Below are 65,540 nucleotides of genomic sequence, written 5' to 3' on the forward strand. Positions count from 1 at the left end.
GAGGTCCCGGGAGAGGCAGGGCAACTGGGACAGTGGTCAGGGGGCTCAGGGTGAGGGCCAGTGTCCATTGTATCTAGGTAGTTCAGTATTATTTTTAACACGGATTTCCTTGGCTGCCCCAGGTCTCAGCTGCAGAATCTTTTTCTCCGCATGCATCTTCACTGCGGCAGGCAGGGTTTTTGAGTTGCAGCACGCAGTATCTTGTTCCCTGACCAGGGATCAAGCCCGGGCCCCCTGCATGGCGAGTGCAGAGCCTTAGCCACGAGACCGCCAGGGAAGTCCTGGTGGTTCTGTGTCTTCACTGGACACGCAGCAGCTGAGTGCCAGAACGGGTGACAGGCTGCAGGGGCAGCCCGAATGCCCCACGGGAGCAGCACAGATGGCGCTGACCCGGCCGTGGGCCACGGGCGAGAGAAGGCGTGCGTGGCGCCAGCACCGGGGCGGGCGGCCCAAAGTGGACGGAGGAGCATACCTGGCAGACACTCTGGGATCCCCAGGGTCCTGGACCCGGCCAGAGTGCGGAGGTGGCTGAGAGGGGCAGGGCCCTGGGAGCCACGGGATCCATCAAGGCCCTGGGTCCCTGTGCCGCCCTGTTCACCCAGAGGCCTACAGGCCAGAAACAGAGGCCTGGGGTGGGACTGCCACCCCGCTGGGTCCGTGCTCACCAAGAGTCACAAGGGCAGGCGGTTTCTGCTCAGCCACACTCTGCAGCAGCGGGCACCCTGCATGGACCACGCATACAGCAGGCATTTAATAGGTGGTGTTTAACATTTAAACGGGTATTTAACAGCAGCTCGAGCAGGTCGAGTGTCAATGCTCACGGGGTGCTCACAGGTGCACCCTGGCTTCATCCACTCACTCCTTTGGGGCTCTTCTGCCTCCTCTGCATGGACCCCTGGGCAGCAATGATCTCCCCCACCCAGCTCCGTGCCCTCTGACCACCCCTCCTGCAACCCCGCCCACCAGCTCCAGTCTGCCTCAGGGCCTTTGCACCTGCTGTTCTCTCTGCCCAGAATGCTCCTCCCCCAGCTGCGTGCAGAGCTCTCTCCCTCATTTCCTTCAGGTCATCACTCAAGTGTCACCTCTTCAGAGAGACCTTTCCTGACTGCCTTACATAAAATAATACAGCACACACACCCCTCTGGACCTCCCACCCAACTCCACTTGCCCTGTGGGCTCCCCGCTGTATACTACAGGCTCACCAAGAGGGACTGTGTCCATCTGGGTCACAGCTGTGCTCCACACCGAGGACAATGCCCGACACAGAGAGGGACCCAGGACATGTTTGTGGAATGTGCCGCTGGGCAGGCAGGCCTGGGGGCCCAGGGAACAGCAGCCACGATCGTGGGGTAGGGTGGTAACCCAGATGGCTCCAGTCCATACTCATCTCCAAGAGCTGCTGCTGCTGCTAAGTCACTTTAGTCATGTCCAACTCTTCGTGACCCCATGGACTGCAGCCTACCAGGCTCCTCCGTCCATGGGATTTTCCAGGCAAGAGTACTGGAGTGGGTTGCCATTGCCTTCTCTGATCTCTGAGAGGGCCCTCCTCAAATGACACACTCCATGAGGGCCCTCCCCCATGCCCAGATGGGAGCCTTGGCATTCATGTAGGCACAAGTGAAAGAAAGTGAGTGATGTGTGTGTCTGCCTGTTGATGTCCATAGCACATAACCCACACCATCCTCACCCGGAGCCGACCACTGGTCTTCGGCTGTTTCATGCATATGTGATATTTTTTTTCTCCCCTCTGTAGGGTAAACTCCCGAAGAGGAAGGCCTGATTCTTTACAACCTTGCCGAAGGCTGATGGCAAAGACTGCCATCCGTCACCAAAATCTGACTTCCAGAATGAACAAGCAAGCTTGCGCATGGGCTGCTTCTTTGCTTTATCTGTTTTGAGGCTGTGTTATTTGGAGCGTACGAGCTTAGGGGTGTTCTATCCTGGGGAATTGGAGCTTGAGTGGTAAAATATGAAGCTGCCCTCGTGAATCGAGAGGTGTCAGTTCCTTACAGTCTATTTGATATTATCGCAGCTCCATCAGCTTTCTTGTCTCGCTGTTCGTGTGGTGCATCTTCTCTTTCTGTGACTTTCAAGCTTTCTGTATCCTTATCTGTTAAGGTGTATGACTTGTAAACAAGTCAGAATTGGATGGAGTTGTAACTTTGAGAATTAAACCCACCACTGCAGTGAGTGGGCTTGTGGTTCCTGAGTCCCGCCTCCCATGCAGGAGTCAGTCCTGGGTGACGGCAAAGTGGGATGAGAAGGCGGGAAGGCCCCGCCCTCACTGAGGGACCACAGCGATCGGGGGCGAGGAAAGGACTGGCTCTGGCTTTGAGACTTGGCTCCACCATCGCCTCCGTGGGGACCTTCTGTCCTCGCAGAGCTGTCTTCTCATCTGTAAAGTGGAGACAGCCACCTCCCCGCCCCCACCAGGCTGCTGTGTGCTGGTCTGGCCTCCATCTATCAGCAAGCGCTGAGAAGTGTCATCCCGGGGCCTTCTGCGGAGGAGACCCGAGCTGCGTTAGAGCTGGGTGGGCATAGCCCAGCCCTGCCTGAGCCATCCCAGGCCCTCTCCATCCTGTCCCTGGATCCACCAAGGGTCAGGTAAAAGATGTCAGCCCGCACGGGGACTCGTGGGATCTCAGAGGAGGAGCTTCCATCCCAGGTAAGGCCGGGACTGATGTGGCTCTTACATCACCTAGGCCTCATTTTCCAGGGCAAGGCTGTGCCCGTCCTTGACTTAGGAACTCCGCTTCGGACTCACGGAGCCCAGGGCACACTCAGGCCAGGGTAGTAAACAGGGCAGCGAGGCTGACCAAGGGGGCTGGATGAGGGGACCCAGGTGGGGATAACCAGGAGAGCCAGGGTGGCCGGGGAGGCCGGGACAACCGGGGGCCATCAGGATGACTCCCTCCAGCCTGGTCAGACAGCTCCATTCCAGTCCGCTCCCGTCCACTCTGCTGCCCAACCCCCGTGCCCCCAGAGGCGCGTATCAGCTCCCTTTGCCAAGGGGACGTTTGCCCTTTCAGACCTGGCTCCCTGCGGTCTGACTGGGCAAGAGCCAGGAGGACGCAGAAGAAGGAAACTAAACACAGAGCCATTCGGCCCGGAAACAAAATATGGCAACCGGCTGTTGCAGTTCCGTCGCTCAGTCGTGCCAGACTCTGTGACCCCAGGGACGGCAGCCCACCAGGCTCCTCTGTCCATGGGATTCTCCAGGCAGGAATACTGGACTGGGTTGCCATGGCCTTCTCCAGGGGATCTTCCTAGTCTGGGAATCAAACCTGGGTCTCCTGCATTGGCAAGGGGGTTCTTTACTGTCTGAGCCACCATACTTTTCAGCAAATCCGGAGCCTGGCACGAAGTTGCAGGTTAACAGTAAACAGACGAACAGATGAAAGCTTAGTATCCTCCATCCTAGAATGAACCAACCCCGGGGTTGCACGTGGTGGCTCCAGATAAGACAGAGCAGAGGCGAAGCTCGTCCTGAAACCTGGAGAAAAGGTGAAGCTACACGCACTGGGTTTCCCAGATTGTGCTAGCGGCAAAGAACCCGCCTGCTGATGCAGGAGATGCAAGAGATGCGAGTTCGATCCCCAGGTCGGGAAGATCCCCTGGAGGAGGGCATGGCAACCCACTGCAGTATTCTTGCCTGGAAAATCCCACGGACAGACGAGCTTGGCGGGCTACAGTCCACAGGGTTGTGAACAGTCGGACACCACTAAGCGTGTGCACACTCACACACACACACTCACACACACACAGTCAGGGACACCCCCCTCCCCAGCTCCCTGGGCAGAGGCTGGAGGAGTCTTTACCAGGCATGCTTATTTCCTGTAGCTTATGTAACAAATGACCACAAACTGAGCATTTTAAAACAGAATAAATTCGGACTAATATCTCTCAGGGGACTTGGAGCTATTTTTTTTTTAATTAGGAAAAAGCAACTCCTTGTAGGGATACTTTAGCCTGTTGCTGCCTGAAAGATCATAAAGTAGGACGCTACAGAGTGCTTCTGGCAGACAAAGCATTCACTGAACCAGGTGAGACGGATTAGCTGAATCACGGCAGATGCTTCGCCTCCTAACCTTTTCAGCCAATAACACTTTCGCACGGACTTAGGGTCCTGTTTTCCGTGTTTCTCTCTTAGTTGTATCAGAATCAGATCCTCAGTATTTTAAACTGGGTAACATACTTACATATGCTAAAACTGAAAGTGGAATGGAATCGCTACAGCGAAATATTTCAGACTTCCCTGGTGGTCCAACGGTTAAGAATCCACCGGCCAACGCAGAGGACACAGGTTCGATCCCCAGTCTGGGAGGATCCCACATGCCAAGGGGTAACTAAGCCCGTTGCGCCACAACTGACAAAGCTCACGTGCTCCAGAGCCTGCTGCTCCACAACGAGAGAAGCCGCTGCGGCGAGAAGCCCCCGCTCGCCCCAACTACAGGAAAGCCCTTGCGCAGCGACCAAGGCCCAGGGCAGCCAGACACAAATACACAAAAATAAAATAAGCTTCATTAATAGGCACTGACGCTTGCATTTTCTACCCGTCTCGTATGTCACAAAATAGTCTTCTGAGTTTTTTCAACCATTACTAAATGTAAAAGTCATTCTTTGCTCGTGGGCTGTACCCAAAGAAAGGGCCAGGGGCCCAGATTGGGTCTGAGGGCAACCGTTTGGCAACCCCTGATCCAAATAACATCGGGAAAATGGTTTACTGAATTCTGGGGGAGCTCCGTGATGTAATACGATGAAGCAGTTTTGAATGACGATTGTGACAAATATTTTTAAAACATGGGACAATGTTTATGACACATTAAGTGGAAAATAGCAGAACACACAAGGGTATGAGCAGCCGGATGGTAACGCTGTAAAAATGCGCAAACACACGGAGGGCGATCTGCAAACCATTAAAAGGGCCCAGCTGGGTAAGCAGAGTGAGAATGGTTTCATCATTCGTTTTTCCAATTTTTTTTTTTTTCAAGAAGACTCAGTGTAATTCTTGGCTCAATGCAATGCGTGGTAAAGTGAAATTTCAGAGGTTGGGGGACACAGCATAGCCAGTGATCAAGATCATAACTCTGGGCTACACTGGGGGTTGGAACCCACTGGTCATCACTCACCGCTGAGCCCCAGCTCCCTCTTCCAGGAGCAGTGGGGAGTGAGAGGGGGAGTCCGGAGGGTGAGCCCTGAGCGGAGCCCTCCTTCCACGGTGGCCCACTTGGCCACCGTCCCTCAGGGGTGCCCCCTCCCAGCTCTTCCCTGGGTCTCTGGGGTCAGCCAGCTCTCTGAGGTTGCTCCTCAACAGCCCGGGTCATGGGGGCCCGCCCCGCCCTCACCAGCACTAACCCGGCTCCTCCATCTGAAGGAGGCACCTCCATGGTGCAGAGGCTTGGAGGCCGGTCCAGCCATGGTGGGAACGGTCATCCCTGCCTCACAGTCCTAAAGAGCCTGGCTCAAGGGCAGGCCAGAAGGCTCAGCTACCATGTGCTGTTCAAGAAATCCAAGGGACACAGGGTGACCATCTGACCCAGCACTTCCACTCCAAGAGAAGTAAAAACAGCTTCAGGTAAAAGCTCGCACTCGAATGTTCCCAGCAGTACTACTCACAGTAACCAGAAAGTCGGAAAGTCCAAATGTCTACCACCCCGATGGATAACAAGATGTGGTCGGGCCATACCATACAACAGTGTTCAGGTGTAAGAAGGAATTCACACTGACACGTGGATGAATCTTGACAAGGTTCAGTGAAAAAAGCCAGACACTCAAGGCTGTATTGTACGATTCCATTTGTATTAAATGTCCAAAGTAAGTGAATCCAAAGAGACAGAAAGGAGGTTTGTGGTTGCCTGAGGCTGGGGCTCAGGGACTGGGCAGTGACTGCTGGTGGATCTGGGGTTTCCTTCTAGAGGGATGAAAACATTTTGGAACCAGATAGAGGTGAGAGATGGGATGAGATGGTTGGATGGCGTCACTGACGCAGTGGACATCAATGTGAGCGAACTCGGGGAGATGGTAAAGGATAGGGAAGTCGGGCGTGCTGCAGTCCATGGGGTCGCAGGATCCGCCATGACTTAGCCACTGAACGACAATAACGAGATGATAGCTTTGCAACATTAAGAATGCCACTGAAAGGCTCACTTTAAGATGGCTGGTTTTAGGGCTTCCCCAGTAAAGGGAAGGCTCAGTGGTAAAGAATCTGCCTGCCCGTGGAGGACACACAGGTTCCATCCCAGACCCAGGAAGATCCCACACGCTGTGGAGCAACTAAGCCCGTGTGCTGCAACTATTGAGCCTGTGCTCTGGAGCCTGGGAGCCACAGCTACTGAAGCTCGGGTTCCCTACCAGCCATACTCCACAAGGAGAGAAGCCACCGCAGTGAGACTCCCTCGCACTGCAACCCGAGGGAAAGCCTGTGCAGCAGTGAAGACCCAGCACACCCAAAAATAAATTATCTTTTAAATGGTTAATTTTAGGAATTCCCTGAAAGTCCAGTGGTTAAGCCTCCGTGCTTCCGATGCAGGGGGCGTGGATTTGATCCCTGGTCGGGAAACTAACATCCCACAGGCCACATGACCAAAACAAAACAATGAAATAAAGTGGTTAATTTTACGTTCTGTGAATTTTACCTTAAAAAGATGTCCTGAAGGAGCTGGCCAGAGTTGGGGGAGGGGGAATACAGCAGCTGAACGGTGCCATAGACAACGGGCCAGATGTCAGAGCCACATAAATACGTAACATCGAGTCCTCCATCCGATACACACGCAGCGATGCCTACATGGGACAGACCCTGGGCCAGGGAGAGCCAGGGCTCGGACCCCATCCGGCCGGCTTGAGGACGGCCGGACACAGGGCGCTGGCCACCTCTCTCCGTGGAGGACGGAGATCTCCCTGGAAGCTCCCCTCCCCCCGGGGGGCTGCAGTTTTCCTGCCCCGCCCTCCCCCGCCACCCCACCCTGCGAGGGCCCGCAGCGGTCCAGGGGAACATACTGTTGGCAGCTGCCAATCTCCCTGACTGACAGGCCTGGAAAATCCAGAATTCCTCACCCTCTCACGTTGCCAGGCATGCAGACCTTCTGGGCTGCATGTGTGAATTAGAAATGAGAGGAATACGATTATTATTAAGAACATTTGGGCGGGACTTCCTGAACCATTAAGTCACCCTTCACCCAAGCCAGAAATATGGACGTCTTCCCAGGCCCTTACCCCACGGGGATCAGGCCACAAATTCTGATGATTTAACCCGTGAATATTCAGCAGCTGTGCCCCTCAGCCTTCTCTGCCTGGCCACGCTTCCAGACTCTGGCTACCTACCCCGTCCTCCATGATTCTGGTTCATTGAAGACACCTCCTCCTCTTGGTCATCCCCAGAAGGACTTTTCTAGAATACAAATCGGGCAGATCTCCCCCTCCTCCCACCTATGTAAGACCCAGGCCCACCCCCAGCCAACCAGGACCACAGGATGCCCAGGATGGAGAAGCACCCAGGATGGAGAAGCACCCTGCAGGGATCTGTTCCCTACAGATCACAGGACCACACTCAGCACTGTGGAAAACTTTTAAAAAGTGCAAGAACTGAATAAAATGACAAGCACTAGACCAAATCCCAAAGGTCAGAGATGTTTGAATTTGGCCTTACAACTTTCCTTCTTCTTTACGCACGTGGGTGTCTTTTACATACATAGCACGTGTGCTCAGACACTCAGTTGTGTCCGGCCTTTGTGACCTCATGGACTGTGTGGCTGCCCAGCGTCTTTGATCCATGGAGTTCTCCAGGCCACGATACTGGAGTGGGTTGCCATTTGCTCCTCCAGAGAATCTTCTCAACCCAGGGATCGAACTCATGTCTCCTGCATAGGCAGGCGGATTCTTTACTACTGTGCCACGTGGGAAGCTCTTACATAAATCGGAGCCTACTGAATCACTAGTTCTGCATCCCATTTTTATCCTTAAACGTTAACATTAAATGATTACACAATGTGATTATAAGATGATTCTACCATTTGATTTTTACAAAGTATCTGCAAAAAAGATGAATTCCTAAATATTATAGAGGAACTTTGGGGTAAAGATGGCAAGTGAAAGTTAGTCACTCAGTTGCGTCTGCCTCTTTGTGACCCCACCAGGGTCCTCTGTCCGTGGAATTCTCCAGGCAAGAATGCTGGAGTGGGTTGCCGTGCCTTCCTCCAGGGGATCTTCCCAACCCAGAGATCAGATGGCAGATTAAAGGCATACATCAACCGAAGGCCACTCCTGAGGCAAATCGACTGATTCCACAGAATCACCAGAAGCTCAGGAAGTGGGGGTCCTTGGGTGCTGAGGAAGGGGGTGCAGGGGAAATAAACTAACAAGGAGGTAGGAAAGCCTTTCAGAGAAGCAATTGCTTTAGAGACTGAAAGTAGAATAGAGGTAGGAATTCCCTGGTGGTCCAGCGGTTAAGACTCTGCCTTCCAGCGCAGGGGGTGTGGGTGTAACCCACGGAGCCCGGTCAAGGAACCAAGGTCCTGCAGGCCGTGGGATGTGATCAAAGATTGTTTAAATTTAAGAATAAAATTAAAAAATAATTTTAAAAAAGAAAGTTGAGGTGACCAGGGGCTGGGGTAGGGAATACGGTTTAGGGGGCACAATTTCCTTTCAGGGAGATGAGAAAGTTCTGGAAGTGGACAGTGGTGATGGCTGTATAATATTACTCAATGCCACTGAGTTGTACCCTTCAAAACGGTTAAGATGGTACATTCTATGTTATGTGTATTTTACCACAATTTTTTTTTAAAAAAGAAAAGGGACCTGGGACTTCCCTTGGGGTGCAGTGGATAAGAATCCGGCTGCCAGTGCAGGAGACGCAGGTTCTATCCCTGATCTTGAAAGATCCCACAGCGAAGCCCAAGGACCACAACTACTGAGCCTGCGTGCCTAGAGCCGATGCTCTGCAACAGGAGAAGCCACAGAAGCGAGAAGCTCCTGGGCTGCGACGAAGAGCAGCCCCACTCTCATCAACTAGAGAAAACCCATCAAAACTGCGAGACCCAGCTCAGCCAAAATAAATAAGTTAATTAATTTTAAAAAGACACAGTCTGATGATCAGATCTGAGGTGCTACTCAGCGAAGCCCCCTCCCCAGACCCAGGAGAAGAGTCGGCGCAGGTCTCGTCTCTGCAGTGAGTAAGACGGGCCCCTCTGCTCTGGGGCCAGGGGCACAGTCAGGGCAGGGATCCCACGCAGAGGAAAGGGTGTGAGGAGGAGAGATGAGCAGCAGATGCCGCGAGCCCACCTGCCCTGGCGCTGCCAGGAGTCCGACAAGTCCAAGGGGAGAGACGGACACTGACCTCCGACCCCTGGCTCCGGGGCCCGGCAGCTGGCTCCCCGGCAGAGCCCTAGGTCAAGGAGCCCGTGAGCATCTGAGCATGGAGGCCTCACCGGATCCAAGTGGACAAGGACCAGGTGTCTGAGGAGAGTCCTCCAGCAAAGGCAGATGACGGAAATATGGAATAAAACCACTGCAGGAAGAGGGGTGCAGGGAGCAGGGCACTGCACCCCAAGAGAGGAAGGAGGAGAGAGACGAGGGAAAGGAAGGAGTTCTCAAATCGCGATAAAATGTGATCGTAGGAATTTTTAAAACCTGAATATCAATATGAAGGTTGGGCAAATAAGCCTGAGGAACGGCTCACAGAAAGAAAGCAAAAGACCAAGAGAGAGAAAACGGAAAATGTAAAAAGAAAATATGTCCAGATTTGCCCTGTGCACGAGGGGAAATCCAGAGAAAGGGCAGAGAGACGTCACAGAGAAGAAAATCCACTGCAAGATGACCTCAGAAAACCTCCCAGCGCAGAACCATCAGAGAGCTCCGCCCGGCTGCAGAGGGGCGAGCCCCAGTCATGCGCTGGACAGATGATCAGAAGCCCCAGGAGGGGGATCCGGGGGCGAGACAGGTGCAGACCCACCCCCATGAAGCTTATAAACACCGTGAACCAAGACTCACTGAAAGAAATGCATTTACATCACAATCGTGCACACACAGAGCCCTGAGTAAAGTTTCATCAGACAGCGCCTCCTCTGACCGCGTGTGTCACCGTCTGATCACTCCATCCTGCCCCTTCTATTTCATGCCACTGTTTGTTAAAGTCCCTGGTCGCAGCTCACCATGTTGATTTCAAGTCCGCCATTCGGGTTCGGCCTACAGTTAATGCTGTGCTGTGCTTAGTTGCTCAGTCGTGTCCAACTCTTTGTGACCCCATGGACTGTAGGCTGCCAGGCTCCTCTGTTCATGGGGATTCTCCACGCAAGACTAGTGGAGTGGGTTGCCTTGCCCTCCTCCAGAGGATTTTTCCAATCCAGGGATTGAACCCAGGTCTTCCACATTGCACGCAGATTCTTTACCATCTGAGCCACCAGGGAAGCCCAAGAATACTTGAGTGGGTAGCCTATCCCTTCTCCAGGGGATCTTCCTGACCCAGGAGTCAAACTTGTATCTCCTGCATTGCAGGTGGATTTTTTTTTTTTACCAGGTTGTGCTATGATGCGAAGAACTGACTCACTAGAAAAGACCTTGATGCTGGGAAAGATTGAAGGCAGGAAGAGAAGGGGTCAACAGAGGATGAGGGGGTTGGATGGTATCATCGACTCAATGGACATGAGTTTGAGTAAGCTCCAGGAGTTGGTGATGGACAGGGAAGCCTGGTGTCCTGCAGTCCATGGGGTTGCAAAGAGTTGGACACAACCGAGAGCCTGAACTGAACTGAGCTACCAGGGTAGCCCACAGTTAATAAAAAACAAACAAAAAAGCAAAATGCTTGGTACATACAGTAAGTCCCCTACATGTGAATCTTCAAGTTGCGAACTTTCAAAGATGCTAATGAGTGTTTACACGTCCAGTCGTGTGTCTGGTGTACACTGTCTCGTGTGTGCACCTCTACAGGCGGCTGTGCTTCTGTGTACTGCACGGAACTGCGTAGAGCACACCTTTATGTCAAGCCCAGGGTGTCTGGAATCAAGCCTGAAAACAGCAGTGATGTAGCTGGTAGCGTTGTACTTTTCAAGGTACTGTACTATTAGATCAAACTCGTTTTCTTTATTTTTTGTGTTTGTATCTTATGTGTTATTTGTGTGAAAAGTATTAGAAACCTATTCCATGCAGGACTTCCCTAGTGGCCCAGCGGTTAAGATTTCGCCTTCCAGTACCAGGGGTGGGCACGAGTTCAGTCCCTGATCGGGAAGCTAAGATCCCACGTGCCTGGAGGCCGACAAACCAAACCCTAAACCATAAACAAAACTAACGAATTCAAGAAAGACTTTAGAAAACGGCCCACTTCATAAACCTATTACAGTGCAGTGCTGTATGGCCGACTGCGTTAGCCGGTACTTAGGCTGACTGTTGGACTCATGAATAAATTGGACTTAGGAACTCAATCTTGGAACCAAACACATTTGTTTGTAGGGAACTTACTGTATAAACCATGGAATATTAGCCATTAGAAAGAGTGACATAATGCCATTTGCAACAACATGGATGAACCTAGAGATTATCATACTAAGTGAAGTAAGTCAGACAGAGAAAGACAAATATGTGATACCCCTTACAAGCAGAATCTTAAAAAAAGAAAATGATATAGATGAGCTTACTTATGAAACAGAAACAGACTCAGAGACAGAAAGAATTTATGGATACCAGTGGGGGAGGGTAGGGGTTAAGGGATAGATTGGGAATTTGGGGTTGGAATGTACACACTGCTATATTTAAAATAGATAACCATCAAGAACCTACTGTAAAAATAATAATAATAAATTTTTTTAAAAAAGAAAAAACAAAACACCAATCTAGCTGGAGGAGGGAGGCAGATACTGTAACAGTGCAGTGTTAATAATAAAGTCCTGTGTATTCCACTTTTTCTTTTTTTTGGCTGTGCTGGGTCTTCGTTTTGTGCAGTAGCTTTGTGCAGGCTCCTCTCCAGTTGTGTGTGTGCTTCTTGTTGCGGTGGTCTCTCCTGTTGCGGAGCGCAGGCTCCAGGGCACTCAGGCTTCAGCAGCTGCAGCTTGCAGGCTCCCGGGTTCGGGCTCAGCAACTGTGGCTCAGCCGCTCCTCGGCGTGTGGAATCCTCCCGGACCAGGGATGGAACCTGTGTCCCCTGCAATGGCAGGTAGATTCTTATCCACTGCTCCACCAGGGAAGTCCTGTGTCCCACTTTGCTAAGCCCTGAAACTTCACCGGAACCCCAGAGCCCTCTCCCTTCTGGCAAACTCTGGCCCGCTTGTGTGTGTGTGTCAGGACCACCCCTCGCCCCCACCCTCCGACTGCTCTGTGGAGACCAGCTCATGGGTGCCAGGCTGGAAGCTGGGAGACCAGTGTGCCAGTGGATTCCAGTCAGGAAAAAGGGGACTCACCGTGGGCACTTGAGACCCAGGATCGCCTCACGGGACTCCAGCTGCGCAGAGAAAACGAGCGGCTAGCCGTCACCCCCAGCACTGGGAGGACAGGAGGGGCCCAGCCCCGGAAGGACCGGGGGATAAGTGTTGGGGGCCAGAGTGAGGCACTCCGCCCGTGGCAAAGGTCATGAGGAAGGAGGCTCGACATACGCAAAGGCAGGATCGAGCCTCAGGAGTCCCCCTGGAAATCCTCGAGCATCTACCCCCATAACCAGAGCCTGCCTGCTTTATTACTTTGTGCTCTCACCTACACCTCTGACTTTACGGGGGGCTGTCCCCCACCACCTCTTTCGGAGAAGGAGTTAACCTAGAGCTCCAGTTAATAAAAACTCCTGGGTGTGACAAGAGTGTTTTAACCTACAAACTCCTCTGAAGGTTCTCTAGCCTGCCTGACAGGCTTGTCCGGCCACATGTGATTGCTCACAGCCTCCCAACCGTGAGAGGCATGAGATGCTTTAAACCTTCTAAAAACAGGTTCCTTAGAAAAGTTAGAAAACTATTAGTATAAGTATAATGGGCTGATTAGAAATTGTATTGGTGAAGGGTTTTTCATTTGTTGAGCCAATGTTTGTTGCTAAGTCTCCACATCCCCTGCCCTTACACACGTTAATGAATATATAGAAGAAATAAGTATTAACCTTTGATATTAATCACGTTAGACCTTAGGCTAAGTACATTCTTTCCTTAGCTAAAACCCACTACACCCTCACCCTATAGGAATGTAACTTTATTTGGGTGGCGTCTCTTTTAAGAATAATCACCCCTGGAGAAATAAGTGTCCTGGTTGACTGACCGTTGTCACAAGGAGAGGGTCATAAATTGTCAGCAGGCCCCCCTGGCCAGAAGATGATGTAACACCCCTAAGACCTCTGTATACATTTGTATGAAGCACCTGACTTTGATAAAAGTCAGGACTGCTGACCCCACGTGACTTTTGCATAACATCTCAGTGTATAAAAGTAGACCATGGAAAATAAAGAATTGGGATCAGTTTCTCGAAATACTGGTCTCCCCATGTCTCTCTCTCACTCTGGCTGAGTCTCCATCTGGAGCGCGGAACCCGCCATGCTTACTAATTATGCCTGGGCTTCTAAGATCCGACCGGGGAGGCCTCAGTGTCTCCTCTCCTTCGGAAGAACGGAAGGACGCCTGCGGCCTACGTAAGTGGTGCAAGCTTCTTGTCTTGAAGTTTTATTGGTCTCCCGCGTAAACCAAGCTACTCAGCCTCTTTTCTCCACTGAATTTTCCTACTGAGCTATCCTCATCCTATTACTCTTTACATCTTTAATTAATATCTAATTGAAGTTATTGTATCCTGATCCTCGCCGACGCCGTCCCCGCTTTGAATACCCTGGATCAGCCAGGGCTGGACCCTGGCAGATACGGATGCGGTTTGCGGAGCATCAGCCTGGCATCACAGAATGAAGCAGAGCAAAGAGGACATGGGGGAGAAGGACGTTGTGAAACAGGTGGGGACCCCGAGGCAGAGTGCAGGGCAGACGGGGCGGAGGCTGGGCCGGGATCCAGGTCAGACAGGCTGCGTGGGAGCCAGGGCAGCCACAGAGGAGGGGGAGATGCGGGCAGATTCCAGCATGGTCTGAAGGCAGGGCACAGCGCACTTGCTGGCAGGTCTGTGCGGGGGTGAGAAAGAGGTGAACAGGATGGCTGTGAGGGTGCCCGGCAGGTGAAGGCAGGGCACTTGCTGGCAGGTCTGTGGGGGGGTGAGAAAGAGGTGAACAGGATGGCTGTGAGGGTGCCCGGCGGGTGACCTGAAAGAGCTGCAGGATTAGAAGGCGTGTCAGTGTCCTGGGGCAGCTTGAAACACAGAAACTTGTCTGCCCCTGGCTCTGGAGGCCACAAGTCCAAAATCAAGGGGTCAGCAGGGCTGCGCTCATTCCCAGGGCCCTAGGGGAGGAAGAAGCCTTCCTGCGTGTCCCAGCTTCCGGGGCTCCAGGTGCTCCTGGATCCGGGCCACATCCCTCAAGCCTCTGCCTCCTCCTCCAGGTGCCCCCCTCCTCCCTCCCATCTATCTTCTTTTGTCTCTTATAAGGGCACCTGTCATTGGCTTGAGGGCCCACGAGCCAGCAGGATGATCCCACCTTGAGATCCTTAATTACATCTACAAATACCCTTTATCCAAAAAGATCTCATTCATAGGTTCTGGGTATCGGGATGTGGGCATAGCTTTTGGGGGCCACCATCCAGTCCACCACCCAGGGGCTGATCAGGCCCTCAGACAGGGACGCGTTGAGTTCGGGATGCCTCTAAATACCCAAGGGCAGATGCGAGCAGACTTATATTTGGAGCTAGGGAAGATCGTAGAGAAGATAATCCTTGGGGTGCCATCAGCATGTAATTGGCATTAAGGCCCCGAGTGGCTCAGGCCCCGTTTCCCAGAAGCACAGGGGGATTCAGGACTCGGGAGTCTGGCTTATGGGGAACAGCTGCTCAGGGCAAGAGAGTGAGGACCCAGGGTGGGCTCAAGGGAAGCCGAGCAGAAAGAAGGCCTTGGCTGGAGACAGGCATCGGCCTGACCCCGATATGCCAGGGGCTGGTTTCACCGGAGTCCTCCCGCTTTGAGCCACAGGCCAGCGTCTTGAATCGCTGGGTCCTGCTGAGTTCTGTCCAAATTCCTGAGCCCAGAACAGGGAACAGGATAAACGGTAGTTTTATACCACAGAGTTTTGGGTAAATTTGTTATGTGGCCATAGCAACGGGAGCAGCCTTTCTGCCTCTGACGAACAGGAAAGCCCCAACCAGACCAGGAGCCCAGCAGGCCCAGCAGCTTCCCGCCTCTGACCGCCCAGTTTCTGTCTGTTTTCTGGAACACGGGGATGTTTATCTTTGAGGGGGGTGTGGCTCCATGTGTTTAGAATTCCTTTTCCATTTTATTAGGACTGCTGAGTGTCGGGTCAGGGATCGGGGTGAGGGTCCTGCCCCAACTTGAGACCCAACTAGTGACGCTGTCCTGACCAGAAGCCTGAGCTCTGTACCTCCTGCCCTTCGTGATGGGAGCCGGGGGACCCCGTGGGGTCTCACCAGGGGGAATAAAGAACAGAGAGGCATGACCACTGTCCCCAGGCTTGCCGAGGACCGGAAGAGGACTGGCTCTGTGCTGGGGGAGCAAGAGACAAGTTCATTCCCAGATGATCGGGGACCTGCCGGCTCTCACAGGGAGGGGTGTTCCCTGGACATTCGGCGGCAGGGCAGCAGTCCCTACGGGGCTTGCTGGGGCTCCACGTGCTGAACCCAGGGAGGAGGCTCACCAGCAAGCCGTGACCTCTGTCCTCTCGCTCCAGGAACGGGCATAAAAGACACCAGGACGCTCCCTTCACTGAAGAGCCTCGACCGGAAGTTCCCTGCCCTGGTTTGGCTGTGAAAGCCAGCCCCGGGCAGCCCCACATGGCTACTCACAGCCTCTGTCTGTCCGGGGTCACCAGCAGCCTCCGCAGCATCTCTGAGCAAATTTAAAAAAAAAAAAGGGAATTCCCTGACAGTCCAGTGGTTAGGACTCCGTGCTTTCACTGCCCAGAGCCTGGGTTCAATTCCTGGTCGGGAAACTAAGATCCCACATGTTGTACAGCACAGCAAAAAAAAAGTAACGGAAAGCCCTTCCTCTGAGGGGCCGCAGCTGGTTTCACCAGACTTGTTCGGCTGGGCACAGGTGGGTTTCAACCCCAACTCACCCCAAAAGCCAGTTCCATCCACCCCTGAGAAAGGTGAGCAGGCCAGTCCCAGGGGCAGGCCCCTCTGACTGCTGAATCTGTGGGGTTGAAGGCTGAAGCGAGCGACGTGGCAGCCTCAGGACATGTTTGAGAGGGAAAGACGGGTGTGAGCAGCCCTCTGCTGGGTTTCTCTCTCTCTGGGTCCTGGAATCCCTAACTGAGTTCATGAAAAGAATCCAAGTACGGCTTCCCCCTAAGGTAGGGAGCCCCAGCCTCTGGACTATAGACCAATCGGTCCTCTCGGTCAGATCAGCGGCACCATTAGATTAAAATGCCCGAAAATGTAATGCACTTGAATCGTCCTAAACCCATCCCCCTCCACCCCCACACGCGGAAACGCCGTCTTCCATGAAACCGATCCCTGATACCAAAAAGACTGGGGACCCTGCCCTAAGGAGACTCGCTTCAGATCTGCAACAGACGCTGAAACAGTGATTTCCAAATGTTTCTGATCACATACCCCCATCAGCAACATATGCAAACATTGTATGCTGTGACCAGTGGGATTTACCCTAGGAATTCAAGGTTGGTTTAACATTCAAAATTCAATTCACGCAATCCACTGTATGAGATGGTTGGATGACATCACTGACTCAACGGACATGAGTTTGGGCAAACTCCAGGAGATGGTGAAGGACAGGGAAGCCTGGAGTGCTGCAGTCCATGGGGGCGCAAGGAGTCGGACACGACTTAGCAGCTGAAAGACAAACCACCACCAGAGAGCTATGTATAAAAGATGAATCCCACGTGGTCATCCCCACAGGCATGGAAAACCTATGACAAAGTCCAAAACCATTTGTGATTTAAAAATAAAACCACTAATAAAAATTTATAAATAAATCAACAAAAATTCCCAGCAAATTAAGGATGGAAGGGGACTTCCTGCCCTAATACTGCATTAGGGAACATGGGGGGGGGGGCGGGGTGAAGGGTGGCACAGTCCTGTGCATTTACTAGAACTTGTTGTGTTGCACGCTGGCAATGGGTGGATTTCATGGTACGATCGCCCCACCTCACTGAAGCTGTGCAGCAAAATAACTCATCGGCAGTTGTGGGCAGGGGACAGAGAGCTGAGCGGTGGTTCTGGCGGAAAAGGGGGGAACTGTCGCTGAAAAGGGCAAGCAGCCCACCACAAAGAGAGAAGTGAGAGATGAGAAGAATTCACGAGCCGGACAACCCAAGCTGGCATCACTAAGGCTCTGGCTGCCCAGGGTGAGTCCAGATCGGCTCCCTGGCTCCACTTTTCCTCCGAGCAGAGAAGTTTCCAGACCAAATAAGGCTGCAGCTTTTGCAATGCTCCTGGCATGAACACAGTTCCTGTCAAATGCCAGGTTGTAAGTCAGGCCTAAACCATCCCCACAGCAGCCGGGTGCCCATCAACCCTCTCTGATCACCTGGTAACGCTCCAAACAAACCCAGGTAAACACAGGGCAGGGCAGGGCAGGGCCCACTGCTGCCCACAGCCCACCAGCAGGCGAGGAGGGTGCACCTGTTGCGTGGAAGGAAGCTCAAGATGCCCCCCCCCCACCGAGCCCAGGCACGGGGCTTGACATACAGCATTGTCGGCTGGCAGCTCCTGGGGCCCCAGGCACCCTGGCCTTGGCCAAGCGCAGGAAACATCACTTGGTGAACCTGGAGGAGAAGCCATCTGTGCCATCTCAGCTCTGCAACAAGACGTCAAGGACAGCAGATACTTCCTGAGCACAGGAGCACTGTGTCAAGAGCCTCGTGAGTTTAAAGCCTTTGAGCTTCACAGCAACCCTGTGAGGTGTCCTGTTTGTCCCCATTAGACAGATGAGGAAACTGAGCCCCATGGCCACACAGCCTGTACAAGGCAGATCTGAGCATGTGCCCCAGGGCTGACATGCTCCAAAGCCAGGGCTCCATGCTGTGTTGTATCAGCCCCACAGCAAAAAGAAGAAAACAGCAGGCCCCCACATGGGTGCCCCCCACGGAGGAGAAGACGCACGACCACCCAGAAGGGACTCCGACACCAGTTGCTCCTTCAGGAGACCTGAACCTACAGGAGCCGGCAGACCACGCTCCTCTGGTTTGGGCTGTTCTCTCCTTTTCTGGGCTACCCTTTCCAGGTTGAGGGTTAGTCACTCAGTCTTGTCTGACTCCTCGAGACCCCATGGACTGTAGCCCATCAGACTCCTCTGTCCATGGGATTCTCCAGGCAAGAATACTGGAGTAGGTTGCAATTTCCTTCTCCAGGGGATCATTCTGATTGAGGGGTCAAACCCAGGTCCCCTGCTTTGCAGGCAGATTCTTTACCATCTGAGCCACCAGGGAACTCCACGACATTTTTTAAGCTACAAATACTTTCTGAACAAAATCTCTCTGGGATGAGAAATGGAAACCTTCTGTGCTGTTTCAACTCACTACATTTTAACCACGCATCAAACCCGGCTTGAGTGGAGGGCAGTGGCAGAGATGAGGACCCCATGTGGGGCTGGGGGTTCCTGCCATGGAGCCCAGTAGCACAGCCCAGACCTCACCAATACACTGCCCACTGCCCCTCTGTGGACATCTCAGCACAGCTGGCAAGGTGGCCCATTCCCCGGTCCCTGTGACGGAGGAGGAGATGGGCTCAAAGGGGAGCCACGTGCAGAAGCCACGTCAAACAGAGCTGGATCCACACTCAGAGCTCACAGCTCGGGGCTCCCACCACCCCTGCCACACAGGGCTGCCTTCCTCCTCTGCTTGGAGCTCTTCCTAGTGGGCTGGCCCACTGAGGGAGCACACAGATGAAGATACGGGGCCTGCTCTTTCCCTAATGAGGGGAGGGGCCCTGACTGGGCACCACCTCTGTGCCAGGACTGGACAGGCCCAGTAAGATACACAGTCGTGGGCACAATTGGATCAGGGCAGATCCTTTTAGCTGCAAGGAATGGAAACCCAGGGCAGATTTTCTCATCTAGAAAAGGGGATGTATTAGTCTGAGACACTGAGAAGAATGGGTTGGGGATCAGGTATGGCTGCATACAGGTGTTCAGACATCGTGGGCCGGTTACTCCCACACCCTGGTTTGACTCTGCTTCTGTGTTCGCCTCCTTCTCTCCTGCAGACGGGCTTCCTCAAGGTGGCAGGAAGGGTGGCTGCAGGTCACCCCCAGTGGAAGAGCCAGCATCTTTTAGCGCCTGTGTGTGGACCCAGGGGGCAGATCCTGGTGGATCCTGCTTGAATTCTAACCCGTCGCCAAACCTGGCCCTGCTGTGGCCATTCAGATGTGTTCTCTGATCCGGCGGAGGACCCAGAGCCTCCCTGTGGCAAGAGGATCAGGGCTTATTAACACAGAGGCAGGGATTAGCACCCTTTGGGAGGAGAGAGCTGCCACGGGGCCCTCAGCAACCACAAAAGGATGCTTCTGACGCACACGCCTCGTGACCGGGTCGCCCTGTCCAAATTTCCCAGCAGCCAGGGCGCTCGAGCAGCGGAAATGGTGGCTCTGCACTCAACGGCACTCTCTGTGCTGACCTGGATCATCCTCAGACTGTGTGGCTCCTGGAGACCCTCCTTCCTCTTCCCGGACAGTTCAGTCCTAAAGCCACCAGATGAGAGCAAGTAAGGAAGGCATTCACAGAAGGGGGAGGGGAAGGGGCCGTGTGCATCCATGGAAGGGGAGGTGGAGGGGCCGTGTGCAGGTGGGCATCCACGGAAGGGGGGGGCCATGTGCAGGTGGGCATCCACAGAAGGGGAGCTGGAGGGAACATGTGCAGGTAGATATCTATGGAATGGGGAGGGGGAGGCGCCGTGTGCTTGGAGGCACTGGCATGGGCAGGGGGCACATCCCCACAGGAGGTGGCACAGAGAGGGCCGCCAGGCCGGGGGCAGGGCCAGCACTGTCAGAAGCAGGGCAGACAAACCTGTGGGTCTGGGGGGAGGTCAGGATCCATGGAGGTGCTGGGTAAGCGGCCTCCAGGGCCCGACGGCACAAAAAGAGAAAAACTGGGCTTCCTAGGGTGATGGAAGTCAGAACAGACACCTAATCACCAGCCGCTCCCAGGCCCCCAGGTGGGGATGAGGGGCGGCGGGGAGGCGTGGTCCATGGTGGTGAGGCAGTCAGTGATGGGGAAGGAGATGAACCAAGGGCAGCATCCCCCAAGCTGGCCGGGCCTCTCTTCCCAGAGGCGCAGCTCCAGAGAGACCGCCCTCCTCCCCACCAACCTCTTTCCTCCAAGCTGGGCCCCGTGTGTCCCTGTCCAGGTTACACCCCTACATGTGCCAATCTGAAACTTCCCTCCTGGTTGATAGAAATGTCCAGCAGAGCAGGAATGCTTTCTCCTGCGTCAGCTGTGCCCGGGGCAAGTGTCCCCCCTCCTCCCGAGGCCCTGTGTGCTCAGCGGGCTCTCAGCCACCTTGGGAAAGGGGTGCAAACCCCTCTAAACCAGGCCAGAGTGAAAATAGAAGAACCGCATCACGAAACGTACTGTGGCTGTGTGCATGTTTTCACTTAATGTTTAAATAATTTATATTCCTTTGAAACAAATAAAGCTCTGAGCATAAAATAAAACATCCATCTGAGGTTCTCTTCAAGAAGGGACCCTGGAGCATCCCTCCGGGGGCTTCGGGTCTGCAGGCTTGGCTAGGCCGGGGCTCTAGGCGGCTCTTCCCTGAGACCACCACTGCAGACAGTGACACGGATGGGTGGCATGGCAGGGAGCCTCCCCAAACCACACCCGGACATGACCTCCGACCTCCAGGGCACCAGAACGGCCAGAGTCGCGTTGGTTGGGGTCAGGGTGGGGTCACTGCGGCCCCCAGGGAAGAGAGACAGGAACCGGCCCCAGTGAGGTCACAGACCAGCTGCGGGCCGAGCCGCGAGTGGGGACATCTGGGAGAAGCACTGGCTCTGAGACGTCCTCTGTCCTGTCTGACCTGAAGGGCGGGGAGCTGCCACCCTGGGCCGTGAGGCCGTCTGTCACCTTCACAGGGTCACAGGCCCAGGCCCCAGTCCAGGGGAGTGCACGACCCGGCAGCGGCAGCCCACAACGCTCCGTGGACGGCGGGCTTGCAGGAGGCCCTCAGGGGTGGGGGTGGGGAGCGCACGAGGGCTCCCACCCCCAACAGCAGCCCTGAAAAGCGGCCTGGGCTGGGATCCCCCAGCCTCTCCGCCTTGTCCCGAGTCGTCAGAGAAGCTCATCGCTGGGTCCTTGGCAGGCACTTCACCCCGCGGCCGGGGGCCGATGTGGGTCTGGCTGCCACGCAACCGCGTAGAGCCGCCACCAGGAAGGGAAAGGCACTGCAGGTCCCGCTGGTCCCAGAGGCCACGGGGGCGGCAGGGCGCCCGCCTCACTTGCCCTTCTCCTTCCTCTTGCTCCGCCTCTGGCCGGTCAGTTCGTCCAGCTTCTTGTCCAGCCTCCTCTGCAGCTGGGCCCGCTTGGCGGGGTCCAGGGACCTGTCCTTGGTCCCACTGCCGGGGTAGAGGACCCCTTCCCGGCTGATCCTCTGCCGAGCGTGGGCGCGAGCCCTCTCCCCACAACCATGGACCTGGGGGGACACAACAGGCAGTGCTGGGCCAGGAGTGGGGACAGACGAGGCCCCAGTTCCACCCACACAGCACTCGGGGGCCACGAAGCCCCAGCATCGCCCTCGGAGGGGCTCCCTGCTCTTTCCACATGCTGACTCTCACCCACGGGCTCCCAGTGTGGGGTCGGGGGGCAGGAAGGGTCCATGCCCTGGCAGGGCTGGTGGCTAGAGCCCCAAATGCTTCCTGCCCCCTGCCTTGGGCTCAGCACAGACCCTCCACCAAGCAGACGGCAGTGCGGGGCGGGGTACCGTGCCTCCCCGGCAGGGCAGGGTCCACTTAGGGGTCACTCACACACGCACAGGCCCAGTCTGTATGCGCACGACACACACACACAGGCCCATGGTTTGCCCGGAGCCCACCAGCCCAGGATCTGGAGACGAAGCCCGCCACTCTCCCCCAGGGCCGCGGACCTCGGGCAGGTGGTGGCTGAGGCAGTAGCGGCGGCCGCAGTGCAAGCAGAGCTGGCCCAGGGTCACGACGCTGGCCGTGCACTTGGCGAAGCCGCAGGTGTTGTCCGCCTTGATGGCAGCCAAGACCAGGGCATCAAAGTCCTCCTCAGCGGGCAGTTCTATGGCCGCGGGTCCTGTGGGGAGACAGGCGTCAGTCACCCCAGCAGGCGAGGACAAGGAAGTCGGATGCCAACTCCCCACAGGGCCCATGTCTGCCCGTCGAGCAGCCTGGCCCGACCCCTGCCCTCAGGGCTGCCGCGCGTGAGCAGACGCTGACGGAGCAGGTCCCTCACGAGCCCATGGCCCTCACCGGACAGCGCAGCGGATGGTGCAGCTGGGAGCGTCCGGAAGGGGCCGGCAGACAGGGCGCGCGTGCCTCAAAGCTCACCCGCACAAATCCAGAGAGCATTTAAATATGAGCATATCCTCTACGTTGCTGACTGTAAATTCAAATCCCCAGACTAACCCTGCCATCCAGGGAAACAGAGCATATTCGTTCACGGCCCAGCGTAAGGAAACATAACACCTATAACCAGACAGTTGTGTGGGATCCTTTAAAGTTGTAAGGAAACGCTCAGAAGGGGGAAGGAGACTATAATCCCTAAGCGGCGTTTTTAATTCTGGCGGCTTGAAGAAGCACCCGGCGGCTCCAGCTCCCCTGGTGTGGGCGCCGACTCCGCAGGGCACCATTCTCACATGGTCACCACCCACACCCCACCCCCAAAGGAGGACCATCCTGCGGCCACGCCCGTGCAGTCACGTGTTCTGAGCGTGGTGGAGGCAGGAGTCGGGTGTCCGCTCCCGTGGGGGGTGGGGGACAGCGTCTCCTGTCCCCCAGCACAGAGACCGCACACAGGGGCCGCTCACGACAGGAGCCAGCGCAGACAGGCCTGAGGCGGGGTCTGGGCTGTGCTTCCCAGGGCTCAGGGGCCCGGGGAAGAGGACCAACCCCACAGCCTTGCCTGGAGGGACGTGGCTGTGACAAGGCTCATGCAAAAAAGCCAGGCCGTGCCCTGGACTCTCAGCTTCAGCGTGACACTGCGTCGGGGTGGGTGGCGGGCGGAGCAAACTGACCCCGGGTGCCCGGCGGAGGCCAGCGTGGCACAGAGCGTGACGCAGGAGCACACGGCCCTGCCGGGGACCCCAGAGCTCGTGGAAGGAGTGTCGCGGCCGTGCAGGTCGCCGTGACCCTCTGTGCGCCCGGGCCCTGCCAGCCGCGGCTGCTCCTCTGGCCCTCTCCCTGCAGGAGGAGCTCCGGTGGCCCGACCGGACCCTATACTAGGCCCTGAGGACAGAGGCCGCTGAGGCCAGTGTGGTCCCCGGGGGCTTAGGGTTCAAGATCCAGGACCCAGGCAGGGGCCCCGCGGGAGGCGCCTTGCTTCTTCATGGTGGCAGGTGGGCCTCACCCTCCCAGTGGAGGGGACGCCACGCCTGTGCTCCCACGAGCCAACTTACCTCTCGCATCTTTCTTCTTCTTCTTTTCTGGTAACTTGCGGGGCGCAGGGCCCGGGGCTCGGGGCCCCTCCCTGGCCCGCTGCTCCTGCTGGGCCCCCGCCCTCTGCAGTCTCTCCAGGTGCAGCGCCTTCAGGTCCGGCTGGTCCCGGCCGCTCGAGTCCCTGACAGGGGGCTCCGGCTGCTTGCAGCTGGGGGTCTCCGGACGCAGAGGGGCTCTGCCATCGGGCCCCGCGGGGGTGGGCGGCGCCTCGGGGGTGGGCGGGGGCCTCTTGCTCACCGTGATGAAGCGTTCCCTCCCCTTCCCGGTGCTGTCGTGCCTCAGCCCGAACTCCTCCGCGATCTGGTGGACCCGCAGCCTGTCGTGCGGGTTCAGGGAGGCAGGGAACTCCAGCTGCGTCTTCTCACTCTCCACCAACTCCACAATCGCGGCCCTGAAGCTGTCTGCGCCGTCTCTGCTCCCGGCACCCTCCCAGCCGCCGCCTCCATTGAGGCTGGGCTGAGGCTGCGGCTCAGAGGAGCCCAAGGGCGCCCCGCTCGGCTTCTTCCGGCCCGGCCCGGTCCCCCCGGGGGCCCTCCTGGCTGTCGCGGCAGAGCCCCGGGGTTTTCCGCCTGCCTGGGCACCCTCGTGGGAGTAGTTCTCGGGGACGATGTCGTCAAGATACTCAAAGGCCGTGCGCACCTCGCCGTGCTCCGTGAGGTAGCCCACCAGGGTCTTCAGGAAGGCGTGGTTGCTGACGGTGCGGGAGTCACAGACCACGGCCACGTGCCGCCGCGCGCGGGTGACCGCCACGTTGATGCGCCGGTCCTCGGCGAGGAAGCCCACTTCACCTGAACACCAGCCCGGGTGCACGGACAGCAGAGACTAAGGGACAGGAAGGCAGGCTCCCCCGTCCGCTGCCCTCCCCCAGAGGACCGCCCACGCTCCGTCCGCCCCACAGCCGTGGGTCCCGTCCACAGGCTCCCCCGGCTGCTGTCTAGGACAGTTCTCTAGTCCTGCCTGGGGCTCTGGCAGTGACGCCTGCTGCTCGTCCCCAAGTCAGTACAGAGTCCTCTGCTGGAGCCCAGACCCAGGACACAGCCTGGGGCCCCAGCCAACACGCGAGGGACCTTGCGGTGCGCTCCTCCTGGCTTCACTTTACCCCTCCTTGTCTGTTTTCGACCTGACAGAGCCCATTCACTAACAACTGTTTCTGGGAAAAAGCTTCTTACTCGATGGAATATCCATCAGCCCTGGCTGCAGAAACCAGGCCCTGAGGCTATACTGGCCGTGGGGCCAGGAGGTGAGCTCTGGGCTCTCGGGGGCCACCTCCACAACCACTTCGAGAGGCTCGTGAGATCCTAGTTCCCCGACCAGGGATAAAACCCAGACCCTGGACAGCAGAAACGCCGGGTCCTAACCACTGGACTACGTGGAAGCCCCAGCCCCGCACCTTTCCTGTTGGATCTGACGAAGGACAGGATCACAGCCTCCTTCTCCCGGCCCTGGAAGCCATCGACGGACCTTATCTCAAGCTCCGGGAGCCTGTGTGCGAGGCTCTGTCTGAGCAGGTCCACCTGCAACACCGAGCAAGGCTTCGCACCACAGCTCATGTCGGGGCGGCCCCACACGCTGCCCTTTAACCCAGCGGAGGCCTGACCCCGCACAGCCGCTCAGCCCAGGGGCCCCGCAGCAGCCTCGGGGTGACGGCTTCTGAGCACCTCGCTTCCCACGGGTGTGTGCATGAACGACAAAGCAGCACACAAACGTGGCAGGGGTGACCCACACCCCAGCACGGACGCTCACGCCACCACGGCTTGGGCTCAGACACCCCCAGGCGTGCACCTCTGAACCGGGACAGCATCTCATACACAGACCTCACGATCTGGGAAGCATAGTTCTTCCTACCAAATGAGACAGGCTTTGCCTTATGAGCACACAGGCCCTGAGAGGGGAGATGGGAAAAAAGCCGAAGAGAAGGGAGGCGATGTCTAGGGCGTCTGCTGCCCACCGCACCCTTCACCAGGCGGCGCCCCCGACCTTCCCCGGGAAGCCTCCGGAGACACCCAGCCCTGCGGTGTTCCACGAGCCAGAGAGCTGACTCAGGAGGGGGCAAGAACCTGGCAACTGGCCACAGCCACCAGCTCAGGTGTGGGCCAACCTGAGCCGGACTGGAGACTCTAAGCCAAGGCTCCCGTGGGGACACCGTGAGACAGGCCACCCCAGGAGCACGTGGACGGAGGCCAGCCTGAGGCTGCCTGGCCCCGCGGGCAGGCCCAGCAGTTAGCTGACACAGGGAGCCAGTGAGAGCCCGGGACGGGGTGGGGAAGGCACCGCCAGGGGCAGACAGACGGAGCTCTTGCTGAGGCCATCTGAGCCCTGGATGCAGTCGTGACGAGGTCAGTTGCACCCTGCAGCTCTCGGCCACCAGAGCCCGTCAACCACCCTCTCCGCCGGCCCCTCCGGTGGGGAGTCACCCTGACACACACCTGCAGGTTGTACGGCGTGATGACGGCGATGTCGGCGGCCCGGACGCCCGCGTCCACCAGCGCCTGGACGTGCAGGCTGACGAGGCGCACTTCACCTGGGGGGAGACAGGCGGCCCTTCAGCACAAGGGGCGCTCCACGGACGCCCGTCACCAGCTCTGGTTTCCTAAGCGCTTTTCCAGCTGTGACGACAGGCGGCCCTCACGCTCGGCCTGCGGTGGCCTCCTGGGAGGGGACGCGGGACCCCACACACAAGGCCCAGGGCCCCCGCGGACGGGCCTCCTTTCTCAGTGAGGAGCAGGTGTGCGCCCCATCCAGCTGGCTGCCCCAAGGGGGGCCCCTCGCTGCCTCGGCCCCCTCTGCCTTGACCTGGGGCTGCCCGCCTGTCAAGCACACCCACAGTGCCCCACCGCCCAGGGCGCCTGGCTCAGGACCCCCCAGCCCTGCCCTCACGCGGCTCCTCTCTGATGCAGACCGCTGAGAGGGGCCCGGGCCAGCCTGCTCACCGGGGTTTCCTTTGGACTGCTCGTCGTCCTCCTCCAACTCCAGCAGCCCACAGCCAGCCGTGTCCACCAGCAGCAGGGGCACGCCCGTCTCCTCGGTGGCCGCCACGCCCGGGAGGTCCCTGCACACAGGCCGACACTGAACACGGGAGGCCCCAGCGACAGGCAGGGCCCTGCTGCCCTTCCCGCCCCTCCCCAGCCCTGACCCCACAGCAGACAGCAGGGGGAGGGGAGCACAGTCATTGTGATCGGAGGACCTCATCCTGGAGGAGCCTGACCCAGTGCTCTGGCCAGAAATCCAGTCTCAGAGGCGACCTCCATACCCACATCTTTACAGAATGCGGCTCAGGGGACAGAGGGCGGGGTACAGCGGAGTCACTCACCTCAGGAGGTGCCCGGCCACGGAAGGGTGGGCGGTGAGCTGCCCGTGGTACAGGGCCTCCGAGGCCCAGCGCGCGATGGCCTGGTGCATGCGGTACTGCACCGTCAGCATCCGCAGCGCCCCGGCTCCGTGCCGCTCCGCCAGGCGCTCCATCAGGCTGAGCGACAGCCCCGCCAGCGCGGCCCTGCCCGGGGACAGCAGCGAGGGGGCCCGAGTCCCGAGGCAGCCTGAACCAGGGGCCAGGCGGGAGGCAGCCCTCAAAGGGGCCCGAGTCCCGAGGGCAGCCTGAACCAGGGACCGGGCGGGAGGCAGCCCTCAAACCTCAGCCCACTTCCCTCCCAGAACTAAGGGAACGGCCCCCCGGAAGTGCCCACGTCCACCAGTGAGCCACGGAGCTGGGACCCAGCCAGGCCGCCCGGCACAGAGCCGCCCTCGGCCCACCGAGGGATGGTGCCCGGCCCTACTTCAGCCCCGCACTCCCTCCTAACCTCCCTGGGTTACCACTGTTCAGTACAGGCGTCTACCAACAGCAGAGCCGTGGGCGTGAAGGGTGAAGGGACCCCAGTCCCAACTGCAAACCCAGAAACACACAGCACGACCCAGCCCACACGTCCCCCAAATCACCCGACTTCCCCCCAGACACAGTTCCGTGCGCCTCCCCAAGGGCACACGGTCCACACAGAGGGCTGCTCCGCAGGCCCCTCAGGCCTCCTCAGGAACCAGCCACTGAGCCCAGGCCCCCGAGCCCTCCTCCTGGACAGCATCCATGCCCACCCCTACCCGGACATCTGGCTCCCAAAGCACACTCCCATCCCCGCTTTATCCAGCCCGAAGTCCCCTCTAGATCCTCACTCTGAAGCCCCTGGCGGCTGGACGCCCTTTCCCTGTGGGACCCTGACCTGCACACCTCTCAGCGTTGGGGTCCCCGCTCCCCTCTTGCCGGCTCCACCGACAGCCTTGCTCGCACACCCAAGTCTCACACCTCCACCTGCCGCATTAGGGGACATCCACGCAACAGGCGGGGCCTGAGCACACTGCAGGAGGCCCACCCTCACGGGGCTCAGGTCTGACCAAGCTGTGGTCTGAAGGAGCAGCATGGGCACGCGCGGTGGATGGCACACCTGGCGGTGAGCAACAGCTGTGTTCTTGGAGCCGCAGCCCCGGGGGTGTCACAGCGTGACCGCCGGCTCACACCAGCGTCCGCGCGTCCAGAGAAGGCCCTGAGCTCAGAGTTCCCACCATCAGCTCCTGCTCTGCTTCACCCGGGGCCCCTTCCACGATCCCCATAGAGACCAAAGCCGGGGAAAGGCTAGTGACCTCCGCCCCACTACCTTATACTTGTAGGTGACAGGTCTGCCACCTGCCCTCCAGCCCTGCCCGCTGCTGACCCGGGCCAGCCAGCCGCCCACCCCCGCTCACCACCCCCGCCACCTCTGGGGTCTGTGAGTCACACATCGTGAGAGCCTACTTCCTCTGTGTGGGGGTAACTGAAACTACACCTTCAATCAAAATGACCCCGGGGTTTCCCTCCCCTAAGTGGGGCTCAGATGCTGAGGGAGCCACCTGCCCCCCACAATCTTAACTCAGTCCATGGGCCGGGCTTCCCCACTGGTCCAGGGCCTCTGGGTGAGCCTGGGCTTCTGAGCTGGACTTGGAGGGACACACAAGGGGGTGGCGGGTGAGGGGCGGAGGGGTCTCACTTGTGGGAGACGATGGTGGGAGGCAGCTGCTTGTGGTCTCCGGCCAGGATGCACTTCCGGGCCTTCAGCAGGGGGATCCAGCAGCTGGCTTCCAGGGCCTGGGCACACTCGTCGATGACCACCATGTCAAAGTGGCTGTCGGGCAGCAGCTTTAGCGGGCCATCCGCAGAGGCGCCTGGTGGAAACCGGAGCCGTGAGCCTTCACAGAGGCGCTGACAGCGGCGGTCACCCCGGAAGAGACCCAACAAGCCACCGGCTCACAGTCTGGCTGCGCGTTAAGGCTTGCACAGTGCGTTTGCCTCTTGGGATGAGGGGCAGCAGGGTGTTCCAGGGCTTGGGGCTCCAGCCCCTGTGTCTAGGTGTGAAGTGGTGAGCCCCAGCCATGGGCCACCCCAACACTTCGCTCACCAAAGTCAATCTCCCTTCTGGGGCTGGGACCCCAAAGAAGGCTGCCTTGATTGTAAATACTACTTCTGTGTCATTTTCTGAATTTGGAACTTAGTTAATTCTCTTTTTAGGTACTTTCCTGGACACACGGAACAATTAACTGCTGGGCGAAAATCACCATGTGCCCAAGGACACAAAACCATCACACCCAGTTCCTCCTTCCTGGACACAGAGCGGTTCAGCGGTCCCAGGACTTGGAGGGCCTCCGTCCAACCATCACCTGCCCATGAGCTAAGGGAGCAGGGCTGCAGGGGCGCCCAGGACAAGGAGCCGCTCAGGAAAATCACTGGACAGACAATGACCACAAGGAGAAGAAACAAACCGGGGAAGGGAAGATGACCTGACCTCCAGCATCCCACACAGTACCATTTACAACGGTCAGTCTCCAACAAAAAGTTACAAGACAGACAAGGAAACGAAGTACGGCCACTCACAGATGAAAAGCTATCAACAGAACCATTCGTGAGGAGGCCCAGATGGCGGACTTGCCAAACACACACTTTAACATCAGCTACTTTAAATGTGTACAAAGAGAAGAAGGAAGCCCCGTCTAACGAGATAAAGGGCTGTCTGAGAATGATGTCCCACCAAGACTATCAATAAAGGAACAGAAATTATCTTTAAAATAAAGCCCCAAACTCATAACATTATAAATCAGTTATACTCTGCTATAAAATAAAAAGAAAAAAATAAATGATTTAAGCCATTAAAAAAAACCACACTCTGCAGTTGAAAACTATGATAACTGAAATTCACCGGAAGAGCTAAACAGCAGATTTGAACAGGCAGAGCAACCAACAAACTTGAACTCAAGCCAGTGGAATTATTCAGTCAGAGAAACAGAACAAAAAAATAACGAAGGGCAATGCCCAGCACCTCGGAGACCCACAGGACACCATCAAGGGCACCAGCGAGCACATCCCAGGAGCCCGAGAAGGAAAGGAGAGAGAAAGGGGCCAAAAGAGTACTGGAAAAATAATGGAATTTGGAAGCTTCGCGAATCTGATGAAAAAACAGCACACAGACCTAGAGGACTCAACAAACTCCGAGTGGTTACCCAGAGGGAGCCACAGGCAGACTCGTCAGTCAAGCTGCCGGAAGACAGAGAAATCGGGGCTCCATCACGTACAGCGGATCCTCAGACACTGACGCCGCCGCCGTCTCATGAGAAACCGCGGAGGCAGAGCGTAGGGGCGGCACGTTCGTACACCTCGGTCAGCCGAGAACTCTGTCTCCAACAGGACCGTCCCTCGAAAACAGAGGAGAGAAAAAGTACGCCCAGGTAAAGAAAGCTGAGACCTGTCCTTCGAGAAACACTAAAGAGAGTCCTTCAGGGTGACATGAAGGATGCTAGAGAGGAACGCAAATTTACAGAAGAAGCAAAAGGTAGCAGTAAAGGCAACGACGCGGGGAAGTATAATAGACAGCGTGACGGTGTTAGTGCAATGCTGTTTTCGTCCTGTCTGATCTGAAAGACAACCGGACAAAGCAAGGATTACAGAGTAAATCAGAAGCTGGGCTCTGCTCCTGAGAGGCTGCAGCAGACAGACCCTCAGGGCCGCCCACCCAATCCCAATCCTGGCCTCCTAGCAGTCACACCCCGCGTAGCCCCTTCCCAGAAGTCTGGGTCAGACCCGGGCCTTGCTTCCAGCCAACAGAATACGGCCAAGGTGATGGGGGGTTCATGTCATGGTGATGTTACCAAAGACTGTAACCCAGCTTGCCAGAACACTCTCTTACTCACTGGCTTTTAAGAATCAAGTGGCCACGTCAGAAAGGCCTAAAGCCGCTGAACATGGTCTCCAGCTGGACTGGCTGTTTTTATACCAAAGCAGACGTCAGAAGGCTTCCCAGGGGGCTCAGGGGTAAAGGATCCACTGCAGCGCAAAAGAGACAAGAGACAAGAGTTCAATCCCTAGGTTGGGAAGATCCCCTGGAGGAGGGCATGGCAACCCGCTCCAGTATACTTGCCTGGAGAATCCCATGGACAGAGAAGCCTGGCGGGCTACAGTCCATGGGGTCGCAAAGAGTCGGACGCAACTGAACGACTAAATAATAATGTTTCAAAAAAGAGAACATACTAGGGATAACGAAGGTCGTTTCAGAATGATAAATTGGTTAATTAATAAAGAGAACATAACATTCAAACCCCTAATAAGAGAGCTACGGAGGACACGGGGTGAACACTGACAGAACTCCAAGAGGAAACAGACGTACGATTACAGCTGATTTCAACACCCCTCTCTCGGCAAGTGACAGGATGAGAAGACAGGAAGTCAGTAAGGATGCTGACAGGAAACTTCAACAAAACCAGGGAACGCTTTCCTTTCAAATGTGTACTGAACACTCACAAAGACCATGTTCTGGACCATGAAACAAATCTCGATGAAATGATCCAAGTTGTACACAGTATATCGTCTGCCCACATGGAATTAAATGAGAAATCAACCACAGGAAGACATCTGGAAAATCCCCAAATATATGGAAAGAGAATGACACAATTCTAAATAACCGTGGGTCAAAAAAGAAAAGGGAAATGAGACGGTATTTCACAATGAATGAAAATGCAAACACGCACGTTAGAAGTTACGGGATGCCATGGAAATAGTGCACGGGGAAACACTCATAACACTAAATGCCTACAGCACAGAGATGATGGTCTCAAATCAATACAAACCAAAGCCCTCCCCTTCCACGTGAAGAAAAGAGAGACTGAAGAGCAAATTAAACCCAGGCGAGCAGACAGAGAGAAATCACATGAACCAGTACGGAGATCAGTGCAACAGAAAACAGGAAAACAACAGAGAGAGCTGCCGACACCAAAAGCTGGTGCTGTGAGATCGCTAAAATTAATATCCCTCTTGCCAGAAGATCAGAGGAAAAAAAATAGGATGCAAGTTACCAATCTCAGAAGTGAAAGAGGTAACATTGTCACAAATGCTACAGATATTTTTTTAAATGATAAGGGGTTATTATGAACAATTTTATGCCTGGGAATTGAAAGACTTAGATTAAACAGACAAACTCCTTGAAAGACACAAGCTCTTTTGAGAAGAGACACCCTGAATATTCTACGACAATTAAGGAAACTGAATTTGCAATTAAAAACCTCCTGAGAAAAAAACTCCAGACCCAGGGGGCTCCACTGGTGCATTCTACCAGATTTTAGACACCTCTATGAAACGCTCTCAGAAAGCGGAGGAAGCGGGCACACTCCCCACCTCCGCGGGGCGCCGAGGCGGGCGGGGCAGTGGACGCAGGGCCCCTCACCCGTGTTTGTGGCGAGGACCACATTGGCCGCCGCCAGGCTCTCCAGCATGGCTGCCTCCTCCCTGTCCTTCAGCTCCTTCCTCAGCAGCTTGATTTCATCTCGAAAATTACTCTTCTCTCTCTTATCCTGGGTCTTTCTGTTTTTCGCCTACAAAGAAAAGGAAAGATAGTAATTCTGACTCAACTTTGCTTTTTTTAGCTCCTTTTAATTCACAAAGCACTTTTATTTATCATCAATTGGTGCACTTCCCTAAGGTCCTTCAAAGGTGATAAAAAGTCCAAAGTCTCGGGCCTTGCCTAGTGCTCCAGGGGCTAGGGCTCTGTGTGCCCAGCACAGCAGGCCTGGGTTCGATCCCTGGTGAGGGAGCTAGGGTCCACGCGCCACAACTAAAGATCCTGTGCCTCAACGAAGACCCAGCACAGCCAAAGAAATACATTATATGTTTTTTTAAAGTCTTTCTTCAAAGAGCAACAGATCCACGTAGGTGACGTCCTGACTGGCCTCAGGGCCCTCAAAGCCACTGTCAGCTGTGCGGGGAGAGGCCGGGGGGAGAGGCCGGGGGGAGAGCGTGGGGCCCCAGAGAACAGTAAACTCAGCCCAGGGGAGCCAGCCCCGCCCCGCAGTCATCAGCAGTGCTCCCGGGGAAGAAACGGCGCCCGCTGCTGCAGGACTGGGTTTCGGTGGTCTACACAGAGGGAGGCGGAGCTCCTCTCAGTTTTCCACACTCGTCAGGAGAGGAAAATATTTGCTTCAGCCCCTAAATGTTCACCTAGACCTTGACTTACTTCCACACTCAAAAGACACATAACCCCTTCCTTATTCGTGGTTTCTACTTGGAAAGGATTTCGGGAGGAGTGACAAGAGGGACGCCTACCTTACAGAGAAGAGAACCTAAAAGCACAGATTTAAAAAGGACCAAGAGGGCCTTCCACGGCTGTCCAGTGGGTAAGACTGTGCTCGCTCCCAGTGCAGGGGGCACGGGTTTGATCCCTGGTTGGGGAACTAAGATCCCACATGACCTGCAGCTCAGCCAAAAAATTAAAATAATCAGGAACAAGAAAATGAAGCCATCCACATGCGTGGTGGCATGGATCACATCAGTGCTGTCCTCCAGCGTCTTTAACCCTGAGTGACCCTGCGAGTGCCCTGTCTGCCCCCGGAGTCCCCACTACCCTGTGGGCCTCGGAGAAGGCCGAGTCTCCACGCCAGCCCTGTGAGGCCTGGACACAAGGCGGTGGGCTGGCGGTGAGCAAACACAGGGCGGACGTGCGACCCACTGACCTATCAGCTACCAAGTTCTTTCTCACAAGGATTACATTCCACTTTTTTGCTTTTTCTTTCTGGCTAAGCTGGGTCTTCGTTGCTGTGCGTGGGCTTTTCATCGTGGTGGCTTCTCCCGCTGGGGAGCTCAAGAGCTCAGCTCCGGGCTCGAGCACACAGGGTCAACAGCTGCGGTGCACACGGGCTTGTCGCTCCGCAGCACGTGGGGTCTTCCCGGATCCCTGCTCTGGCAGGTGAGTTCCTAACCATTGCACCAGCGGGGATGGGGAGCTCAAGAGCTCAGCTCTGGGCTCAAGCGCACAGGGCCAACAGCTGCGGTGCACACGGGCTTGTCGCTCCGCAGCACATGGGGCCTTCCCGGACCCCTGCTCTGGCAGGTGGGTTCCTAACCACCACACCAGCCGGGAAGCCCCTACAGTGTGTTTTATATTAATGGACTGAAAAATTAGGGAGGATGCATATTTTCTGAGTTTTACTTTGGGCTTGCTTTTTTTTTTTTCCTTGCCATTATTATCCAGCCAACATGCCAGACACAAGGAGCCCTTAAGAGCAATGTTTCCTGCACAACAACTGCTCGCCTCTTCATGAAACCACCCTGAAGACAGTGAGTCCCCATTTGGTGCTGAGCACAGGCCTGCAGCAGATACGGGCAGGCCCAATGTTTCAGGCTGGTCTGTGACTCAGCGAAGGCCAGAGAAACCCAGGAGGATGCTACTCACTCCTGGCAAAGACCGCAGATCAGAGAGCCACACGAGGAGCAGACACAGCCGAGAGCTACTCACCCAGGCCTGGTCGATGTCCCTCCTGATGTCGGCCACGATCCGGGCGCTGTCGCTGCGCGCTAAGACTGCGTCCAGCGAGTGCTGCTGGATGGAGTCCAGGAGGCGGGCTGGGTGGCCGAGGCGGAGAATCCTCTGCTTCCACTGGGCCAGCCGCTCCACCAAGTTGTCCACAGCGACGTTAGAGGGTGCACAGCACAGAACCTGGGGGGCACAGCTCGAGCTCGGCTTGGGGGTTTCTTTCTAAATGAAATCACCTAAGTTTACATTACAACAAGTGGGAAGTCCTAAGGTTAAAGAGAGAAGGGTGGAACGTGTACAGCTGGTGACGTTACGGGGCAAACATCCGGCTGTGAGGACTGGTGCAGATGACCTGACGGACACGCCACCACACACGGACACGACATCTGGGTTCTAGACCTGAGGTCGAAAGAACCTACGGGGCTACCGAAGACCAGAGAGGCTGACCGGCAACCAGAAGGAAAGGCCTCAAAGTGTCCTGGGATGGTCAGTCAGGGCCAGGACACCCGTCTCTCTGAGGACTGAAGGAGCAAATGCTGCAAAGGCTTAGACGGGTGCCTGGTTCATAAGAAGGACCCAGGGAACATCGACCTACAGATCTTGACTGTTACTGCTCCAGTTCTTATCCTTATCCAATATTTATGACCCAGCAAGGTAGCAAGCGCTTCACGTGCTCAGAATCCATGATAACTCGTGTTGAGGGTAAAAGAGCCTCTCTCAACCGTTAACAACCTAAGTGCATGGTAACACACACCATCGCATCCCACATCTCAGGAACCGGGAACCGGCCATCTGCACAACTAACGGGACTCTTGAATTAACCAAAAAAGGTCTGTCTCCCGTGACTGGCCGCAGGGCCTTCTCCTGAAGGGCACAGACCGGCCGGGTCACCTGCATGCCCAGCAGGGGCCTGAGCACACAGCACGGGTGCTGAGCGGGTGGCTCCTGGACTGTGGCCCAGCGGACAGTGCCCCAGGCCTCCCCAGTCCAGACCCACAGCCCAGAGGACAAGCCCACACCCCCAGCGCTGTCAGACACCAACAGGGGCGCAGCCTAGTGGTCAGTCAGTAAACGCCTGGGAACGTTCCTACCCGAGTCCTGGAACCTGGCTGGGGCCCTTCAGGGGCCTGCGAGCGCGGCAGACCCTAGTGACAGGTGTCTGTGGGGACGCGGTGCCCACGCCCACCTTTGAGCCCCGTTTCACAGCTTGAAGGATGATCTCCACCACGGTGGTGGTCTTCCCAGTGCCCGGGGGCCCATGGATGATGGCGAGTTCCTTCTGGGACAGCGCGAACAGGACCGCTTCCTGCTGGGAGGCGTCCAGGGCGGGGTTGCAGAAGGTCAGCGGGGCTGCGGGACAAGCGACAGTGAGGCTCCGGCCCCCCGTGACCCAGTGCCGTTCCCTCAACCCCACCCTGATGGAAATACAGGATGTCATGTGACAGGGAGAGAGCTGGCCCTCCCCTGGGTCAGCAGGCAACACAAAGTCAACCTGCGTGGTTTTCAGAAGTCTTCCCCTGGACAGGAATCCACAGGCCTGTGTGCAGGCTCCTGGGGGACCGTCCCCGGCCGCCCGCCGCTGCTCCGGCGCGCACAGCCTGCAGTGTTCACCACCTGTCCCTTTACTGACAAAGGCGGCCAACTCACGCTCCAGAAAAACAGATTCCTGGGAAGTAAATGTCTCTTAGAACATATCTGTTCCCACCCTAGTGCTCCTTTTTACGCGCCCATAAAACAAAAGCAAACAATGAAAAAGAATCACTAGCAGATCCAGGATGGTATTTCTAATCTGAATCTTCCATAAGCGAGACCGACAATCTGCTTCGTAAGCTCTGTGCTCAGAGCCAGTGCCGCTGTGTCCAGCCCCGAGTCCACAGCCTCCAGCCCACACCGCCCACTGCGGAGATGACGGTGCTGGCTGACCACGCGGGCACAGGGGGCTGATGGGCAAGCCTGAAACACTTGCAGGCAGCATGGGAACCTGGCAGCCAGAGCTCCTGCGTGCGTCCTGGCCCGCCACACCGCGCCCCTGCTCCCCTGGACGCCGGGTACAACCAGGGCAGGCGTGCAGCTGTAAACACAGCAAGGACAGTGCTCACTGCCTTCCCAGCTCAGAGCAGCCTCTCACTACCTGGCCGGCAGAAATAAAATCTTCTTTGAGAAAACTGACAGGCTCTAATTGTGTATGTATGGCTCTTGTTGTTTGCTTGCTAAGTCGTGTCCCACTCTTTTACGACCCCATGGACTGTAGCCCTCCATGCTCTTCTGTCCATGGAATTCTCCAGGCAACAATACTGGAGTGGGTTGCCATTCCCTTCTCCAGGGGACCTTCCCAACCCAGGGATCGAACCCAGATCTCCTGCACTGGCAGGCAGATTCTTCACCACTGAGCCACCAGGGAAGCCCAGAAACAAAATCTCATTTAAATGTGCTTTCAGAATTTGAGAAAGTATTAGGCTGGCCAAAAAGTTCATAAGATGTTACAGAAAAACCTGAACAACTTTTTTGACCAACCTCATAGGAAGCAGCCCTGAGCTTACAGACAACACCGCCAGGGTATCAGCCCAAGTGTGACAGGAGGAGGGCGTGGGGTGGCCCTTGCATTAGAACCCCTGAAGAGATGTTGCATAAACCGCAAGTCCAACATCTGGAGAACTGTTCAGTGAAGGGCAGCTGCTTGACGAGGTAACAAACCCCTCTCAAAATGAGGTTTTCCCAGACACTGAAGGGGATGAAAGAGTGCACAGACCAGCGTGAGAACAGTGGGTGTAGGGGGGGTGTGTGTGTGTGTGTGTGTAAGTGAAAGAAACACCCAATCTACATGGATGTGGAAAAACAGCTATCTGAATACACACGCCCGTCAGTGAGGCTACTCTACGTGACACGTGTTTTGGTGATTTCCCCCCTCTTGTTTATACGCTACTTTATTTCCAAATGTTCTGTGACTAACACATGTCACACTTACAATCAGATATAAGCTGTCCTCAATTTGAAAGACACAGAAAAAATAATCAGATGTATAGAGGACTGAGATTCTTCAAACCATAAAAAACTGCTATCAGGCATAAAGCACTGGGTTGGCCAAAAGGTTTGTTCACACCCTACAGGTGTAGTGGAAACTAGCACCATCGCTGCCGTCTCAGGGAACAGAGGTGCCCAGGTCGTAGCCGGCATCCAGGGGAGCAGGCACATGCAGGCGCTCTGGCTCAGAGGCTCCGATGCAAGGGTGTTTCAGTCCAGTCTGTCGGGGTAGCACCCTGCGCCCATGGCGTCAGTGTGGCATCTCTGTAGTGGACGCCTCGGTAGAGACTGTGGATGTTACGTTTTCCGTAACACCGTATGTTGCTGTCGCTGTTGTTCACTTGCTAAGTTGTGTCCGACTCCTTACAACACCATGGACTGCAGCACACCAGGCCCCTCTGTGCTCCACGATCTCCTGAGTTTCCTCAAACTCATGTCCATTGAGTCGATGATGCCATCCAACCATCCTATCCTCTGTTGCCCCGTTCTCATTTTGCCCTCAATTTTTCCAAGCATCACGATCTTTTCCAATGAGTCGGACCTTTGCATCAGGTGGCCAAAGTACTGGAGCTTCAGCCTCAGCATCAGCGCTTCCAGTGAATATTCACGGCTGACTTCCTTTAGGACTGACTGGTTGACCTCCTTGCAGTCCAGGGGCTCTCAGGGGTCTCCTCCACACCACAGCTTGAAAGCATCAGCTCTTTGACACTCAGTCTTCTTTGTGGTCCAGCTCTCACATCCACATGTGACTACTGGAAAACCACAGGTTTGACTAGATGGACCCTTGTTGGCAGCGTGATGTCTCTGCTTTATAAAACACTGTCTAGGTGTGACATAGCTTTTCGTCCAAGGAGCAAGAGTCTTTTAAAATTTTGTGGCTGCAGTCACCATCTGCAGTGATTTTGGAGCCCCCGCCAAAAAAAGTCTGTCACTGTTTCCATTGTTTCCCCATCTATTTGCCATGAAGTGATGGGACTGGATGACATGATCTTCATTTTTTGAATGCTCGATTTTAAACCAGCTTTTTCACTCTCCTCTTTCACCTTCACCAAGAAGCACTATAGTTCCTCTTTACTTTTTTGCCGTTAAAGTGGTATCATCTGCATATCTGAGGTTCTTGGTATTTCTCCCAGCAGTCTTGATTTTAGCTTGTGATTCACCTAGTCCAGCATTTCGCATCATGTACTGTGCATATAAGTCAAATAAGCAAGGTGACAATATACAGCCTTGATGTACTCCTTTTCCAAATTTGAACCAGTCCATTGCTCTATGTCCAGTTCTAACTATGGCTTCTTGTCCTGCATACAGGTTTCTCAGGGGGCAGGTAAGGCAGTCTGGTATTCCCATCTCTTTAAGAGTGGGAATTTTTATTACACAGCTTGTTGTGATCCACATAGCCAAAGGCTTTAGCATAGTCAATGAGTAACACCTTATGGAAAAACCCAAACGAATCTTTGGGCCAACCCAATATGATCAGCCATCCTCTGTTCTCTTCAGGTCGCTGACACAGAAGAAATATCCTCCCCCTTCAAAATGAAATACTCAGATACATTAGAAACAGCATTATTTAAAAAAACAACAGAATGAGCCACTTCTTTGACACTGTGTGCAGGCAACTGACTTGTTCAAGAAAGTGACACAAAGAAATTTATAAAAAGACACTAAATTAGACTTCTCCCCGTGCATTTGCAAACTCTTGTTAAAATCGCCCAAGATCGCACTGGTCACGGTCACACCGGTCACAACAGTACCCATAGTGACTTCAATCAGGAAAGGAAAATCAAGAGCTCTTACGTGTCTCGCTGGGAGGACTGGGGTCCGATGCGCCGAAGAGGACCTCTATGAGTGAGGACGCAGGGCCAGCATGATGCTTCTTTAGGGAAATCAGAGCTCTGCCAAGGGACGGGGAAAATGAGGAGCTTAGAGACAAACAGGACTAACACGGCGCCTGGGGCCCCTGCAACACCGCCGCCACTGCCCACCATCTCCCGCAGTGCTGTGTGCTCAGCTGCTCAGTCATGTCCAGCTCATTATGACCACATGGACTGGAGCCCACCAGGCTTCTCTGTCCATGGAGATTCATTCTCCAGGCAAAAATACTGGAGTGAGTTGCCATTTCCTCCTCCAGGGGATCTTCCCAACTCAGGGATCGAACCCAGGCCTCCTACACTGCAGGCAGATTCTTTACCGTCTGAGCCACCAGGGAAGCCCGCCATCTCCCTCAAGGGGCATGCAACCAACCCCAGACCCCAGGTGCTTGCCGTCTTCTCCAGCAGGAATGAGATATGTTTAGGGAAAATGTTACGTGTGATTTCCGGAGAAGGCAATGGCAACCCACTCCAGTATTCCTGCCTGGAGAGTCCCAGGGGCGGGGGAGCCTGGTGGGCTGCCGTCTATGGGGTTGCACAGTCAGACACGACTGAAGCGACTTAGCAGCAGCAGCAGTACGTGTGATTTCCAGTTACGTACGCTTACTTTTTCAGTCGCTTGTAAGTCACGTCGTTGGCAAGCTTCAACAATCTGTAGGAATGCTCTTGGTCCAAACTCAGCTGGGAATCGTGGGACTCATCAAAGGCCACGGTGACCGCTTTCTGGGTGATGCGGGTCAGGATCCCAGTGGCCAGCTGACCGCTTTCGTCATACAGACCCACGATGTCACCTGCAGGAGCAAAGACCAGTTACGTAAACGCTGAACAAAGTTAAACAAGAATTACTTCATTCAACAAACGCCAGCACATTTCAACTACTGTAACTGTTACTTTCATTAGAAATGAAGTTGGTGGCAGCAAAAAAAAAATACTTCTAACTCACATTACATAATTAAATTCACTTGCACGAAATGAACTGTTTAACACAAACATGAGAGTCAGTAAGATATTTAAAGTCTTCCTCTGCGCCTGGCACTGTTCTGGGCGCTGGTCTGTATCAGGAATAAATCACAGTCCCTGCCCTCACTTTGGGAGGAGGGAAGCAAACAGAACCACCTGGCGGGGTCGGCGCCAAGGGCTTCAGTGAGAAGACGGGCAGAGTGAGCACGGGGTCACTGCAGGGCATGTGGGACGGGCCGCTCTGCGGGGAGACAGGTAAGCAGGGCAGGCCCCGAGCAGAGTGGCCACAGGAGCTCACCTGGGGGAGAGCACTCCAGGTGGAAAGGGAACACTGCTGAAGGAGGGAAGGGGGTGCTGTCCACTCAGCTGGGCCTCCCGCCCCTATGACAGCTCTGGTGACTCAGCCTCCACCAGGCGAGTCTGAGGGGCACGGGGCACTCAACCCATACTCAAGGGAATCAGGGCTTCACATGCCCCTCGGGGATAAGCCTGGGGCCAATCGGAGCCTGAGACTTTTGCCCGGGCAAGCTGGAAGGAGGCCCTCACCCTTCCCCGCTAGACCAGAAACCAGAGAAGACGGACAGGCTGCAGATGCTACCCCATGGGGCCTGAGAAGGAGCCAACCCAGAAGAGGGCGAAGCCAAGACACAGAGAGGAGCTGGGCCCAGGAGACCCCTCTGAGCCCAGGGCCACCTTCCAGTGACTGCAGCCCATGCGCCCCTTCCTGCCCAAGCCCGCCAGGCTCAGCACTCTGTCCCGTGAACACCAACAGTTCTGCCCAAACCAGAGTCCATGTGGAGATTCAGCCAGAGCCCCCACGTACTCACACCCCCTTTATCCTGAGTCAGAGTCCACACCACACATCAACCAGGCACCAGGCGTGATTTCAGTCCAGACCTATTTTCCTTCTAGGAAACGGGTTTCATCTGTACCTTGAATCTGTCCTGTCTCCCTCCCGACTTCTAAAGACAGAGGAGGTGGCAGCAGTCCCCTGCCTGGGCGCAAGGTCTGGTTCTGTGCATGGGGTGGGGGAGTCTCCGTGGGCTGAGTGCTGGGGCTCCAACCCCACTGCGCCTTCCCCACCAGCCGCCCTGGTGGGCCCCACATTGCAGAGTTCACATCTCTAAGCTACAGAGCCTTAAAACTGCTCCGCAGAAGATGGAAACCTAACATCCAACCTGACCTATGTCTGATCGGGAGCTGTAGCAACACATCAGATTTCAGACCTGTGCTTTTCCACCTAAAGGACCACCCTCCTCCAACTTTCTGTGTATCAGTTACTCATCAACCTCGAAGGTCCTGCCCTCCACAGCACTTCTTAACTGAACATAATACATTTTCCCTTTGGTTTGCAGAGTTTACAAACGCCCAGCAGGGACATTCGGTCCTGCCCACTTAATCCTGATGGTAAGGCCGAAAGCTCAACTGTCTTTAGAGGACAGATGACTTGACTCCTGGCCCCTCAGCAACACACTGTGTAAGATCTGACTCCGACCATCAGCTTCCCCTCCTCCCATCTGTCTCCAAATGCAGCCAGGATTCCAACAAGCGGGGGGCAAGAGGCCAGAAAGTCAAAATATGAAACCAACAAACCCTGTCATCACCAAATCAGGGCTGAGAGACTTTTCCAGAAAAGTGCAGTGCTTGGCAGTGCTGCCGTCTCCGTTTCCAGGTCTGACTGAAAACGAGAGTCCCAGGTGTGAGGTTAAGAAGCTTCTTCAAACTGCCCCTTCTTTCCAACACAGCTGCCACAAGTTTAGCCAAAGTATCCTTAGTACAAGGAAGGTCTGGGACTACACAGCTATGGACAACGAGCCGTCTGGTCCAGGGCTACGGGGAGGGAGGCGGCGGGAGGTTCAGGAGGGAGGGGACGTATGTCTACCTACGGCTGATCCATGCTGATGCATGGCAGAAGCAACACAACATTAGAAAGTGATTACCCTCCAATTAAAAATAAAATTTAAACAAAGAAATACATATACTGTGATATTATGGGGAAAAAAAAAAACAAGAAGCGAGAGTCACAGGTAACCTTACATCTTCTCACGGCTATGTTTGTGTGTTGTTGTGTGTGTGTACTCAGTCATGTCCGACTATTTGTGACACCATGGACTGTAGCCTGCCAGGCTCCTCTGTTCATGGGATTTCTCAGAAAAGAATACTAGAGTGGGCTGCCATTTTCTTCTCCAGGGAATCTTCCCAACCTAGGGATCGAACCCATGCCTCCTGCATTGGCAGGCTGGTTCTTTACCACGGAGTCACCTGGGAAGCCACATTAACAACCAAAAAGAAACAGGCAATTTTAACAGTAGCTTACTTAATCCGATATGTGAAAAATATTTTCATTTCCAAACACGATTGGTAGTCATAGAAATCACTCTCTTTTTTTTACAGCACTAAATCTTCAAAATCTCTTGTGCATTTTACATGGGCAGGAATCACCAGCCATATTTCAGCTGTTCAGCTGGTGTCTGCTGGTCTGGACAGTGCCGATCTAAACCACCAGAAAGCCTCATAACTGCTGGAGAGTTCTCCACTGCAATGCTTTATTCCCTAGCTGGTCCTATGTGACTAGATCTTTACAACCCACATCTGAAGACTGCAATATTCAACACACACCCTTGTCAACAAGGTACACACCGGAAGTAAAGCTGTTACTAGGAAGCACAGCTGCAGATACGCATCTCCTGGGCTCGAGGGTAATGAGCAGCCGTCCGTACAGCCCGGTCCGCTGGCTGGATACCTGCAGCTTCAGCAAACAGACGCCTCGGCTCTGGAGTTCCTTCAGAGAGACATTTTCCTGCCAGGATCTGGGAAACACCCAATGTTGAGACTTCAGTATTTGTATTTTACCAGTTTTTACTTCCAAACGTGCAGGAGGAACAGAGGAAGTCTATGCACTGCTGCTGCTGCTGCTGCTGTGTCACTTCAGTCGTGTCCGACTCTGTGCGACCCCACAGACGGCAGCCCACCAGGCTCCCCCATCCATGGGATTCTCCAGGCAAGAACACTGGAGTGGGTTGCCATTTCCTTCTCCAATGCAGGAAAGTGAAAAGTGAAAGTGAAGTCGTTCAGTCGTGTCTGACTCTTAGCGACCCCATGGACTGCAGCCCACCAGGCTCCTCCATCCATGGGATTTTCCAGGCAAGAGTACTGGAGTGGGATGCCATTGCCTTCTCCCAAGTCTATGCACAGGAAACTCCAAACCTGCCTCCTCTCAAACCTGTTCCTCCTACAGCCGCCCATGCCCTCCTCGCGGTGCCCCCACTCACCTTTGCCTTCTCTCCTGGGCCCTGTGAGTCACTGTCCCACCAGGCACCCCCATTTGTACCCAGAATCCACTCCTGCACCCTCACTGCCGAGGGCCATCCTCTGCCCAAGAATATAAAATAAGAGGGACTCCTCTGGCCATTCAGCAGTGAAGACTGTGCTTCCAATTCAGGAGGCAGAAGTTCAACCCCCAGTTGGGGAATTAAGATCCCACGTGCAGCTTGTCACACTCACACACACACACACACACACACACACACACACACACACATAAAACTATGATACAAGCTTCTTCCCCAGGTCCTTTTCAATCGGACCCCTGTGCATCTTTCCACGGGTGCTTACTCTGTACTCCGGTCAGTGCTGAGCCCTTGACTTTTAGATCACTGCATCCCCACCTCACTGGTTTGCTGTAAGGATGATCTCATTTTACAGACAAGATGACTAAGGCTGCAAAGTCACCCAGCCATAAATGATGGAGCCCGGATTCCACTGAGGACAACAGGAGTCCCCACTCTCAATCATCATAATCAAAAACTTCTAAATCAAATCCTCTCCACTTAGGCAGCACAGTAGTTGAGTACAAACATCAGCCCGCGTGACCTCAAATCCTGGCTCACCCTGTGTTACCTGGGGCAAGCGACTTAACTTCTCCATTCCAGCCTCCTTAGACCCAAGATGAGAATCGGTTACCGTAGTAACCAATTTCCCAGAGTTGATGCGGGGTTTACAGCGACTGATGCCTGTGGAGTGCTTTTACACGCCTCAATAAATGTCAGCTCTCAGTTTCAGCCTTAGGGGTAAAAGCCCGACGTTTTCAGGGCTCCAGTCCTGGTTGCAGGGGTGCGCTGCTTTCCCACATCTCCTCCAGGAAACTCCTTCCCACAAACTCTTTAACCCCTATTCTTCTGTAAGCTGTGCTCAGGCACCACCGCCTCCAGGAAGCCATCCGCCGCTAAGGCTTCGCAGAGTCGGCGGTCCTTCCCTCACCCCCTCCACTGCATTCGGCCTGCACACACAGCTCAGCACCTGTCAGGCTGGAAGCGGGCCGTTCGCGCCCCCGCCGGCCCCTTCTGCTCACACCGGTCGCCCGGGGCCCATTATCAACCACTCCGTCCCATTCGAGGCCCGGCACGGAACAGGCGCAAGCACTGACGGGGGGAAGAGGAGGGAAGAGGGCGGAGAACACGATGGGGATGGAAGTGGGGAGACAGGCTGGGCCCCCGCGGCAAAGTTCAGAGGGGCACTTCAGGGGGAGAAGACCCTTCCAAGGGGGTCCCCAAAACGGAACGGGCGCCCCGGAGAGTGAAGAGGCTTCCATCCCTGGAGGCGGCCAAGCCCCCTTCACAGTCAGGAGGGCAAATCCCGGCCCTAAGCTTGTCAGGCCGAGCCCCCGGAGGCTTCATGTGTGGGGTCTCAGCTGGGAGAGGAGGGGGCACTGGGGGAGACGCCGGGCCGACCCCGAGAGGCCCGGGCCGGCGGCCGTACCTGCGCTCCTCGACCTCCGCGTCTCTCTCGAGCTCCAGCAGTTCCAACTGCTTGGTCACGAAGCTCTCCACAGGTGTCGAGGCCATGGCCGCAGTCCGGCCCGGGCCCAGAGCCGCGGAGGTCCGGCTGCCGCGCGCGGCGCTGCTCCCGGCCGGACCCGGTGCGTCGACGCACCAGGCTCGCGCCACTTCCGCTTCCGCTGTGGGAAGATGGCGGCGGCCGTGGCGGCCAGGGCCCTGCCGGTCACCTTCGGGCGGCTGGCGTTTGCATGCAGCCGCAGCGTCCTGAGAGCGTCGGGACCCGGAGCCGGTGAGGCCTGCCCCGCGGGGTGAACGGAGGAAGCTGGGCACACGGGGCGCCTTGCCACGTGTGTCTGCGTCTGACCAGTGTTAATCGCTTGTTTGATGGCGGTGATTATCGGTCGTGGAAACCCTGGGTTCAGACCCTGATTCCTTTAGTTAATAGCTTAAATATTGGTGATAGCTCTCCAACTTCCATATAGGCTCCATTTAAGTTGGGGAGCAAACTCAGGCTCAAAATGGTCAGGTAACTTGCCCTTGGTCATACAGCAGGGAAGTAGGAGAGGACTGAATCAGATAGCTCGGTCCGGCTCCAAAGCCTGTGTTTTAACCATCACTCCCCAGGCTGCAGGCCACTCTTTAACCTTCCTTGTCCTCATCTGGAAAACGGTGGTGAATGACTTTGCCCAGAGGTAACCAGTCCAGCAAAAGCTACATCTGTATTTTAGGCACTGGGTTGTCATGAAGCCCAGCAAGGTTTTGTTGGTCAAAAACACTATAAACCTCTCCTCAAAACGGTTGGAGTGTGTATTTGTGTGAAGGTATGTTTATGTATGTAAAAAAGTTTTCCTTTTTTTAGGTGTGATAATGATGTGGTTATGTTTGTTTTTAAGATGCTTTATCTTTAATAGAAGTACCCTGACAATTGCTTTAAAATACACCACAGAGTTGGAGCAGAGACATTGTGAATGAGTCAGGCTTGGCTATGAGTTGATGACTGTTGAGTCTAGGAAGAGATACAGGAGGACTCCCTGTTGTCTTGAGTTTTGTGTGCTTATCGTTTTCCATAATAAAACTTGGGTTTAAGCAGGCAGGGAAGTTTTTATAAAAGCGGTGGGACTTACTTTGTTCTACCAACATAAAGCTACCTCTAGAATGCTGTGCTCAATTCCCGCCCCACCCCCCACCCCCGTTTTCAGAGAGAAACACAGGTGAAGTGAGCTGAGTAAAGACAGGGTGACCAAAATGGTGAACAGGATCTTGAAGAGTGACTGAAGGAAACCATCACAGTTCTCAGGGATTGAAAGATGGTCCTGGGGGACAGGAAGGTGCACATTTGTTCCCTGTGGGGTTGGAGCTAAGCTAAGGCCATAGGCAGGAATTACAGGGAAGCAGATCAAGTGCAGAAAGTTTCTGAGCTTTCACCAGTGAAATGGCTCTCAGGCGTGCTGTCTGTCAGTTGTATCCAACTCTTTGTGACCCCATGGAGTATAGCCCGCCAGGCTTCTCTATGGGAGTTTTTGGGCAAGAACACCATAGTGGCTTGCCATTTCCTCCTCTGGGGAATCTTCTTGACCCAGGGACCGAACCTGAGTCTCCTGCATCTCCCGCACTGACAGGCAGATTCTTTACTACTAAGCCACCTGGCTTTCAAGAGAGGCCAGTCATGAGTTTCCAACTGTGGGGTGTTCCACAGGGGCTTCATTTGATGGCTTAGAAAAGATTTCATTCATTCCTTCGCCATTTATTGGGCATCCATTACAAGTCAAACTCTGGTCCAGGATGGTGAATACATCAGTTAAATTCGTAAAACAAACCCGTTTTTACGGAGCTCACATTCTGATGGGGGGAGGCGTTTGCAGAGATGAGCAATTTTACAAAGAAGCAAATTACATAGTATGTTCGAAGCTTAAGAAGAAGCAAATTCCATAGCAGGTTCAAAGCTGGTAAGTCTTACGGAGAAAAATAAAGCACGGGTTGGGAGGAAAGTGTTCAGTTTTAAATAGGATGGTTGGGGAAGCCTTCTCTAGTGAGATGGTGTTTGAGTGGAGACCCAGAGGAAACAGGGGATTAGCCTAGAGGGCCTCCTGGGGTTGGGGTTGTCCCGAGGAAGAGCAGTCAAGGCATAGGCCGTTGTACTTGGCATCTTCCAGGAATAACCAGGAGGCCCAAGTGGCAGGTGTGCAGGGAACAAGGGGAAGCTCATGAGGCAAGGCCCAGAGAGACGGGGTCGCACTGCCTGCTGGCCACTGTGAAGACTGCCTTTTTCTCAGAATGAAATGGGGCGCTCTTGGGGGGTTGCACGAAATAGGAACCTGAGCTGCCCTCATAGTTTGTTTTTCTGGTTTTGGGGGGATTTTTGCCCACCCCACACGGTATGTGGGATCTTAATTCCCTGACCAGGTATCGAACCTGTGCCCCCTGCAGTGAAATGTGACATCTTAACCTCTTGACCACCAGGGAAGTCCCCAGCCTTCTAGCTGCTGTGCAGACAGAGAGGCAAGGGTGAGAGCAGGGTATCAGTTCCAAGCCAGGCAGCTTGGCTGATTGAAGTGGTCAGAGCCTGGATGTCTCAAAAAGAGCAGGGGATTTGCTGACAGGTTGGTGGCTGTGGGGTGTGAGAGAGAAAAGTCATAAATAAGTGAGGTTTTTGACCTGAGCAGCTGGAAGGATGAATTCGCCATCATGCGAGATGTGGAGGGGTGTGGGAGAAGCAGGCGGGAGGGGCAGATCAGGAGCCTTTGTTAGGTTCTGAGTCAGGTGACGACCAGGTGATGCCAGCAGACAGGCAGGTGCCTGTCGTGTCTGAGTCCAGGACGCAGGTGTCCACTTGAGAGTCACCAGTGTGCTGATGCTGAAATCCATTCAAGCAGATGTAATCCCAGAGGAAAGGGCATAAATAAAGAAGCGGTAAGAACCAGGTTTTAGGGCAACCCACTCCAGTCTTCTTTCCTGGAGAATCCCATGGACAGAGGAGCCTGGCGGGCTGCAGTCCACCGGGCCACAAAGAGTGGGACACGACTGAGCACAAAGACCCAGGTTTAGACCACAAGCACACCAAGATGGTGGAGGGGAAGAAAAACCAACTCAGGAGACCAGGAATTGGGAACAGCTGCTAATGAGTGAGCTTTAAAAGAGTGAACTTTATGGCATATAAATTATAGCTCAACTGAAAAAACCAACAGTAGTTACTGAGAGATCTGCCCTCTGCTTCTAGCACCTAAGCATGGGGCATTTTGTTTCTGGGCCCTTCTCAGCAGGCTGTGGGTGCCTTTGTCCCTAGGTGTATTATTATCTGATGCTGTGTCCTGAGTTACCGCAAACCCAGCAGCTTAAGATAACTTAACGTGTACTATGTCACCCCGCCACTGAGGGTCAGGATGCAGGTGTGGCTGAGCTGGCTCCCCGTCTGGTTAGATTAAAGTCAGACTGTTTCAGGCTAAGAGTCAGCAGGGCCAGCAGAAGCTGCTTCCTGGCTTCCCCGGACAGAGAAGCCTGGCGTGCTGCAGTCCATGGGGTTGCAGAGAGTCGGACATGACTGAGCCACTGACCTGAACTGGGAAGGTGGAATCCCAGGGGCCTCCCTGGGCCGCTCACAGCGCAGCGGTCCTGCTGCAGCGAGGACGCCAGGCCGGCAGCTGCCCTCTGATCTCCTCCTCTGGAGGTGCTGGCCTGTCACTCCCGCCACACGCTCTTTGTCACTGAGAGCCGCTCCCTTGGGGGGGGGGAGCAGGGCTCGGGGCTGAGAGCCCCAGGAGGGGTGTCCTGGAGGCTGCTCCCACACTGGGGTGCCGAACAGGGCCTCACCCTGGTGGGCACCTGGCGTCGAGGAATGAGTTAGCAGGTGGGTGATTCGGTCTCAGGCCCTTCTCGATGGCGTGATGCACGCCCCTTGGCGCTTGTGGTAATAGCCCGCAGCTGTGAGTGAGTGACGGCCTCAGTCTTCTCTGGGCCTCTCCGTAGTGCGCTGTGGTGTGGTTTGAGCCGGGGCCTCTCCGTAGTGCGCTGTGGTGTGGTTTGAGCCGGGCCAGCCACACTGGCAGCACTCGTGCGCTGAGCATCGTGAGGGGCAGTTCGTGTTTCCCCCTGGTAACCAAGCGTGTCTCTCTTGTCCCTCAGCTTCCCTGTGGTCCGCTTCTCGGAGGTTCAGTTCGCAGAGCGCTTCATCTCCACAAGGGTAATATCAAAATGTGGGTTTTGCTGACTCTCTTCCTTTCCTTTCTTCTGAAGTCAAACTTCGAACATTTAGGTTTTTAGGAATATATAAGTTTTAACTGTTTCGACAATATTTTACTCAGACCCTTAACACGTAGAAATACAGACGGAACCTCAAGAGTCCAAAGAGAAGGTGTTCTGGGCCATGCGTGGCTGTGTCTTTTTAAGGAAAAGCTTTTAATTCCTAATTGGGAAATTTCTAACTGGGAAGGTTGAATCACAGGACAGATTCTCTGGAGGACCTTATGTAATTTGAAGGAGCATGTTTAGTGTTAAACTGTATATTTAGATTTAAAAAGTAAATAAATAAAAATATAAACTAAAAAAGGTAAATTTAACAAAATCACACTTGAGTAGGAATATACAGGGTCCTGTACCAGCCCTTGCAGCCTGGGTCTGTGAGCAGAGTCATCCTTGGGCTTCAGTCCTCTTTGAGAAATGGAAGTAGGGGTCAGGAATAGCTCAGTTGGTAGAGCATTTAGACTGGAGAAATGGAAGTGATAGCAGGCTGCATCGCAATGGGTTTTCATGAGAGTCGAGGGAATTTCTGCATCCAGAGAGCTCATTAGAAGGACTGCCAAGGGGGAGGAGTGAAGGAGGGGTGGATTGGGAGACTGGATTAGCGGGTATAAACCGTTACACCAGCATGAGGCCCACGGCGTGACATGCAGCGTGGGTGAACGGCGAGGTCTCCCTGTGGCACAGGGAACCACATTCAGTATCCTGTGATCGTCAGGAAAAGAATTGTACATACGCACGTGTAACCGAGCCACTTTGCTGTACAACAGAAACTGACAACGTTGTGGGTCAGCCGCACCTAGATAAATACATTCCTTAAAAGAGAGCTTCGGCGAGCGCCTGGCACCAGGAAGCTCTCAGTACAGCCGCCTGCACTCCTGCAGCGGGGGACCCGGGGCCTGCTGTTCCCCTGAAGGAGCAGTGGGCTCCCCGGATGAGGCTGGAGGCAGAAACCCTGAGGGGGCGCTTTCGTGAACCCAGCTGATCCCCCCAGCGCTGCTCTGAGCGGTCACGGCTGCCCCGGCCCCCTCGCAGCTTTGTCCCTCGTCTGGCTGGCTGCTGCTGGGCCACCCGGGGTCCTGAGCCTCGAACACGATTCACGGCTTTAAAACACAACCTAATTTGGGGGCCAGTTGACTGCAACAGGGACATCTGTGTCCAGCATACCTGCCATGACAGTGCCGGGGGCCCTGGCCTGTGCTGGAAGCAGCAGTGTCCCCAGTTCTCCAGGGTCTTCTGGCTGGTCGAAGAGTTCAGTTGACGGGAGACAGGTTAACAGGAGAAAATCAGACCTAAGTTTAATAACCTGTACACACGGGAGAGACCTGGGAGAAACGAGTCATTCGCCAGAACGACTGAAGCCCTCTGCTGAAACAGCTCCTTCAGCTAAAGACAAAAGAGGATGTTGAGGGTAGGGGTCTGGGACTTGAAGAGCGGGAGAAGGCAGTCCACGTGGGGGTGGAAAAGCAAGTGTTTGGTGGATAAATGTTTGTGGGGCCTGCAGAGACCGTGGGACACGGAGCAGCCCCCGTCCTCGGGGCCCGCGTGTTCCGCACCCTTTCTGGGGAAGCTGTCTCAGGACAGGCCCGCCATCTCCAGATGCCTGCGTGCAGCCCCAGGCCTGCCTGCCTCCTGCCAGAGTTTCTTCCAGAGTCTTGGGCCTTGATTGTTTTCAGCTTGAAGTAATCCACACGCCTAAGAGACATTTGGGGGGCAGATTTTGCTCCCCCACAAATGTGGGGGCTGCTGCCCTGCCAGCCACTCAGGCATCGGAGACGTGCTGGATCCTTGTCCTTTCTGGCGTGCTGAGCACAGCTGTGGCTCACAGGTTGGAACTGTCTTTTCACGTGTGTGTGACCTGCATGCAAAAATACTTTTACAGATACGTTCCTAAAACCTCACTGAGTTCACCACCTTGGCCAGAAGTTGTGCTGCCAGACCCTGTGGAGGAGGCCAGACACCACACAGGTAAGGGGGGCGGAAGCGGGGGGAGGGGCGGCCTCCTGGCCACAGAACAGGGGCCTCACGCTTCCAGGTGCCCAAGACGGGCACGATGTGGGTGTTCCCCTTCACAGGATGCAGCAAGGCAGGAACGCTGAAGTTCACTTAACTTAACACCAGAATCCGAACCCTCGTTCAGTTAGCAAAGCCTCCCAGGGCACCGGCTGAGTAGCAGGCAGCTGACACAGGTGGTGGCAGGGCTCCGTCCAGCCCAGTCTCCCCGCCGTTGGTAGAAACGTGCGTGTTCAGGGAGAGAGAACAAGGAGCATGCTCCTCGGTGGAAGCAGCCCCAGCACGGGGGCCAGGAGGCCATCTGGGTGCCGGGAGGAGGGTAGCGTACCGGCCGCGCCCAGCGCTCAGAGGCAGTGAGTGTCCTCGGTTTCCAAAACCTGGAAATGCACAGCAACGCGTGGACTCCTCCTGGTTTTAGATATGGTTGAAGGATGTGGTGGGAGAGCAGGGAGGAGCCCCCGGCACGCGCCCTGCCGCCAGTCCATGGATGCTCAGGGTCGCGCGGCTCTCGGGGGCGCAGGGCACGCGGGCAGGGGCAGAGCTGTGACCCTGGCCACCCTTCCCCCTGCAGAGGTCGTGGAGAAGGTGAATGAGCTCATTGCCAGGGGCCAGTACGGCAGGCTCTTCGCCGTGGTGCACTTTGCCAGCCACCAGTGGAAAGTCACCTCTGAAGACCTGATTCTAATTGAGAACAAGTTAGACATTGCCTGCGGAGAACGGATTCGGCTGGAGAAGGTGAGACCATGGGTTTCTCAGTGTATCTGGGACTCAGTCCCTGCTCCCCAGGGTCGCCTCTGGTGGAGAAGGCTGGCGCCCTTCCTGGGACGGGGCAGGCCGGCTGGGTGGGCGTGGGGGAGCCTGGGGGCAAGGGGAGATGCCCCTGAGGGCGGCCCTGACTTGGCAGGGTCCCTCCCGACGGGGAGACGCTTGGCACGTTTCCCCAAGGAGGAGTGTGTGTCTGTGGGTCTGTCTCACCCACTCCCCTGGCGTGAGGTGTGGCGGCCGCTGCTGTCCTAAACAGTGAGCGCTGGTTTCCAGCCGTCCCCCCGGACACTGGTCATGTTCTGGCCTCCAGACCCACTCCATGGTCTGTGCTGTTCTTAGCCATGCTTGTCAGCTTCCACTTAGGATTCTGTTTGCTGTGTTCAGGGGCCTGCTTGGTTTTTGCCTGTTCTGCTGTAGATAAAATACGAGATCTCCGCACCAGATCCCGTTTCTGTGACATAGTTAACTGTTGACAAGGTGTAATATGACAGATGGTTTTCTTGATAATTTAAAACTCCTCCTTTGTGACCATAGCTTCTTGGTGTATTTACACCCAGGCAGCATCACGCTCCTCTTTCTCAGGTGGTCCTCCCGCAGCCTGTGGTCTGAGCAGGACCACGTGACTCAGAGCTGAATGAGGTGCTGTGGGGACACCCGCGGCCAGCACAGTGCCTTCTCCGTGGGGCCCCCCGGGGCCACATCACAGGCTCAGGGACAAGAGCATGTTTACTTCTTACGTCTAAAATCGGACACTTCTGAACTGTATCTGTAAGGGTTTCTTAAAAGACGTTATCTTGAAACATTTCACACTAACAAAAGCGTAGGAGGCCCCACCCAGTAAAGATGATTTTCATGATGTAGGAAACCCAGCAGTAGAGACCACGTCAGGCTGAGAGTGAGCGGGTCAAGGTTCTTTGTCAGGGCCTAACGTACAGAGTCCATGGATGTTCTTACAAAACAGGCTGTCTTCCACGTTTAGGTTTGGTGCGATCGAATTTTCTTCTGATCTGTAAAATTCCAGACAAGTCTCCCAGCGTCTAATAAGACCCCCCGCACTCGGGTCGCAGGGCTGTCTCCATCTTAGGCCAGCCCTGGCGGCGCGGCTGCCCTCCTGCTGCCTGGCGGGGGCAGGGTTTTGGGGTCATTGAAAGAATAACCTTGAACCTGAATCTTCACAGAATCTGCAGGACCGTCAACTGCTTAAAGACCCCCACCGTCTGGTTTGTGCATTTTTCCCCGTACGTATGTGCTTCAGTGAGAAGGTTTAAGTCCGTTTCCAGAGGAGATGATCTGCTGACCGGATGTGCCACCAGGCCCCACGTCCGCCTGTGCCAGTCAGACGGGCCTGTGTCCCTAGGAGGCGGCGAGCCCATCCCCCTCTGCAGCCTGCCTCTGTCTCGCCTGTCCTGCGACTCTGTTCTGTGGCTGTTCTCTCTCGGTGACGCGCCTGTTTCGTTCCAGGTCCTGCTGGTTGGGGCCGACGACTTCACTCTCCTCGGCAGACCCCTGCTTGGGTAACGTGCCCTCGGGGGGCGGGCGGGGGCCCCGTCACACCCAGTCAGCCCCAAGCTCAACACGCAGACCCTGCGGTTCCTGGGCGTTTGGTGCCCCGCGTGCAGAGCGTCCCGGCCACGTCTCTGGCCTGTTACTGCTTCGCTGCAGTTTGGCCCTTTTAGGACTGGCTGTGAGACGACCCCGTCCCTCACCGTGTAGTGTCTGCGGGGGGCGGGGGTGGGGAACGCTGATAACCAGCAGAAAAGGAAGTTTTATTTTAGAAGTTCTCACGTGTAAAGTACCAGGAAAATGGAAAATAAGAAGGTACATCACTGTTTATTCTCCTGTCTTCTAGAAAGGACCTTGTTCGAGTAGAAGCCACGGTCATCGAGAAGACAGAATCGTGGCCGAGAGTCAACATGAGATTTCAGAAAAGGAAAAACTACAAAAGAAAGAGAAGTAAGTGGGGGAAACCGGAGCCCACGCCCCTGTCCTCCGGGTGTTGCCCCGAGGCCTGCCCTGGGCGGGTTGGACGGGCACCTGCCCTCTGTGGCTCCTGGAGACCAGCGGGTGGGCGTGGCCCTGTCCCCACTCTGACGGGGGTGGGAAGAGGCCACCAACTGGAGGGCGCGGCCCTGGGAGGCGCGGCCGGGAGCACCGGCGGCTGCTGAGACCCCCGCAGCACATCTGGAGTCCCCCCGGGAAGTGGGCAAGCAGGCCGAGGGCGCCCTGTCGGGAGACGTTGCCCAGAGTGCAGGGGGTGCCCGCCTCCACCCAGGGGGACAGTCTTAGAGGGGGAGGGTGAGACCGCCGCCTACAGCCCGGAGGTGGGCGGAGCCCATTCTTGTGCTGCCAGGCACACACGCTCTTGCACGATGGCACGTTTCTACAAGAGGAGTGAGACCAGCAGAATCACAACTACTTTCGTAGAATTTCCTTTGTGTTTCCACCTATTCACTGGGCGTTTACAGAGCGTTAGGCCACACACGTGATCTGGAGATGGTTTAGCGTGTACGGGAGGGAGTGTGTAGGTTACACGCAGACACTCTGCCATCTAGTGTGACGGGCTGGAACATCCTTGGCTGCTGGAATCCTCAGGAGCCCACCCCCTGCAGATGTGCATCGGTCCAGTCCTCAGTCACAGGTGGTAAAACGCACCGGTGACGTAGCGCCAGCTTTCCTGGAGTCAGGCCATTAGGAAAGCCCTCCTCCAGGAGCCTCGGGTCATCAGATGCCTCTGCCCTCCCCACCCGCCATGCCATGTGGGGGTCTCCAGGCATGTGGAGGGGCGAGGCCAGGAGCCGCAGCAAGGGCTCCCGGGCTGTCACAGCCCCTGCTGCATCTGACGGGGCTCAGGGAGTCAGTGGTGAGGCCTGTGGTCTGTGCGCCCCAGGGACACACCACACGGGACCTCGCTGAGTCCGACCCCCATGGGCTGAGCGGGCGGTGGCTGGTCTCACAGTAGCTCGTTCCCAGCATCGGGGTCTGCACCGACGCCCCGGCCCTTTTCTCTCTCTCAGTCATTGTGAACCCGCAGACCGTCCTCCGGATAAACACCATCGAGATTGCTCCCCGTCTGTGTTGACCGTCCAGCTGATATTTATAGAAATATAAAAATAAATCTGTTTTCTGAAGAGACCAGGTTGCTGTGTTTTGCTGTAGAAAACTCTGATGTGAAAAGCTAAATCCCGTTGTGGGTAGTTCTAAACTGAGCGCCCTGACTGAGAGCTTATTCTTAGTAAGCAGCAGCCTCCCTGAGCCAGAGATGCCAGGAATTCAGGAAGAATCACAAGCATGGCCCTCCTGGGGCTGGAGCTTGGACGCTTTTGTAAAGACAGGCTGGCGTTACTGGCTGCCCTCCCCCCGGCGCTCCAGGACCACAGGGGCGTGACGGGCACAGCTAGGGCCTAGAGCTGACTCCGAGAAACACGATCCGGATTCCGCTTCTGGGCGAAATGAACGAAGTGCCATCTCCTGGGTAATCCAGTCACTGCTGCTAGTGGCTTGCTTTCCTGAGAAGCTGGGATTCAAACCAGGGGTCTGGGCACTGAGCCCCCGCCCTCGTCCTTCAGCTCCGCTGGGTCCAGCAGTGAAGGAGGGTCACGGTGCTGGTGGGTGGCATGGCTCGGCGCCTGGAGCCCCAGGGCAGCAGCACAGCACCTTCTGGAAGCTGGACGTGAATTACAGAGCAGAGCGGCCAGAGCAGTTCCAGACTAGATCTTGACAGCAGCCTTTCGGGATCCTGGGAGGGTGGGGGCTGCCCAGGCCTGTGGGAGTGGGTCAGGCAGGCAGCTCACCCCTGTGCTAAGGAAAGGGTCCCGAACCAGAGTGGCCAGGGCTGGAGGGCAGATGGAAGGACTTGGGGAGGGTGCTCCCAGACAGTCCAGACCCCTGGTTCTGTGTCCTTAACAGAGACCTGGCTTTGCTCCAAGAGAAAATTTAGGACTTTCAAGCAGCACAAAAAGCTTTTTTTTCAAGCATAGTTAATACTTTATTCTGCAAGATGGCTTTACAAGTCCATGGGGGTCGTCCCTGTGACGAGGGGTAGGGGGCTGAGAAAGGCTGAGGCCCGTCCTCAGGAGACCTCCCCTTCCTCCCTGCCCCTCTTCAGGTACAGGTCACCCTCGGGGCTCTGGGGGATGCCCGCTGGTCCAACCCTGGGGAACACGGCCCTGCCCCTGCTGCAGTACCTTCCCTGTACAGCAGGTGGCAGCAGTTCTGCACGTGGAGATCCCGGATTCTGGCTGTCGAGCTGCGGTCCTGGAGGGGCGGGCGTCCAGCTCGGCCTGCAGAGCTGTCCCTCTGACCCCGCCGCCTTGGGACCTGGGATGACTTTCCACACACCATAGTTCGTAGCTCTTGCGGACTTCTCTGAGAGTCACGGCTCTGGATCCCGGGGCCTGGCTCTCAGTCCTCTGGGCCAGCCTGGCACCCTCTCCTGTGGAGGACTCTGGCCGACAGTAACTGTGCAGCCAGTACTCGGCTCATTTGTGATGTAGAACAAGGCAAAGCCGCTGTGCTCTGGGGAGCTGGTGCTGTGCTTACAGAGCACTGACCGGTGATGCACTGCTGAGAGTTTCACTCAGTTCAGTCAGTTCAGTCGCTCAGTCGTGTCCGACTCTTTGCGACCCCATGAATCGCAGTACTCGAGGCCTCCCTGTCCATCACCAACTCCCGGAGTCCATCGAGTCAGTGATGCCATCCAGCCATCTCATCTGTCGTCCCCTTGTCCTCCTGCCCCCAGTCCCTCCCAGCATCAGAGTCTTTCCAATGAGTCAACTCTTCGCATGAGGTGGCCAAAATACTGGAGTTTCAGCTTCAGCATCATTCCTTCCAAAGAACACCCAGGACTGATCTCCTTCAGAATGGACTGGTTGGATCTCCTTGCAGTCCAGGGGACTCTCAAGAGTCTTCTCCAACACCACAGTTCAAAAGCATCAAATTCTTTGGCAGTCAGCTTTCTTCACAGTCCAACTCTCACATCCATACATGACCACTGGAAAAACCATAGCCTTGACTAGACAAACCTTTGTTGGCAAAGTAATGTCTCTGCTTTTGAATATGCTATCTAGGTTGGTCATAACTTTCCTTCCAAGGAGTAAGCATCTTTTAATTTCATGGCTGCAGTCACCATCTGCAGTGATTTTGGAGCCCCAAAAGATAAAGTCTGACACTGTTTCCCCATCTATTTCCCATGAAGTGATGGGACTGGATGCCATGATCTTCATTTTCTGAATGTTGAGCTTTAAACCAACTTTTTCACTCTCCTCTTTCACTTTCATCAAGAGGCTTTTTAGTTCCTCTTCACTTTCTGCCATAAGGGTGGTGTCATCTGCATATCCGAGGTTATTGATATTTCTCCTGGCAATCTTGATTCCAGCTTGTGCTTCTTCCAGCCCAGCGTTTCTCATGATGTACTCAGCAAATAAGTTAAATAAGCAGGGTGACAACATACAGCCTTGAGCTACTCCTTTTCCTATTTGGAACCAGTCTGTTGTTCCATGTTCAGTTCTAACTGTTGCTTCCTGATCTGCATATAGGTTTCTCAAGAGGCAGGTCAGGTGGTCTGATATTCCCATCTTTTTCAGAATTTTCCACAGTTTATTGGGATCCACACAGTCAAAGGCTTTGGCATAGTCAATAAAGCAGAAATTGATGTTTTTCTGGAACTCTCTTGCTTTTTCCATGATCCAGCAGATGTTGGCAATTTGATCTCTGGTTCCTCTGCCTTTTCTAAAACCAGCTTAAACATCTGAAAGTTCACGGTTCACGCATTGCTAAAGCCTGGCTTGGAGAATTTTGAGCATTACTTTACTGGCGTGTGAGATCAATGCAATTGTGCGGTAGTTTGAGCATTCTTTGGCATTGCCTTTCTTTGGGATTGGAATGAAAACTGACCTTTTCCAGTTCTGTGGCTACTGCTGAGTTTTCCAAATTTGCTGGCATGTTGAGTGCAGCACTTTCACAACATCATCTTTCAGGATTTGAAATAGCTCCACTGGAATTCCATCACCTCCACAAGCTTTGTTCGTAGTGATGCTTTCTAAGGCCCACTTGACTTCACATTCCAGGATGTCTGGCTCTAGGTGAGTGATCACACCATCGTGATTATCTTGGTCATGAAGATCTTTTTTGTATAGTTCTGTGTATTCTTGCCACCTCTTCTTAATATCTTCTGCTTCTGTTAGGTCCATACCATTTCTATCCTTTATCGAGCCCATCTTTGCATGAAATGTTCCCTTGGTATCTCTAATTTTCTTGACGAGATCTCTAGTCTTCCCCATTCTGTTGTTTTCCTCTATTTCTTTGCATTGATCGCTGCGGAAGGCTTTCTTATCTCTTCTTGCTATTCTTTGGAACTCTGCATTCAGATGCTTATATCTTTCCTTTCTCCTTTGCTTTTTGCTTCTCTTCTTTTCCCAGCTATTTGTAAGGCCTCCCCAGATAGCCATTTTGCTTTTTTGCATTTCTTTTCCATGGGGATGGTCTTGATCCCTGTCTCCTGTACAATGTCACAAACCTCATTCTGTAGTTCATCAGGCACTCTATCTATCAGATCTAGTCCCTTAAATCTATTTCTCACTTCCACTATATAATCATAAGGGATTTGATTTAGGTCATACCTGAATGGTCTAGTGGTTTTTCCTACTTTCTTCAATTTAAGTCTGAATTTGGCAATAAGGAGCTCATGATCTGAGCCACACTCAGCTCCTGGTCTTGTTTTTGCTGACTGTATAGAGCTTCTCCATCTTTGGCTGCAAAGAATATAATCAATCTGATTTCGGTGTTGACCATCTGGTGATGTCCATGAAAGTTTACTCCTTTTAAAAAGCAGGCTAGGCATCCTTCACAATAGCCAGAGGGCAGAAGTGACTCACGCCCATCCAGAGATGGATAAACAAATGTAGCCTATACTTAGAATGGAATATTAGTGAAGTGAAGTCTCTCAGTCGTGTCTGACTCTTTACGACCCCGTGGCCTGTAGCCTACAAGGGTCCTCCATCCATGGGATTTTCCAGGCAAGAATACTGGGTTGCCATTTTCTTCTCCAATGCAGTATTAGTTCTAACGATGGCATATTACTCATCAATAAAAAGGAATGGTGGGGCTTCCCTGGTCAGGGACCTAAGATCCCACAAGCCACCCAGCATGGCCAAGAAAAAGGAATAGGGTTCCGATACGCATTACAGGACAGATGACCTGGAGGACACCGCCGAGTGAAAGAAGCCAGACACAAAAGGACTGACATTATGATTCCACTGGGACATCCCTGTGCCAACAAAGGTCTGTAGAGTCAAAGCTGTTTTTCCGGTCACACATGTATGTGAGAGCCGGGCCATAAAGAAGGCTGAGTGCCGAAGAATACATACTTTAAACTGTGGTACTGGAAAAGACTCTTGAGAGTCCCTTGGACTGCAAGGAGATCAAACCAGTCCATCCTAAAGGAAATCAGTCCTGAATATTCATTGGAAGGACTGACGCTGAAGCTGAAGCTCCAATATTTTGGCCACCTGATGCGAAGACCTGACTCACTGAAAAAGACCCTGATGCTGGGAATGACTGAAGGTGGGAGAAGGGGATGACAGATGATGAGATGGTTGGACGGCATCACTGACTCAATGGACATGAATTGGAGCCAACTCCAGGAGACGGTGAAGGACAGGGAAGCCTGGGGTGCTGCAGTCCATGGGGTCACAGAGAGTCAGACATGACTTAGCAACAACAACTTATATGAAATACACAGAATAGGCAGATTCAGAGACAGAAACTAGACTTGAGGTCACCAGGGGCTGGGAGCGAGGGGAACACAGGATTAGTGGTCCCAGCACATCCGAGTTCCTGCCTGAGGTCATAAGAAATCCGGAAGTAGATAGTTTCATGGTTGTACAAGGTTGCGAATGTCATTAATGGAGATGAATTGTCAGTTAAAAGTGGTCAGGTTGGTAAATTGTATGTTATGTATACATTTCACCACAATTCTTTCAAAATAGGGAAAAAAAGAAACCTCACTAGGTTAATGAGTCACGTCACTTGACTAAAAAAAGAAAAGGAACAAAAATTGGATCCCTGTGACTTTGATGACTAAGCTGTTACACTCTTAGCGGTGCCTGGACACTGGCCTTGAGTCGCCTGAGGCTGGCAGGAGGCTCTGGACGCACCACCCTTACCGCCTCTCAGGACAGTGTCTGCTCCCTTTCTGACAGGAACACTTTGCTCTTCAGTCAGCAGCAGGGGAGGCTACCCCCTCCAGGACTCTTGCCTGGAGAATCCCATGGGCAGAGGAGCCTGGTGGGTTACAGTGCCCAGGGTCACAAGGCGTCTGAGCGACTGGCATCTTCACTTTGCTTCCTTCAGCAGCAGGGGCTCCACCCTGGCCTCCGAGCACCAGCTTGCCTCGCCCCCCACCCCGAGCCGGTAACCCAGCCACCCACCCACGGGCACCACCTTGACTCTGCCCGCCTGCCCTCAAGGACTGCCCCTCTGTCCTCTGCCCCAGTTCGTCCACCAGCCCGCAGGGCTCACCCTCTCAGGGCCAGGCGTGGCTGAGGCCACTGCCCGCCCCCCCCAGAACTTCCCAGGGGGTCCCACGAGATAGTGGTGGTGAGAGCATGAGGAGGGCATGAAAGGGGGTGACGAGGCGTGGGGCAGCCGAGGGACGGGGCACGAGAGCTCTGAGCAGACTCAGCCCATCCCTGCCCAGCGGGCCTGGCCGCTGCTGCAGCGCGGCGCGAGCTCAGAGGGGCTGTTTCAGCAGGTCCCTCCCTGGTCGCTGTCTCTGCTCCCCGTCTTCCACCTGGTGTCAACACAGGTCTTGCTCTGTCCAGGTTTCTCCCCCTCCCAGCCCAGACTGCCGGCTCTAGAAGGGGGAGGCATCTGTTTTATTCACTAAGGGACACCCAGCATCCACTCCCACACCTGACCCGAGACAGGGACGGAGGTAAATGCAGCAATGTCTCCATCAGAGCCCCTGATTCCACGCAGCTGCTGACAGGGAGGCACTGAAGTAGCTCCTTCAGTGGGTCCCAGGCTGGGCTCCGGGCAGTGCGGAGGGCGGCATGGGGGCGGGGGGCGCCCGCCCAGTGGTGTCGGGAAGGCCGCTGCCCGGTGGTTTGATGGAAGAGTTGGAGCTCTTGGTGTCTGGCGGGGCCACCATCAGGCAGAGCTGACAGCGTCAAAGACGTAAATGGCTGGGAATTCCTGGGTGGCCCAGCGGTTGGCACTCTGTGCTTCCACTGCAGGGGCACGGGTTAGATCCCTGGTGGGGAAACTAAGATCCTCCATGCTTCACAATGAAGCCAAAAAAAAAATGTTTTTCGTAATTGGAGGATCATTGCTTTACAATGCTGTGTTGGTTCCTGCCACACAACCGCATAAATTAGCCATAGGATGTATGTGTTCCCGCCTCCTTCAACGTCTCCCCCATCCCCCATCCCATCTCGCCTCTCTAGGTTGTCACAGAGCACCAGGTTGAGCTCGCTCAAAAATTTTCTTAAAAAATTAAAAGTTATAAATTACATCGCAATGCCAGGTCGGGGGCGTGGGGCGGGCGGTTGCAGCTCTGGTTCCTGAAGGCGAGGAGCCCAGCTGTCAGGACCCTGGGAGACCTCGGATCCCTGGGGCCACTTCCTCTTGAGTCAGAACACAAACCCGCAGGGCCCGGCTCTTGGAGATAAGGGTGGCACACCCGGCCGCCGGGTGCCCTTTGACCCACTTCCTGGGAGGCACGGCGGCACAGCCACCCGCCATCTGGTCCTCTCCCTCCCTCCTCCCAGAGACCAACCATGCCCTAGAGCCTGGGCCACGCTCCCAGGCCTCCGTGTACAGAACAGAGTTACGACCTCCGCCCTGCCCTACCCCAGGCTCTGAGAGCGCCCAGGGCTGGCAGAGCCATTATCAGGGCGTCCTGGAACAATCGCAGAAGGACAAAGAGCACGTCATGAAGACTCATGCTCAAGTGCATTACCTGGCATGGGGCCTGCCTGCAGTCAGCAGGCCAGAGCGGAAATTCTGAAGGTGGGGTGGGTAAGACGCAGCCCCTGCCCCAAGGAGACTTGTGCCCAGACCCTGACGGTGGTGGTGATGTTTGCTGAGCTGCTGTGGGCGCTGGACCAGGCACGGGGGCTGATTCGTCTGTGCCTCCAGCAGCAGCCCCGCAGCGTGGGCACCATCATTTCTCACCACTTGACACACAAAGAAAGTCAACCACAGAAGACCAATGGCAGGTCTCAACGCCGGCTGCACCACAGAATGGTCCGGTGTTATTTGTCAGCACCGACTCTGCCACCCCACCGCAGCAAATCAGCCCCTCCCTCCAGGGTTCCACACAGGGAGCTTCTGTTTCCCGCTCACAAAAAACCTAGTGCAGGTTGGGCGACACCTCTAACTTATGTCAGGATCCACCAGCCCCCCGACCCCCACATACCAGAGTCCTCCTGTGGGCCCCCTGGGGCTGTGCTGGGGGCCCTGGCATCAACTGCGTAAGCGGTTGGCACAGAACAGACAAGGTAAATTTGGGAGTGCTCAGACCAGCAGCAACAGACAGGAAGCCAGAACAGAGGCTGACCAGGAGGGAGCACCCCCAATGGAGGACCAGGAAGCCTTCATGACGCTGACATGACACCACCCACGAAATAAAAGGTACAAAGCTCCCCAAGCTCCAGAGGCGGGAAAAAGCTCAAATGTCCTCGGAGCTGTCCATCTGACAGCCACTGCAGAGAGGAAGAGAGTTTCAAGAGACAGCCAGAGAGATGGCCGTCCTGAAAAGTGGACTTACAGAAGGAGATCTCGGGGCGTCCCTGGCAGTCACCGCAAGGAGCACCAATTCCATCCCCCACCAGCAGGGCCCAAATCTCTTTGTGGGAACAGTACATACGGGCTTTTAGGCAAATGTACGGTGACACGCGGACACCTCTGTTTAGGGAGCACCTGAATGAAATGCTGAGTCTCGTGCCGGACAAGGCACAGCTTGGGGCCCGCCTCCCGGCGCACAGCCCAGTGAGGTATGCAGGTGGGACCCAGAGGCTCCCAGCTCCTGGTGAAGCTGGGTCTGCCCATGCCGGGGACTCGCAATGCATGCCTGCCGGTCATCCAGGTCTGGGTGTGTGCAGACGGGGATGGAAGGATATCTGGCCTCTCTGTTCACGTTCTGGAACCAAGAGCTGTGGGCAGGTGAGCCAGCCTCTCTGCTGAGTCTCCTGAACTCTGCTCACGGCCTCACAGGTGAGAAGACAAAAGATTTATGAGGTTCTTAGACTGCAGCCAGTGCCTTGGGGCATTGCCCGCTATGCTAGGGCATCAGAGCCCAAGTGTCTTCCAGTCACCCGAGACCCAAGTCCAAGGCCTCTGGCTCCTTAGGGAAGTGGCATGCCAATTCCTCGGGGAATTCTAGTCTGGGGGCATCACAGCCTGCCACAGTCCATGCCTGGGAAGAAGCCTGAGCACATCACCAGGGCGGGCGTGGACAAGGGAGCCCAATCAGACAGCCTGGCTAAAAGGATGATGGGTGGCCATGACAGGCTGGACGGTATCCTCCCAAAATGTATATGTTGAAATCCTAGCTTCAGAACATGACTTATGGCCTTTCCTGGGGATCCGACAGCTAAGACTCAGATCCCAGTGCAGGAGGACCAGGTTCGACCCCTGGTCAGGGGACTAGATTTCTCATGCCACAGCTAAACATCCCCCAAGCTGCAACGAAGACCTGGTGCAGCCAAATAATTAAATAAATATTAAAAAGAAAAAAGAATGAGGTTTGTTTGGAGGCAGGCCATTTGCAGATGGGATTAGCTTCCCAGGTAGGGCTAATGGTAAAGAATGCGCCTGCCACTGCAGGAGATGCAAGAGACATGGGTTCAGTCCCTGGGTGGGGAAGATCCCCTGGAGGAGGGTATGGCAACCCACTCCAGTGTTCTTGCCTGGAGAATCCCATGGACAGAGGAGCCTGGCGGGCTACAGTCCATGGGGTCGGAAAGAGTCAGACATGACTGAGTGACTAACACTTTAGATAAGATGAGGTCACCCTGGGGACAGCAAGGAGATCAAATCAATCAAACCTAAAGGAAATCAAGCCTGAATAGTCATTGGAAGGACTGATGCTGAAGCTGAAGCTCCACTACTTTGACCACCTGATGTGAAGAGCTGACTCATTGGAAAAGACCCTGATGCTGGGAAAGATTGAAGGCAGGAGGAGAAGGGGACAACAGAGGATGAGATGGTTGGATGGCATCACCAACTCAATGGACACGAATTTGAGTAAACTCCAGGAGTTGGTGATGGACAAGGAAGCCTGGCGTGCTGCCGTCCTTGGGGTTGCAAAGAGTTGGACACGACTGAGCAACTGAATTGAACTGATCTGCCTTTGTTTTTTTTTGTTTGTTTGTTTTTGGGGGAAGGGTGTTTTTGTTTTTAAACAACAAAACTGTCCCTGTTTTACAAATGTAGTCTTTACAGGACCAGAAGGGTGGCTCCTGAATTCCTTCTACCACTCCCAAGGCCGTCCCTGTTTATCTTCAAAGGCTTGTAAATACTAAACAAAGGGGAAACTAAGTCATCCTAGGAAGAACTTGCCTATGTTTGGGGGATGAAAATGTCCTGTCTGGTCTTCTCAGGAACTCTTGGGCTTCCCTGGTGGCAAAGAACCAGGGAAGAACCCCCCTGCCAGTGCAGGAAATACAGGTTCGATCCCTAGGTTGGGAAGATCCCCTGGAGGAGGGCATGGCAACCAACTCCAGTATTCTTGCCTGGAGAAACCCATAGTGAAAGTGAAGTCACTCAGTCGTGTCCGACTCTTTGCGACCCCATGGACTGTAGCCTACCAGGCTCCTCTGTCCATGGGATTTTCCAGGCAATAGTCCTGGAGTGGATTGCCATTTCCTTCTCCAGGGGATCTTCCCAACCCAGGGCTCGAACCCAGGTCAGACGCTTTACTGTCTGAGCCACCAGAGAGAATCCCATGGCAGGTTGCAAAAAGTCCTACGTGTCTGAAGTGACTTAGCATCTGCCCTTGAGTATCTTTGGAATTTTTGCCAGGGGCAAGTGTTGCCTGTGTGAGAGAATTAACGAAACAAAAAAACCTGCTGGCTCAAGTGAGGAAAAAAAAAAATCTGCCTACCAAGCAGGAGACATGGATTTGATCCCTGTGTCAGGAAGATCGCCTGGAGGAGGAAATGGCAACCCACTCCAGTATTCTTGCCTGGGAAATCCAATGGACAGAGGAGCCTGGTGGGCTACAGTCCAGGGGGTCACAAAGAGTTGGACACAACTGAGCAGTTAAACGCAAGCACAAAGAAGAGGCATCTTGGGACTTCCCACTGATCCAGCAGTTAGGAATCCAAGCTTCAACTGCAGGGGCACAGGTTTGATCCCTGAGTGGGGAAATAAGATCCCACAAACCACCCAGTGAGGCAAAAAAAAAAAAAAAAGTGAAATCCTATGCCTCTGAGAATACAATGCCAAGGTAGAAAGTAGACGACC

General features: G+C 55.0%; 2 protein-coding genes and 2 long non-coding RNA genes across 10 annotated transcripts; 2 read left to right on the forward strand and 2 right to left on the reverse strand.

The window, feature by feature from the left end:
• Window positions 1-11,645: 11,645 nt before the first annotated feature.
• LOC147341745 (uncharacterized) lies at window positions 11,646-13,812 on the reverse strand. The gene is made up of 2 exons (XR_015158006.1): window positions 12,384-13,812; window positions 11,646-12,127 (listed from the first exon to the last, which is right to left on the reverse strand). It is a non-coding gene; the product is annotated as an uncharacterized LOC147341745 (long non-coding RNA).
• Window positions 13,813-19,572: 5,760 nt separating this feature from the next.
• Window positions 19,573-31,614, forward strand: LOC147341746 (uncharacterized). Of its 2 annotated transcripts, none has more exons than XR_015158004.1 (2): window positions 19,573-19,717; window positions 29,155-31,614. It is a non-coding gene; the product is annotated as an uncharacterized LOC147341746 (long non-coding RNA). The 2 variants fall into 2 exon arrangements; XR_015158005.1 differs by lacking the exon at window positions 29,155-31,614 and adding an exon at window positions 20,408-20,578 and having other exon boundaries at window positions 19,595-19,717.
• Window positions 20,581-45,211, reverse strand: IGHMBP2 (immunoglobulin mu DNA binding protein 2). 5 transcript variants are annotated; one of them, XR_015158003.1, is made up of 15 exons: window positions 45,043-45,211; window positions 42,925-43,094; window positions 39,932-40,115; window positions 39,251-39,348; window positions 35,622-35,785; window positions 34,418-34,618; window positions 32,354-32,501; window positions 28,637-28,811; window positions 26,938-27,120; window positions 26,558-26,676; window positions 26,054-26,148; window positions 25,018-25,141; window positions 22,443-24,415; window positions 22,094-22,266; window positions 20,581-21,643 (listed from the first exon to the last, which is right to left on the reverse strand). XR_015158003.1 is itself a non-coding variant. In XM_086385227.1 (15 exons), the coding sequence occupies exons 1-15, from the start codon at window positions 45,126-45,128 to the stop codon at window positions 21,446-21,448; spliced, it is 2,946 nt and encodes a 981-aa protein (XP_086241353.1). In that variant the 5' UTR covers window positions 45,129-45,211; the 3' UTR covers window positions 20,581-21,445. The 5 variants fall into 5 exon arrangements, 4 of the variants coding, with proteins under 4 accessions (XP_086241353.1, XP_086241352.1, XP_086241354.1 ...); XM_086385227.1 differs by having other exon boundaries at window positions 23,588-24,415; XM_086385226.1 differs by lacking the exon at window positions 22,094-22,266 and having other exon boundaries at window positions 23,588-24,415.
• A 23-nt stretch (window positions 45,212-45,234) lies between these two features.
• MRPL21 (mitochondrial ribosomal protein L21) lies at window positions 45,235-55,205 on the forward strand. 2 transcript variants are annotated; one of them, XM_086385231.1, is made up of 7 exons: window positions 45,235-45,351; window positions 49,182-49,239; window positions 51,178-51,263; window positions 51,880-52,043; window positions 53,535-53,587; window positions 53,923-54,026; window positions 54,626-55,205. In XM_086385231.1, the coding sequence occupies exons 1-7, from the start codon at window positions 45,252-45,254 to the stop codon at window positions 54,628-54,630; spliced, it is 570 nt and encodes a 189-aa protein (XP_086241357.1). In that variant the 5' UTR covers window positions 45,235-45,251; the 3' UTR covers window positions 54,631-55,205. The 2 variants fall into 2 exon arrangements, with proteins under 2 accessions (XP_086241357.1, XP_086241356.1); XM_086385230.1 differs by having other exon boundaries at window positions 55,088-55,205.
• The last annotated feature ends 10,335 nt before the right edge of the window (window positions 55,206-65,540 follow it).

This window comes from Bos grunniens, chromosome 29 (assembly GCF_055505025.1).
Source record: "Bos grunniens cultivar Pamir isolate PY7600 chromosome 29, Bosgru_T2T1.0, whole genome shotgun sequence".
NCBI lineage: Eukaryota > Metazoa > Chordata > Mammalia > Artiodactyla > Bovidae > Bos > Bos grunniens.

Coding starts and splice junctions, on each gene's coding strand:
- MRPL21 (XM_086385230.1), top strand. CDS start 45,252: ATGGCGGCGGCCGTGGCGGCCAGGGCCCTGCCGGTCACCTTCGGGCGG. Junction 45,352..49,181: donor AGCGTCGGGACCCGGAGCCG/GTGAGGCCTGCC, acceptor CTTGTCCCTCAG/CTTCCCTGTGGTCCGCTTCT. Junction 52,044..53,534: donor AACGGATTCGGCTGGAGAAG/GTGAGACCATGG, acceptor GTTTCGTTCCAG/GTCCTGCTGGTTGGGGCCGA.
- IGHMBP2 (XM_086385226.1), bottom strand. CDS start 45,128: ATGGCCTCGACACCTGTGGAGAGCTTCGTGACCAAGCAGTTGGAACTG. Junction 35,786..39,250: donor CAGTCCTCCCAGCGAGACAC/GTAAGAGCTCTT, acceptor CTTGTCCCGCAG/CCCCGCTGACCTTCTGCAAC. Junction 26,149..26,557: donor GCAGTCCAAAGGAAACCCCG/GTGAGCAGGCTG, acceptor GTCTCCCCCCAG/GTGAAGTGCGCCTCGTCAGC.